We start from the raw sequence: 70,566 nt of genomic DNA on the forward strand, positions 1-70,566 counted from the left end.
GAAAAACACAAAAAAAGGCTCGCAAAGGGTCATTAAGATGATGGATTGCACAAAGAAAGATATGTTACATACAAGAAAAATTAAATTATACAAAGGAAAAACCAATAGTATTGGGTCTAACAAAAAAAAATTAGTCCTTTACAATATGACATATCAAAATTTGAATCTTGAGAGAAGTGTCCTTATTTAGTAGGCAATAGTGCCTATACTTTGCCAAAAAAAAAAAGTAGCACAAAAGAAGATGTTTTGCACAATACATTGCTTGATATAACGAACTAATTTGCATATAAAAAAATTGATTGGACACGTAAGAAGTTTGGTTACATAAAAAAATAACACATAAGAAAAGATGATTGCGTATAAAAAAAAATTAAGTTACACTAAATCTTTAGAAACCATTAATTTTTCCCAAAAAAAAAGAACGAAATTGGATTTGGCAAAAGGAAAAAAATTGGAAAGCGGGCGCTTGTAGTGCTCTCTGGGGTCCAGACTCCAGAAATTTTGTTTTATTTTGTCATAAAAAGTCCGGTATTATCTTTCCGTCATTTTTTTTTTTCTCCGGCAACAGTTTTTGCAGGGATGGGCCTTTTGACTTGGGACCAACGCGCCGGAAAAGCACGTGCAAATATCCCTTCCCTCTGCGCGCCGTTTCTTCTACCTTCCTTGCACCGATCCTCAAAAGCCCCTACGGTCCCTATAAATCACGCAATCCCATTATCACCCAAGGCTGGTGCCTTTCCCTGCAAATCCCGCGAATAGACCCAAGGCAATACTGAAAATCAGAGAGGAACCCCAACAAAACCCTCAGAGGTTGGATCTTCTTATGGTCCCCTGACCCTTGTTCCCTCTTTTGGATTATCGGATTTTCAATTGTAATTTGGGGATCAGGGTCGGTGGAGGAACTGGAAGAAGATAGATAGAACAATTTGGTATTGGAACGATGTCTGCCGCAGTGTGTGGGAGCAAGAGATCTTTCTTTGAAGATATTCCTCCGTCTCCTCCGGTATCTAAGAGGCTTCGTTGCTCATCTTCTCCCATTCGTTTCTCCGCTGCGGGCCTCGTCGATCAGCTTCAGGCGGTATTCCCTCAAATGGAAGTTCAGGTGTTTTTCCTTGGCTTCTGGGTTTGACTGATTGGTTTAATTTCTCGCAATTTGTTTGTTTCTGGGGAATCAGCAGAAAACATTAGTGAAGCAGATATATTAATTTTTCATTTTAAATTACTTAATTCTTCGATTTTAATTAACTGTCGGGTTTTTCTATACATCTTCGCCATTCTTAGGCCAATAACAACAACAATGACGATGATGATAATGATAGTAATAATACCAATCGTGCTACACTGTTGTGAATTTGCATCTTTGCTTATCGTTGATTGAGAGATGGGGTTCTTTTCCCCTTATTTTGTCTATTTACAGTTGATTCACTAGATGTTTGTATTGTTTCATATCAGCAAATGTATTGAATATTCTATATCTGTCACAACTTTCTTTGCTCAAATTTCTTATCAGTTGGTATATAACCTTTCAGCTTCTTGAGATAGCTCTCCAAGAATGTGGAAATGATCTAGATGTTGCTATCAAAAGCTTGCACGAGCGTTGCTTGGGATCCGCTGACGGAAATTCTGGTGCTGCTGAGCAATCCGATGCTATTGTGGTCACAGGTATTCCCGTAGCTGCGATGGATTTTTTCATTAGCATGCTTAAGGAGCATTTGGCATTTACTTAAGTTGGATTTTAATTTTCAAGAGCAGTGTCTGCTATTTAGTATTTAAGCATGTTAAACTTTCTTAGCTGCTTGAAGCATGAGTAGACAGTGCTCAATTAGTCTGAACGATCTTTTTCTTGAGACTTGCCAATATTCTGGCCTCCGCTTGTAGACTTTTTGGCGGTTGAATGTATGGATGATATTAGCATCTGTGCATGCAGCCTTGACTTGTATCAGCGGTACATTTATATTTTTGCATAGGATGAACTGGTGATGTGGCTTCATGTGGCTTTTTTTGGGGAACATATATTTAATGTTCTGAAACCAGTATGGTGAATTATGCAGGTGAAAACACTGAACAATGAGTAGTTTATTTGTGTGTTTTTGGAGCTTTTGTAAGTGAGAAACTGAAGTCTTTCGGAAAATTTCCAGGTACTTTGAGAGATGATGGGCATGCTTCTGCTTCCAAGAACCAGTCAGCTTCAAATGACCTGCCTGCAGATGGAGCAGAATGGGTTGACTTGTTTGTGAGGGAAATGATGAGTGCTGTTAGTGTTGATGATGCTAGAATCCGTGCTTCTAGAATATTGGAGGTTTTAGAGAGATCAATCAGTGGGCATGCAAGTGCTGAGGCAATACACGATATTCAAAAGGTATATGTTGATGCCAGTATTAATTAACGCACCTCTATGGCTGATGGCTGTACTCGCCATGAGAGTGAGTTCTTGGGAATCCATTCAAGTTAAAAATAGCTTGTTGAGGTCATAACTGGGAATGCTATCAGCCAGTTACTTGAGTCAAAAGGCATGCTAACTTAGAGGGCAGCATAATTGTGTGTGCTACGGGATACAGGTTATTGAAATAAGCAGTGGAGTGATAATGGGTGTTGAAGGATTTTTTATTATTGGCAAGAGTGTGGTCTTGCTCTTAGGCATGCATCTTTCATCTTGATTTGCCATGATTGGTTTTGATTGTCTGCCATTGTCAGGGTTAAGCTGGTCTCATAACCCCCTTGGGGGGTTGGCCTTAGATCTCAAGTCTCATTGTCCGTTCCATAGTTATATTGCTATCCAACACATCTATTTACATATTAAATAATGCTCTAGGATTAATTACCACCTAGTCTTGATTTTCTATTTCTCTTTTCTCTTTGAGGATTGTATGACAAGTGCCCTTTTGTGTCAGGAAAATATGATGTTGAAAGAGCAAGTTGAAGGGCTGAGTAGGGAGAATACTATTTTAAAGAGTGCTTTTAAAATCCAGCACGAACGTCAGATTGAGTATGAAAATAAGAGTCAAGAGTTGCAGCATTTGAAGCAGTTGACGTCTCAGTACCAGGAACAGTTGAGAAATCTCGAGGTCAGAATGAGCTTTATTTCCGTTTTAATTCTCCCGGTTGAACTGTTCATCAGGGAAACTTGAAACATGAAATAATTCTAATACTCTTCGGTTAAAAACATGTTTATAGATTCAGCTATCATCTGCAAACATTGTAAAACCTCATTTCCCTTGAAGATGGAATAGAAAGGAAGGGCATGAAGTGAACACAGATTATATGGAAGATTCACAATAAACTCTTAGCGCAATGTTGCTGGGAATTTGGTAGCTGAAAATGTGTCTTAGGAAAGAGGCTAGCTGTTCTGTATCCCTTCGATGTGGGATTTGGGGCTATTCCATTGTTTGCATTGCCGATTGGAATGCACTATCATCTCACACCATGCCAGTGTTTATGATGCCAAATGGAATTTACTACTATATTTATTAAATGAAATGAATAATAATTGGCTTCTATAATGCTTAAATTTCTAAGAAATAAGATTTTGTTAATTTTTGGGTGGCGTGGCTTGTTACAAATATTTGTGATGCTCTGTTCTGCAATGCATATCGACACAAACTTAGCGTCCGAGATAAAAATGATAGTATTTGGGAACAGATCAATTACAGACCTTACCAATGACCATGTGCAAAGTTTCCATTGACAAGACTTCTCCCCTCTTCCTTTCTGGTATTATACATCTGATTAGTGGTGTATCTATTGTTTTTTTTTCCTTGATACACAGTAGTGTATCTGTTGTACCATAAAGTATTAACTTAACAAAATTTGATTCATAGTTAATCTCAAAGAAATCAATTGGCGTGTGTTGATTATAAGAAACAAATTTACATTTCTTGTATGCTGATGAATGTGGTGCCTATGGTTTTGTCGACAGGTGAATAACTATGCTTTGGCAATGCATCTGAAGCAGGCTCAGCAGTGCAACTCCTTTCCAGGGCGTTTCCATCCTGATGTCTTCTAACCAAATCAATAAGTAGGCTATTATCATAATAGGGCTGCAAAAATAGCTGCATAGTGTTAATTATATCTAGTGTTCCCATAGTGTGGTTAGCTCCTGTAGGTCAAGGCATGGTTGATTTAATGCTGTTCCTAGTTCAGGGGGTGATTCTATCCTCTCATTCTGGGGGTAGAATCTGTCATTATAAGTAAGATTTGTCTATTAATTCAATTACGTCTAGTGATTTCTGCTTTGTTCCTTTTTTCCTCCCTTACAATGTCTCCTTTATATGTATTGTATTCTCCCACGACAATTAGTAATATGGTATTGGATTGAATTTCTAACGTCTAGCTATACAGGTTTTCTTGAAGCTCGCTTCTTTAAACTGCTTAGAGACTTCCATGTCTGGGCAGTTCAAATTAATATAATTGGCCGTTTTAGTTTTGCTGCTACCTGAATCTATAAAGGGCTGTTTTTTGAGTTCAATAAATGCCTCTTGGGGTGCTCTTCTATGATCCTCCTACTTGGCCCTGAGCCATCTTTTCATACAGAGAGCTATTGGTTCACATGCTAAATGACTCCGTTCCACTTTTTTGAGGCTATACCGAACGAGAAGCTCAAATGACTAGTTTCATTGTCTTCTAATGTTTTGCCACATTGGCTTTTGAAAGAATGAAATAAGCCTTCCATCGTCTTTGGTTTCTTTACTTATTAACACCAGCCAGTCTCAAGATGTCCCCGCTTCTTAACACTTGGAAAGTCGCGGCTTTGTTTGACCTCCGTATCGTGAAATATTGAAAAACGCTTAGGGTGTGTTTGGTCGGAGGGGAGGAGAGGAAAAATGAGCTCTTCTTTTCATTTGGTTAAAAATTTTGGAGGGGAGGAAAGCCAAAATGTTCCCTCCCTTCCCTCTCTCCATTTTAGCTCCCTTCAAATTGGGGGGTATTTGGAGGGGAGTTAAATTTTGGATCATTATATCGTTACGATTTTTTCGATATTTCACAATCACCCATAAAATATGTTATAATATTTATTTTAAATAAAAAATATTATCTTAAGTAAAAAAATAAATTAATTAAAAAAAATATATTATAATAAAAATTAATATAAATTATTATAAAAAAAAAAATTATTAAATATAAAATTATAATAATATAAAATTTTTTTTATAAATATATTATTTATTAAATATATTTTAAAGCTCAAAAAGGCATAACCTAAAGAGAATAAAATTTCATTTTTTTAGAGCATATAAAATTTGTTAATTTGATTATTTCAAATATATTATTATGTTAATTAGAATTAAAAAATATTATACCAATTTTTTAATGCGCACATTAACATGATAAGACGGAATTTTTATTAAATTATATGATTTAAATTAAGATGTAAATTACTTTATATAATATATCAATAAAAAATATAAACTAATATGTAAATGTAAAATGGTAAATTGATTATTACTATCCCTCTCTTCCCCTTCTTGAACCAAACAAGAGATCATTAAATATTTATCCCTCTCTTCCTTTTTGATCAAATCAAACAATGGGAGGATGAAACCTCCCTTTCCCTACCCCACCTTCCCCTCCCTCCCCTCAAACCAAACAGGCTCTTACCCATAAAAACCATATTTTCTTTTAAGAGGATTATCCTACATCCACCTTTTGCATTTCAGCCTTTCATCATCATTGGGACGGGGAGGGTTTTCAATTTAAATTTTAGAACATAGGTTTTAAAAAAATTTGGGAAAAATCAGTAAAAAGAGAAAAAATCCCAGTTTGGAAATTTTATTGGCAAGGAGGATTTAAATTCAAGTACTAGTATTTTCTCCATATGAAATCTTTTAAAGGATAAAGTCATATGAGATTTAAAATTTCGAAATAGAGATTTTTTCATTGGATTTTCTCCACAAAAATAGCATGTTGTTGTTATTATTTCTATTTTTATGTTTTGGCAGCCAGTGCCCAGTTAATCACTCTGCAACAAGTCACGTAAACCCTAGGGGGTTCCCTCTTATATTTTGTTTTGAGTTACTGAAAGTTGTTAAATTATTTTGATAATTCATGGTGTTTTAGACTTTTATAATTAATGTGAATAAAAATATAATTAAAATATTTTTTTTAGAAAGATATTTAAAATGAAATAAGGTGAGCTAATAACATAATTGCCGATGATTTTTTCCTTTATTGATTAATGAGTAATTTGGATTTGTTACTTACCTAATAATATCTGTGTGAATATTCATATCTCTCTTATTATCTCTAATATTTTATATTATCTCTGTAATCCTTCAATTATTTTCCATTATTATGTCTGTAAATTCAATTATAAGTTGTACAGGCGTGCCTATTCATAAATAGGGGCATACACCAGCAGATGGGAAATACAGTGCTTTTAATATCTCCTCTTCTCTCCAATTCTCCGCTGAGGATTGATTTTTTTTTTTTTTCCAATCTAATTTTAACTTTCAGCAGATTTATCTCCCCTTCTCCTCGGGTCACAATACTTTGCTGCGAAATTGTACTGCGTGTTCAGTTCCGTAGCCCAGCATCGTCTTCCTCAGCTCCACACCTTTTCTTCGGGGTCCCACTTCACCTCCACTTTCTGGTTTCTACCCCAAACTCAGTCAAGAAACTGCTGCTACAAAGCCTCCCCCCCCCCCCCCGGGTTCACATCCTTTCCCTGTGCCCTATGCGGTAAAAGGATGAACAAATTCAAGTGCTTCTTCCTCTTCTTCCTGTTGTCTAGAATACAGAATCATCACAACATTTTTGCTTCTTTCAAATCAATGGCCATTGTTTCTTTCTCTTTTCGACCTTATTTGCATCTCCCCTCCGCTCCTTCGTCGTCGTCGTCGTCTTCCTCCTCCTCCTCCTTTTTATGTGGTGGTGTCCACCTTCGGACCCATAAGAACTTCATCTCTATCCATTCACCTTCCCATTTTTCTTCCTCGACATTAAATAGTAGGTCCTCCTCGAGGAGCTTTCGAACGGCGATTGCTGCTTCTGGCGACTATTATGCTACTCTTGGAGTCTCCAAATCCGCGACCAACAAGGAGATTAAGGTGGCTTATCGAAAGTTAGCTCGTCAGGTATACAATTTTTAGTGAGGAAATTCGGATTATTTATTTGGCTTGATCTTCTTAATGATTTGCATATACAAATGGAAATTGTTTAATTTCGTCGTTAGTTGTTAGAACTAGAGTTGCGAGCCTAAACTTAATTCTTCTTGGACTAATTTTGAAATTCTTGTGCTCTTCTTAGTACCATCCTGACGTGAACAAGGAACCTGGAGCTATTGACAAGTTCAAGGAAATCAGTGCTGCATATGAGGTATGCATGGACAGTACCGTGTTGATTGTTTGAGTTATTTATTGCCTCTTTCAATTTTTAAGCACCAGTATCATCATGCGGTTCACAAGCCATCGAAAGTGATGCTTATTTAAATTCCTTGTAATGCACTGGAGTACCTGTGTAGTTCTTTGCTAAGATAGTATGCATTAAACAACACTTTTTGAAGCAATTGAGTATTTGATAAGAAAAGTAGTCGCGGTGATGGTGTTTTATCTTTGGTGGGTCTTGTGATGTACTTAATCATCACATGGCAGAAGGAGGTGTTAATTATTCTAATGTGCTGTTCAGAAACTGCACTTAAAATGCCCCTGGGTTCAAGGGTTAGGAAGCTGATGCTCAGGATGATTCAGTGATTTATAGTACATGAAATTGAGTTAGATACATGTAACACTCTTTTGGTTCTCAAATCTGATTTACTTAGACGTAAATGATTCTGCTAGTTAAGTGAAAAGAGGTAACTTTGCGTCTGAAACCCCCCCCCCCCAAAAAAAGGCATGCAAAATTTTTCTTTTTCTGATCTTCAGCCAATAGAAAGGGGTAAAAAGAAAACCCCTTGTTCTTATCGAACATTAATATTACACAGTTTACATTAATCTCCATGATTTGAAATTGCCTATAAATTATATTCATAAATTTGTCCTTGTCTTTTGCTACTCTGTTTGGCATGTCAATCATTTTGAAGTACATGTTATAAAGCCTGGAACAAAAAGACATTGCCATCAAAGCCTTGGTGGCTGGAGTCTGATTTCACACATTTCTTGTTGGATTTTTCAAGTTCTGTAGTTGTAGAGTAGGTGTTGACTTGAAAAATGGCTGCATTGTACCAGAACAAAGCCATGAATGTGTGCCTTGATTATGCCTTTGGATTTTAGCCAACCCGCCAAACACCCAAACATGTTTGAGTTTTATTGTCCTTTCAATTCTGAAGTACAACACTGTCAGGTGCTATCAGATGATAAGAAGAGGGCATTGTATGATCAATATGGAGAGGCTGGAGTTAAGAGTACGGTAGGAGGAGCAAATGCTTATACGGTATTCACATAACTTTCCTTTTTCTTTTTTCCATTTTTTGGGTTTTTACTATTTAATATTTAATGATTAGCTGGTGGTAACAACGATGATAGAACTTTTTTCTTTTCTGAAGAATTTCCCATTGACATTCTTGTGTGCATGTTGTCTTCTTTTGTGGGCCAATATTGAAATACACGCCCAAATGACCCTTTCCCCCTAGATTCTCTTCTATTGTGAAATTTATAATGAATTGACTCTGTTCTTGCAGACTAATCCATTTGATTTGTTCGAGACATTTTTCGGGCCAAGTATGGGTGGCTTTGCTGGCATGGATCCAACTGGCTTTGGAACACGCCGCCGCAGTACTGTTACTAAGGGTCAAGACATTCGGTAAGTCATGCAGTGAGTGGGATGATTATATTTATATCAAAGTTCTGTCAAGTTAAAAAAATGGGAAAACCTACCCATAGGTCATAGGTAAGAAAACTAAATACAAATGTGTTCCACGAATTTTATTCAATACTAATAGGTTTCTAGGGATTTAATATTCACAAATCAAACTTTCATATTTGCAAATTGAGTTGCATCAGTTACAAGTCAAATTTACGGATTAGTGTTTTCAAGTCAAACTTTCGTATGTACAAGTTGAGTTGCGTCATTTACAAGTCAAACTTGTGAATATTAAATCAAATTCAAGAGACCTTTTTGCATTTAACTTTCCTTCTTGAGACCTTCGTGTAATTTTTCCTAAAAATTATCAGTTGTTGCTTGAAACATCTCATGAGACACTTTTTATTTATTGCTCATTTCTTCTTCAATCTGAACCTCTTTATGGTTGCCTCTTTCTGGGCCTTTTGGCCCCACTATCAATTTATATATTGCTAATTTATGTCTTTCTTTACACATTGCATATAGGGTATTCTGATTGCATGTGAAAAATAAAGCTGATTGTCATGCTTAATATATATCAATGCCTCTCCTATCCTTAATGTGTCATTGTGTGGGTTGGGGAGGAGTTTTTTTTTTTTTTTTGGGGGTGTGGAATCTGAGAAAATTATAATGTGAGACTCATGGTCTTTAAGTAATCATTTTCATTTGCTAAAAATGGAATTGGTAAATGTTAATTGTTTTTTAAGGTCCCCTAATCTATAAGAAGCTTATATGCCAGTTTCTTTTTTCTTTTTTCTTTTTTTTTCCCTTGTGTGACTTGCTTAATGCTACTACTAAGAGAGTCTGGAATTTTGAATTGACTTCCTATTTAATGTCAACAGTTACGATATTCTGTTGGAATTTTCTGAGGCAATTTTTGGAGCTGAAAAGGAATTTGAGCTTTCACATTTGGAAAAATGTGAAGCTTGTAATGGTACTGGAGCAAAGATTGGCTCCAAGATGAGAATATGTTCGACTTGTGGTGGGAGGGGTCAGGTGATGAGGACTGAACAAACACCTTTTGGCTTGTTCTCACAGGTAATTTGAGTTTTCTAGATGGGTCTGGATGCAAAATTCTTAATTTTCTTTCCGTGCTAAAATGAGGAAAAAAGAAGTAATAATTCTTCATATGTGGTTCCCAGACTGGAGCTCTACTTCTACTGTCAAGATCTAACATATAATTATGTGGGGTGTAATGGTTGGCCCTTTGTTGGATCCTGGGAAACAATATCATATGCTGTACAAGTGTCTCTGTCTGGTCAATGGAAGTCTCTTGAGTCTTTCGATATTATATTTTGCTTGGTTTCTTCCTGAATTTCTCTCCCTATTTTCTCAATGCATCTTTCAACTGCATATATAGCTTCATCCTCATCTACTCAATTTATTACATGAGATTCATATTCTAGTCCACATTGTTTGTGGTTGAAGCCGTGCACCTTTCTCTGCTTGAAATTAATATTGTTTGTTTTATCTCTCTATTAGGTTTCAGTATGTCCAAACTGTGGAGGGGATGGTGAAGTCATATCTGAATTTTGTCGTAAATGTAATAGTGAAGGACGTATTCGGGTTAAGAAAAATATTAAAGTGAAAGTTCCTCCAGGGGTTAGCCCAGGCAGCATTCTGAGAGTTGCTGGGGAGGGTGATGCTGGACCTCGAGGGTATATTTCTTTATTTACATATGATCTTTGAGCCTCATTATTACAATCTTTGCGCAACCGGTTAGATAGATTGTAGATCTCATTTTTTAAATGTTACGCTTTGCAAGTTTAGTTATAACTGTAGAATGGGAATGAAATACAATGTTTTTCTCTTCGTCAAAGTTTTTACTCAGTAAATTACCTGAGTAATTTGTGTTTGTAAATTCAGATGATATTATTGCCTAAGAAAATGTTATAGAAGCGGCTGCTGGCCTTCTTGTCATTGCAGGGGTCCCCCTGGAGATCTATTCGTGTATCTTGAAGTAGAAGAGATTCCAGGAATTCAAAGAGATGGCATTAATCTCTCTTCAACGATAACAATCAATTATCTGGATGCCATACTAGGGGTTGTTGTCAAGGTAAATGGTTTTCCGTCTGTATGCATGCTTTTTTAATGCATTTGTTTTTCTTCTAAGGCTAGATATCATGTCTTCACGTCTGGAATTGTAGTAATATATCTCTCTTTGGATGTAATGACCAATGAGTGACTGCCCCGCCCTGCTCTCCTTGGGATGGAAACTGATAGAGCCCCAGCAGAATAGTAGATATTGAACACTGAATTTAATTAAATATCAAAATAATCCCCCCCCCCCCCAATGGAATGAAAGGGAGTTACTATAGAGGAAAACTCACAGAAGTCACACAGAGGATGCAAGAGGAGACACACTAAAACAGAAACGGAAAATGATGAAGAAAGTTGATCTTCCTCCACCTCCAACCTAGCATTCGAGAGGCTAGAACTCTCCTCACCACTTGCAATTTTAAAATCACCGAACTTCCCTCTCTCTGTATTAAAGGGGAGATTCAAAGACCATAAAAGTTATGACAGACGCTACCCCTATACCTAGTAGCACCTAAAGCCTACTCACATAGCACTTCTTATCCCTTGCGGCCAGGAACCATGGAATAATCTTCCAAACCAGCAGTATTGCGTCCTTCTAACTTTTTCTTCCTTTCCTCCTATAGGTTTTAGCAAATTCCGTAGCTCTATCAGAAACTAAGACATGGCAGAGCCATACGATTCAGTTGATTTAACTCTTCCATTATATGGTGGTCCTTAATCGTATTAATTTAAACAAGGGTTCATAGTTTGATTAACAGAATCCTCTTGCTGATATGTTTTTGTGTGTGTCACTAGTTGCATGACTTCAGAACAGATGTTCCCAAAAAATCTCTGAATTTATGCAATTACATATCATCTGACCTTAATTGTATTAATTTAAACAAGGGTTTATAGTTTGATTAACAAAATCCTCTTGCTGATATGTGTTTGCGTGTATCGCTAGTTTCACATGACTCCAGAACAGATGTTCCCAAAAATCTCCCAATTTGTGCAATTATATATAATCTGACCTTTGATTGATAAACCAAATACATGTCTTTTTTTTGGGGGGGGGGGGACTGGGGCTTGAGCCTTTTGTGGACACAGTTTTCTGAGATCTTGCTAGGTCTTTGTGCATGACTTAATGTAGGATTGGAGATTTACTTTCTACTTGATTCCTTTGCATTTTCTGTTTTCTTTGGGTATGCTGAAGGACTACCTCCTGCCATCGATCAATTAATTGAATATTTAGCCACTCTACAGGTAAATACAGTTGAAGGCATTTCTGAACTACAAATTCCCCCCGGTACCCAACCTGGAGATGTCCTTGTCCTTGAGAGGAAAGGTGCACCAAAATTAAACAAACCATCAATACGTGGTGACCACTTATTTACAGTTAAAGTTATGATACCAAAACGTATCAGGTAATAGATAATATTAAACATGTCATTTATCTCTGTCGAAATGTGTATTTATGGGCATGCTTGCTTGTATGTATTTTCCTATTTCCTATCTTGTGAATCCATATTGGAAAGTTATCCAGAATTACCTCTGCATCTTCAGTTTAAAGGAGCGTGAGTTGCTTGAAGAACTTGCTTCACGAGGCAGCAAAACAAGCAGCCGTTCAAAACCCCGTCCTAGCATTCACTCTTCCAGTAGGTGGTTTATTATTTGGTACTTGTATAATGTATTTTTGTCCAACAGGAACGAAATTGTTATCATTTGATTTCTTTCTGAATATGTATGTATAAAAAAATGGATATCATTTGAATTGGTCCTTTCACTGCAATCACTAGTTACGATAGAGAAGCCTTGGAAACCAATGAGTATGTTGCATATATTTGAATTGTGAGCCTAGATATTTACCTTCTGCAGAGGGAAGGGCTGAAGATTCTGTAGCTCAAAGTGCTGAAAGTCCAACAGTAGTTGAAGAAAAAACTGAACAGTCAGAAGACCAAGATGACGTATGGAATAAATTGAAGAATTTTGCTGGGTAAATAGTTTTGTCATCTCTTTGTTTTTTTGGTATGGCTTGCTTGTGTATAAATTGGAAACTTCACGTCCAACTTCATTACTAGTATGCTGAATTATTGGCTTCCTCTTTTTAGGAAAGTCACAGAAAGAAGACTATTTAGCCAACATAATATGCTAGTTTGGCACAAATTTCCAGAAGGATTCAAATTTTACTTTTTCTTAAATTGAATTGCTAATGTTCCACGCCTCATTGGGAATACTTTCGAGTTGACTAGATAGTACTTTTGGATTTTCAGGTCTGTCGCAAATGGAGCTCTGAAGTGGCTAAAAGATAACCTGTAGTACTCCCATCCCGAGGGTATGCCGAATGAGGCTTAGATTTTGATTCTCATTATTCCTAAAACTGCTGGAAGTTCGAGTGCTATGGGAAACATTTCCTCTCGGATGCAATCGCTAGAAAGTTTGTTAGCATTGTGCAGTAGAAACGAATAGTTTCGCTTGCGTATTCTTTCATTTGTTTCACTTGTACATTGACACAAGTCAATTCACACAGTAGTACTACACTTGCTGGAGGAAGGTTGTCCAAGGCAGGAATAACACTTCCAGTGTTATTCCATGAAGCAGATTTCTGCCGGAAAAAGTCTAGCGTACACATTCTGATAGAACTATAGAAGTCCCCAATAATGTTTGACACATCATTCATCAATTATGGTCAGTTTAGGAACTTTCATCAACGAAATTAAATCTTCTATAAAATTGTCCTACTCCTTCTTAGAGAGTCATCGACAATGTGATTTTGATCTGGGATTTTGCCTGCACATCAGATGTGTTCTCTTTTAATGCTAGTTTTTATTTTAATTTGTTTGAAGTCGATATAATTTCTTGTAGATTGAATGGAATTTTTCACGTTTTATGAATAATTTATCTTGTTTTTTTCTCAAGACTCAATGAATAGTTGCATTGCTCGTCCAAGATTTGTAGCGAATTCACACCAAAAAATAGCGTTTCTCTGATCATTTGCTCTCCATTAATGTTGTCAGATTTCATGAATAGTTGTGTTATCCTAGCAAGAATTTTCCTACTTGTATATTTGAAGTTTCTGAAAGACATGATGATGGGAATGTTTGGTGGTGGTGGTGACTAATAGATTAACCAAAGATTTTGAGCTCAAAGTTTGTTTTGATTGAAATCGCAGTGTGATGCAGGAGCCGGGCTCATCAATGGGAAATTTTTGAATTCTTTGAGTGTGTATGCTGTGTACCATTCTGCAGCAATTTTTTCGATGCTCCGTCGCCAGTTTTTTTTTTTTTTTTTTATAAATTATGCTTCATCACTTCTGTATATATTGGGGTTCTAGTGTTGCAACTTTTTATATGTAGTTGTGTCCATAGATATTATTTAATGTCAAAGTTTAAGCTGTAGCATGGCGAGCTAGAACTTTCAATGAAAAGACGTTACAGGCAAAAAAAATCCGTGTGCTGGCTTGTTTTATAAAATTAGCAAAGGCTTAGGGCTGTAAAATAATTTTTAGAATAAGTTCTAAAAAATTTTAAAAATTTGTTTGAATCATTATTTTGAAAAATACATCTAAAATGGTGAAATAATAGTTTCCCGTATTAGCACAACTATCATTAATGAAAAAACAAAATTCTTGTTTTGTCTTGAAGAGCACACAAAATTCCAAATAACTTCAAACAAGTTCTAAATATCAATTCAAATGCAAGAGCACTGATTTTTACTTCTTTTTCGTTTTCACATTCTATTATTCTCTTGACTGTTCTATCTTACTACTTCCGATCCTAATTATAGGAGCTAGTTGACTAATTTGAAGAGATTAAGGAAATGAGTTAAGTTAATTATTTGTAATAAATATGTGTTGTCTTTCCTAAAATATCTTTACTAATTAAGTGTATTGACTATAATAACCATTGTTAGAAGGATTATCTTGGAAAAAAATGTATAAATATGAGAGACAAAGTGGATTGGGATCTTATATTTAGGACCAAAATAAAAGTTAAACAAGCTCTTATATTAAGTACCAGTGGTAATATTTTGTTGTTATAAATATAATTGTTATTCCTCACCTGCTCATGCTCACAAGAAAAGCGTGGCTAACAGGCATTGTGCAGTTGATGTTTCAGTAAACTTGTGAATTTAACTCAACCCACCTGACCGTACCCTGCTCCCCTCAGTTCTTAGTCCTCCTTCTGGCCCTCCTTTTATATAATTACAAGTTTTTAAATGTAAATGTATGGTTATTACATTTTTAAATGAAATATAAATCTTAGGGGGAAAAAATCAGATATCATATATTTATTGCAAGCCCTAATGGAAGCCCCAATAATTAATATTGCTGAGTTTTGCATGTGATTGTACTTAGAGCTATCGAATGATATCAAAATAGCTGAAGTCATTTAGTAAGGATTTATCATAAGCTTTTGTACTCCTCATTTTTTTTTAAAAAAAATTATGTTAAGATATGGGAATTTTTATTAGGAAAAATTATTGACAAATCTCGCTGGAATTTTTATTTCTCAAATGTATTTGAAATTTAAGGACATACCACTTTAGTAGGTGTAACTCTTCTTTACATGTGTGTGGAACAAATCTTCAACTATGTGCAAATGTCTTTCTATTTTGTCTATGAAAAAAAGACGTATAACTTATCGATACAAATCTTTTTTAGCTATATGTAAAAATGCGCAAAAGAAATTTTGCCTCTAAAAGTAGGATGTGTAACCTATTTCCAATGGATACAAATCTTCTTTTAGCTATATGTAATTATGTGCAAAAATCTTCAAAATAAAAGACATTTGTGCATAATTGAAAATATATTATATTACATACAACTGAAAAAGAATTACATCCGCTAAAAGAGAGTTGCACTTATTCAAACGACGTGAGTTTTTGGATAAATTTAAAGTAGCTTTGGGCTATAAATGGGAAAACTTTCAACAATTTCCCCTTTTTATCATACATTAATAAAAATCTTAAAAATTTTACTTAAGTTGTGTGGGTGGGGTCAGGGAATAGGCAAGTATGTATACACCTGAAGATCTTTGATTGCTTAATTACCTAAAGGCCCCTGCCCCTGCCCCTGCCTCTCCAGTTTGCTTCTAGCTACGTGTATATATGCAGTTCTATTTTGCTGTATTCACTAAGCATTTCAAACAGAAACAGCTCCCAAGTCCTGTCCTGCTTTTCCACAGCTTTCTTGAACTTCTTATGCTTAAACCCTCTCACTCTCTCTCTCTCACACACACACACATTTTTGGGCATATAGAAGTTCAAGGAAAATGCGGAAAAACATGCCACATTTCTGGACTTGATTCATTCCAAACAATCCCTAATACCCCCTCTCTTTTTTTGTTTCTTTCTTTCTTTGTTAATGTCATCATCTATCTCAGTTTTTTTTTTTGAGTCCTCTATATTTCATTTCACCTTGACTATTGACTACCATAGGCACATTTGCTATGGCTAGAATGATCAGTTGTTATTTTCATTTCAGCTTTGAATTTGACCCTTACGAACCACTTCATTTGTACGAATATTAATCCTTTCCCTTGTTAATTTTATTATGTTTACATAATACTACCTCTAGTCCTGATTATAAAACCTAGTTTACAGTCTATAAACGAAACCTTACAATTATAATTAGGATTGGAGGTAGTATTCAAGAAATAGACCAATAACTTGGAATGTCGCATGTTTAGTTCCATTTATAATATTACATGTTCATTCATGCATTAGGTCAAATTTTTTTTTTTAAAAAAAATTGTCTCGCTTTTTATTGCGAATATTATGATTTCATGATGGTGGCAACTTTGCAGTCTGCACGAACCGTGTATGAGGGTGGTGGCAACTTGCAATTTGCGCGAACTGTGAATGAGGGTGGTTATGTATAAGTATAATATAGTCATTTTTTATTTTGTTAATTTTATAAATTTCTCGACCTGTTAAACAATTATTTTCAGTTTACTTTTCAGTTGTCAAACCCTTTATTGGTTTCAGTTCAGAGTTCAGACTTCAGGGTATTGACGCTAGAGGATCTTCAACCACGCCAAAATCTTGGGCGGTTCCTAAACTATCAATCTCTTGTTTCCCCACTCTCTCTGTTGCCGTGACCGTCGACACCGTATGTCCCGGCGGTAGCATGTGGTCCTAGAACTCCGGCATCCTCAAGGTTTTTTTCCCTCCCTTCCCGCCCCTTCTTCCCGGTTGATCATGACATCCATTCGCGCATATTCCTATCTCGTCCTGTGTTATTGTACTGGTTATTAGCTACTTGATTTTGACAGGAGGGTTGTACGTGATTGGTCGTGATTTAACTTAGTTTTTTTTGGGTGAATTATGGATTAGTTCTACTCTTTGTAAACTCCAGGAGTAGTGGCTATTAATATTTTTCAAAGTTCCGTGTTTTTATATTAAAACTTGTCTTCTTACTGCTAATGACTGATAAATAACCGTCTTGATATCTTAAAAGAATTAGGCTTTGTGCGGCATTGGTTACAAAATTATATACCTATGATAGAGGAGCGTTACATGCCGGTAGTGATTCTACGGCAGTGTTTATTCCTGCGTTTGATGCAGCGTTTTAGCTGGAATACTTATGCCAACTATGGAGAATGAATATGAGCACGTGTAAAAATTCATGGTATAAAAAAAAAAAAAACAAGGAGTGACTGGTGTCGGTGTATGTGTGGATATATGCAGACACAGACAAATATAAATATGAAATGTGCAAATAAGTCATTTACCCTTAAAATGTGCTCAATGTTTTAAAGTGATGTTCTCCCGAAATAAGCCTTGAACTTCTGTCTAAATCTCAACCTACCCAGCGGCCTGAGCTAGGTGTAGGTTTCGCATTATTTGCTGTATGTTATCCTTTGAGGTCTCACAACTTCTGTGACAAGTGTCAAATATAGATGCAGCTCCATGAAGGAGCTGGACTCTTACTACCATTTGGCTCTAACAGGCACCTCAATACATAGAAAAGATTTCATATCCAGTAAAATTTTATCAAAGGAAAAAACAGCCAATAATAAAATGTTGATATATGACCCATGGGTAGTTCAGATTTGTACTTTTATATAAACAATTTTAGGACCTTGCCTGCGTAGTTCAGATTTGTTTTCTTTATTTAGTATGATGAATTGCTGACTGAGTGAGGACTCAAAAATTGAAGGTGTTGCAAGTTGAGGGGAGGAAAATTGGTGAAAGGAAGATTTTCAGCATAAAGATGTATGCATAAGTATTTTATCTTATTGATGTGAATAATTTGCGAACCTGTAAATTTTTGCAGAAAAGTTATGAACCACTTTTTGTTCATAATATAATATTTTCTATTCTTAACCACGGTACCAAGTATCCTGCTTTTTAACGAAATGATATGATTGATATTTTTATGTTTCGTGAAGAAGCAATATAGAAGGAAGGTGGAGACTGGATAGTCCATTTTGGCCCATGATACAATAAGATATTGATGTAGACCTTAGCAAGTATAGGGAGCTCATTCTTCAAAATTGGCTTTTAGGGCCTTTCACAGAGGTGGATCTATTTTTTGGTACTAAACAATGGAGAATTAAACAAGCATGAGGTTCCATTCTTAAAAATAAGCTTTTAAATGGAAAGAACCTCGTTTCTTAAGTTTCACAAGAATCAGTTGTGGCTATCCATTGTGAGATTCAATTGGATACAGTGAGTTTTCATAAATATTGTTCGATTTTTTACCATATTCATGAATAGAAAGTTTCCTTTTAATGGTTTAAATTCTAGAAAAGGAAACAACGGACCTCATCTAAGTGATTAAACTGATTTGATAGATTGTAGGGCTTCAACAAGGGTGCAAATATTATTGAGTTTTAATTTGTTTTACCTTGCCATAGAACTGCTAAACAACATGCAAGGTTGTAAGCAACCAACTAGTGGCTATCCATATTTCCCCCCTTCCAGATTCCTCACTCCTGTTTTTACTTATCTTTCATGAAAGATCGGCTGTTTCAATTTGTAGGGCTTAAACAAGAATGAGGGGCCTTCCTCCTGTAATTTCTTTTTTCTATGATCCCCTAGTTCTTGTTTATACAGCTACTATTATGCTGTGTGAGTTGCTGTAATTCTATAGTGTACTTATATTCCCTTAAAATCCAAGTTGTTAAATCATTGACCTGGATACTGATGAAACAATTCAAGTATTGAACTGTGCCCAAAGATTCTCAGTTTTGTTATCTCCACAAATTTCCTGAAGAAAGATCTCTAATCATGAGTAGCTAGGTCCTTGTGTCTTGGGATGTAATTTGCTTCAATTAGAAATTGAACTGTCTAAAGGTTTTCTGTCAGATCATCTCCACAAATTTCTGTAAGAAATATCTCTAATCTCGAGTAACTAGAACCTTATGTTTTGGATGTGATTTGCTTCAATCAGAAATTATAATGAATTTTTATTTTCTGATTTTGAACGCCGTTAGGACACTTATAGTTAATTTCTTTAATTAGCTTGTTTTGCTAAACCACCTATTGATGCTTTCTTAACATTTCCTTCTTGAAGGAACATACCTGCTCTCATGGAGATTGACACTGCTCTAACGCCAGTTGATGATAATGAGCAAGCTGATCCAGAAACACAGCCAGGTAAGCGTCAGAGAAAGAAATCTATGGTGTGGGAACACTTCACTGTAGAAAATGTTGGAGCTGGATGTACCAGAGCTTACTGTAAACAGTGCAAAAAATCATTTGCTTACATAACTGGGTCTAAAGTAGCTGGCACAAGCCATTTAAAGCGGCATATTTCCTTGGGAATTTGTCCAGTAAGTCGCCAGAACAATCCGCAAAGCCTATATCCCACGACTGGTGGTTCTGGAGATATAGTTGACCTGCCAAGAAAACGTGCTAGAGAAACAACTGGGTTTGCTGGTATGTCACTTGATCAGGACAGAAGCAACCGTGATATTACTAAAATGATAATCTTGCATGATTATCCTCTTCATATTGTGGAACACCGTGGTTTCATTGACTTTGTACATAGTCTTCAACCTCAGTTCAATGTACCAAGCTCAAATTCTGTTCAAGAAGATTGTGTTGGTATCTACCTGAGAGAGAAGAAAAATCTTTTAAATCTTATTGATGGGATTCCTGGACGAGTCAACCTGACCATAGACTTATGGACTTCAAGCCAGACAGCTGGTTACATTTTTCTTCGAGGGCACTTCATAGATGCTGACTGGAATTTACATCGACCAATTCTCAGTGTTATTATGGCACCATTCCCTGATTCTGATGATTCCGTTAGTCAATCTATTTTGAATTGCCTAACTGATTGGCACTTGGAAGGACGGCTATTTACTCTTGCTCTTGATCAATCCTTCTCAAATGAGACTTTAATTGGAAGTCTTAGAGGTCTCCTTTCTGTGAAGAACCCTGTGATCCTCAATGGCCAGTTATTGAGCTGTAATTGTTATGCTCGTGTGCTTAGTCGCCTTGCACTACATGCACTATGGGCCATGAGAGAAACCATTGGTAAAGTTCGCGAGTGTGTGAAATATGTAAAAACTTCAGAGTCTCATGAAGAGAAGTTTCTTGAACTGAAACAACAACTTCAAGTCCCCAGTATGAAGGACCTTATAATTGATGACAAAACTAAATGGGACACAACTTACCATATGCTTGTTGCTGCCTGTGAATTAAAGGAAGTCTTTGCTTGCTTTGATACTTCAGATCCTGATTTCAGAATGATTCTGTCAATGGGTGAATGGAAGCAAATAGAAACTCTCTGCACATATTTGAAGTATTTGTTTGATGCAGCCAATATTTTAACTACCCTACCTTTCCCAACTGCTAACTTATTTTTCCATGAAGTGGCAAAACTTCAGTTGGATTTGACTCATGCAGCCGTCAGCCAGGATCCCTTCCTCAGTGATTTGATTAAGCCTCTGCAAGAGAAGTTTGATCAGTATTGGAGAGAGAGCTGCCTCATCTTGGCAGTTGCTGTAGCCATGGACCCAAGGTACAAACTAGAGCTAGTGGAATTTACCTTTACTAAAATCTTTGGTGAGAATTCTGAGCCATGGATTAGAATTGTTGAGGATGGTCTTCGTGAGCTCTTCCTTGAATATATTGTACAAATGCTTCCTTTTACAGCTTCAAATGGGGATGAAGGAAATGAAGATGTGATCAGGACTGATTCATGTCAAGACCAGTCTTTTGATGAATCTCTTCTTGTTGCCGAAGATGGGCTGTCAGATTTTGACATTTATATATCTGATTTTACATGTAATCAACAAATGAAGTCAGAATTGGAACAGTATCTTGAAGATCCTCTGCTGCCCAGCGCAGAAGAATTTGACATATTGAGTTGGTGGAGACTAAACAGATTGAAGTATCCAACTTTGTCTACAATGGCATCTGATATTTTGTCGATACCTGTCTCCACACTCTCCGCAGATTCTGTTTTTGACACAAAACTTAGAAATATGAATTGCTCCCGGAGCTCATTAAGCTCTATGACGCTTGAGGCTCTTATTTGTGCCAAGGATTGGTTCCAGTATGAATCACTACCTATAGATGTTTCGAATGCACTTGTGGAAATGGGATTTTAGATTTAGGTTTAAGGGTTGGGCTGGACCCTCAAGTAGCTTTTAGCTATTGATACTGTGGTTCATGGCAATTACTTGTTTATAGTATAGAATCAATCCTATCTTAACTTCGTATTGACCACTAAATTATTTCTGTACCCAGAAGTCTATTGTATTCATGGTTTCAATGACGCGCCTGAAAGATTTTTATGCGTCTTGTAAAGCCATGGATCTAGTACATTCTCCTGGTCTAAGGGAAAAAATGATCCCTCAAGTTGATTAATTCCTCATTTGCGCAGTCAACTCCAGTGAGCTGAGAGGGGAGAGATTTTTCTTTTTGTTATACATGCAACTAAACACCCATGCCTGTATGCATGTCTATGTATCCAGAATAAGATAACTGAGTTATACTATTTACTATTACTTCAAATAACTAAGTTGAAGAGATTAAAGAAGTTAGTTAAGTAAGTTAATCATAACAAATATATGTTAATTTTTCTAAACTATCTTCTTTAATCATGTGCAGTAAAACTATTTATTAGTGGGGATTTTTTACAATCAATAGGGATATTTCAAAGAAATTAATATATATTTAAGAGACAAGTAGACTGAGGCCTTACAGGACCAAATTAAAAATTAAACTAGCTTTTATATTAAGAATATGAGGTAATATTTGTAAATTGGGAGGAGCTATTGACTATTGATTGATATTGACAATAGCATCCTGTTGTAATTTGTTAAATGTTCATATTGAAATTAATTTGTTTCCTGCTTCCACCTCTTTCCTACAACTACATTCCTCCTTTCTTTCCTTGCCTCATCTCGTCTCCTATATGATCATTTCCTTCGTTTCTTTGCTTCTTTCTACTCTCCCATTTCAGATCCTGTTTCTTTGTTACGATTGTCAGATTTTTAGGCGAGAAATGCTGGTCCTTTGAATACTAAGGAAATGCAATCGTCACAAGTTGGTTTTGGGGAGTACAGCTGAGATTCAACATGTCAGTATTTTTTGAAAACGCAAAATCTCTAATATTTCGAACTTTTCTCTCTATTGTATCCTTATTTACATTCTCAACATGTCTAAATTCGCTGTCAAATTAATTCTGACGTTCATTGCTCTTACCCCTTTCATCCCCTTCTTTTGGTATAAAAATTATTTTGTTGTTCTTTTGCCATTTTCTAGCATCTGCAGAGGATTCTTAAGGGAGAGCCTTTTGATGCTGTTACGCAAAGATAGGGCTCCGCAAAATGCTAAGAAGATTTCATTTGTCTTCTCTCTCTCTCTCTGCGCGTGCGCGCGTCCAATATCGGGGACAAGCAGGACACCATCAGGAGATTTCATTGATCAATGACTGAATAATGATAAGATACAGAAACAAGTGTTGACCCAAAATCTCTTAATATATACATTTTATGGACATTCTACAACAACCTAGATAGTGCTCGGCAAAAGCAGGCAAGGAAATATACAAACGTACCGGGCACGAACATGGTTCATTTATCTAGTATGTTACATTTTGAAGATTACTCCTGTCTCTGTTCTACATCATGTATCCTACTCAATGATTCCTGAAAAGCATGCAAAGCTACATTATAGTGGTCTAGAGAAATTGCCCCTTCCTCGACAACTTGCAAGGAGCTTCTAAATAACTGATTAAACCATTGAATGCGGTCAGTCTCATCGACAATACCAGAGTTGCGATCAGGAACATGCAGGCGCTTATAATCTTTTTTCCATCTGGAAAGTATGTATCTGGAAGGTATCTCCTCCACCCCATTAAAATTGAGCACACACAGTGCATGCCTACATAAATACCCATTGAAGTTAAAGCAGCTACAGATGCAGCGAACTTCGCTGGCTGTCCTGTTGTACAAGACTTCAAAGTCCTTGATCTCCCTTCTATTTCCTTCACTTAAAACACGATCCTTGACTAAAAAAATTATAATCGGACCATCCACATGTAACTGTGTGGTACTAAAACAAGAGTACATTTCTTCAACTTCGTATTGGAACTTCATGAATATTTCTCGTGTGTATATTCTGGATAGCTGCAATTCAAAGGAACATCTTGTTTTCAGCAAGGGAGTAGAGCTTCTAGAGTCAATGTCAGCAGCAGATTCTTCCTTGTGCTTCTTATGAAGAGCTAATTCATACTTGTCAAGAAACTCCTTCAAAGGAGTCTGTTTGTGCACATATTTCTCAAAAAAAGGACTCAAGGTCTCACCAGGACTTGCTGCAGACATTCCAGCAAAAAATGTGTCCTTCAAGAATACTGGAGCCCAATGAACTCGGTCTTCATAGATAGAACGAAGCCACTCATGATCACAAATTCCAAATCGCTGAATCATAAATCCCCAAGCTGCTTCAAATTCAATTACTTTCATCGTCTCATAAACAGCTTTACTCAAGGCTTTCCTGATTGCATCATAATTACGCAACCCTCCTAACTTCTCCGGTACTCTTTTCATGATTAGTGACAAGCCAAAACAATGACGTGTCCTAGGAAAAACTTCTGCAATAGCACTCTGCAAAGCCTTGCACCTATCAGTGATGACAGTTTGGGGAAGAGATCCTGGCATGCACGTAGCCCATGTTCTGAATAACCATATGTATGATTCTAATGTTTCACCAGCGAGTAGACCGCAACCCAGTAACACTGATTGACCATGGTGATTAATTCCAACAAATGCCACAAGAGGGATTTCATATTTGTTTGACAAATACGAGTTGTCAAAATAAATAACATCACCAAAATAGCCACAGGAAGCCCTAGACCTAGCATCAGCCCAAAATACATTTCTCAACAGTCCTTCCTCATTAAAATCCATCAAGTAAAAGAAATTTGGATTGGTCAGTTGCATGCGACAAAAGTAGTTATAAATGGCCTGCGTGTCACCTTTTTTAAGGCTCAACTTAGAGGACGATTCCAAAGAAGTCCTGAATGCTCTGGTACTTGAGTTTGCATTAACATCACCACCTGCATCTATCACAAGTGCCCTATATAACTTGATTGTTCGCACTTCATTATCAGAACCAGGCGGGGGTTTCCATTTGGTTCCAGTTCCCATCTTCTTAATTGATCTGTATAACTTAGCACCTAAAAGGTGGTTATGTTCAAGTGTAACCTCAAGTATCCTCCATCTCTGCGAGTCCACTAGCCTCATCCTTATCATTGCAGGGCAACCAGTTCTTGTTTCCTTTCTTAAATGGTTGACATCTTTTATTCTTTTAAAACCCTGACTACTACAGCATAGAACTGCACCATACTTTTCCCTGCTATTCCGCTTGAACCATGAATTTTTCACCCTTACACGAAATCCCACCTCCTTGGCGTAGCAGATATAATAATTGTAGGCGTCATCATAGGACTCAAACTCCATCCCAACAGCAGGTGCCACAAATTCCTTTCTTCCTTCAGAAAAACCATTCTGACCATCTAATTCAGCTATTACACCACATTCTTTCTGATCCTCAATGCATTCACTATCTGGCACTTGCTCATGGCAGATGGAGGCATCTTCCATCTAGAGCACTATCAAACAATAACAATATGGCACACATAATTAAATAGAAAATATAGAGATACTAAGCTGATCAACATAAAATTTCACGACATAAATAACTGCTCATCTAGTGTGCTATCATATTTTAGATACCTAACCTCTCGAATACATAAAACAATCTATCATCATTCATATTGCATCTTGTTGCTATATTCAAAAAAATTTCTAACAAGATAATTACTCCAATGAAATTCAGGACCCGTTTGGCATGCTGGAATTGATTTTGATGGGTATGGAAATGCAAACAGACATGGATATGGATATCAGGATATGGAAATGAGGTTTAAAAGTGTGTTCGGAATGTCATGTAAATGAGACTTAATTTTTACGTACAAAGACCAAACTATCCTTCTAATTAAAAAAATAAAAATTCCCAGAACCAGAACCTTCCCCTTCGTGAAAACTCACCCTATGCAGATTTTTCACCAAGATTTCAGACCTATGAAGATCAAGAAGAAATCACCACTGGCAACATTTCAGATCTTCTTCATCTCCTTTCAAAGAACTCAACCTCCACGGCAGATCTGAAATCCTCTCTAAAGTCTTCATCTTTGCCTACGACAAATCAAGCATGGGGGGACGAGTATCCAGCGAATGTTCAATCCATCCCACCAAGCAACAAACCCAGACACCTGCAAAGATCTAGAACTACATCTAGCAAAATAAAAAATGAGGGTGGGAGGCCGGACTCGACAAAGTTTGGTTGAGATAAACCGTGCAGAGAGTTTGGAGAAGAAGCGTCGCCGTTATCGCCGCCAGCTGAATTGTTATATATTTTATTTCACATTAATTTAGAATTTAAATAATATTTTGAGTTTAAATGAATTTTTATGTATTACCTCTCCAGTTTTTAATATAAGACTTAATTGTTAAGTTAATTTTAGTTTCAAATATAGGACATATTTTTGATATTTATTAATTTTTTTAAATTACCTTTATAAATACTTCTTATAATCAAGTAAGTGAGAGAAGAAGAATATCAGGAAATATCATTATGGTGTTTTAGAAAAAATATATCATATTTCTTATCATTGACTAATTTATCTAATTTTTTTAATCTAATCAAATTAATTAAATAGATATTATATTAAGGACTTGAGGAGTATTAAATTAATTAATTGATTTCTGGATTTTTCATAGAAATTGAGATTTTGGATTGAAAATATGAATATTTTGTCATTTTCTATTTTTGGCTTGAAATTGACATTTCCTATTTCTTTGAAAACACATCTCATATTTTTAGAAAGATTGATCTTTGAAATTTTTGCAATTTCTTACCTTATTTTTATGCATAACTAATATTTAATTTTGATATAGATTACATTATATTTAAATATAATGTATATTAATAAATGTACTTAAGTTCTTGTAAATCAAAATAGAGCATATAAGAAATCTAATAATGTAAAATTATCTTTTGAAATTCGAACACAATCCAATAGTTAATACTAAGCAGGTCAATTAATTGTTAACAGATTTAAACTTTGAATAAAAAAAATCTCTTTTCTCCTGTTAAAATTTACCCTGGCCATCATACGCAGAGAGAGACGCCTTATCTCATATTCCCTTCATTCCATAGTCACCAAACAACATCCTCTTTCACCATCATCAATTCACGTCCTCTCCCTTCTCACTCCACGCACAAAAGCCCATTAGTCGTCACCACGAACTCCTCCATTCCACTAGCCACATAAATTCATCATTCCATTCTCACATGCTTCATTAACTATGACCGTGATTACCAACAGCTCGGAAGGATGAGATAATACCATGAAAGTTTAAGCTTTTTGGGAGACAACATGATAGGAGCATAGAAGAGGCTTGAGCTTTAGGTCAACACTTGAAAACTACAAGAAAATGATGTTTTATTTATCTTTTTAGTTCAAAGACTTGAAATTATTTCGTTCTAAATAATTTTGAGTTGTATTTTGTAAGACATTTTAGTTTTAGATTGTCATTTTTGTTCTTAAATTAAATGGATATTTAGATTTTATTTGTGCTGAGATACTCACTGAAATTTATGTTTATAAACTTTTTCATGAGTTAAAGCGGCAAAAACGACTACAATGAGTTTTCCGCTTGTGATGGTAGGTCTGCTTTCTCATCTTCCAATCTTCAAATCTCTATGTTCAGGCCTAAGATGGATGAGATCTTACTCCTCCCGGTCAATTCCTCTTCTTTCACTCATGTTTGTTCCCTCTCTTGCTCTCTCTAAATTTCCAAGTAAAATTTTTGGATAGATTGGTTGTTTCTGTAAATTTATGACAGATAATTCACGATTCATGGGTTAAAGCGGCAAGGACGACTATAGTGAGTGTTTCTGAGAAAGACTAACTGCCATTAACCGATATTGAGAAAAATAACTAGAATAGGGGACACAAGTGGATAATATAATGGGACCCTCCAAACTTAAAACAAACAGTCGTTTGATACATTTAACAGAAATAGCACTTTAGGATTATTTTTGAATCATGACAGGTATTTTTGCACCCAATATTTTATTGTGGTGCTTGGTGTTCCTTTTGAATATTATAATGAGTAAATTATCCACTTTATATAGCCTCTAATCCCAAATATAAAAACTAGACAAAAAGATTTGTTTTAAAATTAAATGTAAGATTTCAATCTATTTTGTATTCCAAAAATTATTCATGATAAGGAATTTTTATTAATAGATTCCTAGAACGCTTATGATGATTGGAAAGAATATTCTAAGAAAACTAAAACAAATTTATTATAAATAACTAAATTAATTAATTTTTTAATATTTATAAATTAGTTATCTAATTCATACTTTTACATGACAAATATATACACAGGATCAGACGATCAGCAGTTTTTTATGAGATAAATTAGCAAGAACTAATCTTTTGAGGGACAGAAATCAAAAGGCAAGTCGCTCTTAATTAGGTTTGCTCCATCGGTAAGATTTGAGAATTGAATCTCAGTCACTTACTTAAGCCACGAGAATCCATGATATTCATATCAACTTAAAAATATAGATAATTTCTCAACTATTATATTCTCAAATAAGATTAATTCATTATTTAAAAACTATAGATTAAAAACTTTAATTTTGGATGATGAGCACCTAAGACGAACCCACATACATACCAAACATTTTCTAAAACACAAGGATAGCATTACCGCTTCTAAAACTGGGACTTACAATTTCAACCCACAAACGGAGGATTAACAAAGTAATTAACATTTACATTAACAGAAGTTACAAAAACGGAAGGCATCCTCCCCTTCCATTGATCTAATAACATTAAGACAAAACACTAATAGCAGTCATGATCGGCAGAAGCAGCGTCGGTCTGCTGATCATATGAAGACAGAAATAATAGCCAGTTAGTTACAGGAACAGCATAATCCATCCTTCCATTGTTCCACAGCATTTTTATGGCAGACGGCAAAACAAAAGCATGCTTACTACTTAACCTTCCTTTTAGCATTCTTACTATTTTGACTAGCAGGAGCTCTTTTGTTTGATTTCTTCTCTCCCTTGGCCTGTTTACTTTTTGTCAACGGGTTTGCTTTCTTCTTTCCAGCTTCATCATCATCGTCATCAGCAGCAGCATCAGTCTCACCGTTATCATCATTTTCATCATCATTGTCATCATCTTCGTCATCACTTTCCTTTGATTTATTCTTTTTGGACTGATTCCTACCTTTACCACCACCCTTTGTTCCCTTTTTTGATTTCTGACTTCCCGCGTTCTTCTCTTCTTTTGCAGGTTTCTCAGTGTCATCGTCATTATCATCATCTTCACCTTTGTTTTTCTTTGAAGTTCGCCTTTTAGGTTTGCCGGCCTCTTTTACATCCTGTGACCCACTTAGCTTTTGCAACTCCGGGACGTAAGCAGTCGTCTGAAAGCAATGGCTCAATCAGATCAACATGAGCACATAAAAAAGATGTAAGAAACAATTAAGAGCAATCATCAGAATGGCCTACCCTGCCTCCTGCTGTAATAAAGTCAATTTTTTTCCCTGCAATTACATGAAATTCCACAATTGTTGTTTAGAAAATATGAACGGTAGCAGTATAAATGATAGTGTGCAATCAACAGGCAAAACGGAAAAAAATCTCCCGACATATCAAGAAGAAAAAGTAAAAAAGAATGGATAAAAATATATTTTTCTCTTAAATCAATTCTGCAGCTTAACCGGCGTGACAGAAACCATCCCATAACTGGATGATGGAAATATAAATTAAGAACGGTTATCACACAAAGGAAGGAAGCAAACCATCCACAAAAGCCTTGCCCGGCTTCTTTTCACGAGAATGAAATATCCAACCAGCAGGATACTGGCTACTATCAGCTCCAACTTCAACTGCTTTCTCAATGACCTGTAAAATGAATTTTTTTTGGTAACTAACAGATATAAGAAAGTATTCCTCACCATTTATTTCTCCAGGCTTTTTGCCCCACCGAAAATGAAATAACCATTCAAGGGGAAAACGGCAAGAATCAGCATCAAGTTCAACCGCATATTGAATCACCTACAGATTTTAGTCCTCTATATTTTTTATGAAATACACAAATTCAATTTGAATTTAAAAAGGAGTGCTTAGATTAAAATGACTTCTCAATAAACAAGAATTTCCCACCTCTTTGATGCACTTGTGCAAAGCTGAGCAGTTTTCTTTGGACAGGCTAGAAGCTGTCTGCCTCGGATGAATCTTAGCCTGGAAATATAGGCATTTTGAAAGTCATTACGATCAATGATGAAGCAAAAAATAATAATCATTGCCAAAAGAAACCTAATTAAAATGATCTTCTGCAAGTAAAACAAAGAAGTATGGCCATATCAACACAAATACAATTAAAGGAGTTAACAAGAGCTGAAGAGCAGCAAGTAAAAACACGATCAAAAGATATGGCAGTAGGCTAACATCCAATAAATGGCAAATGAATATTCCTTACTCAATGCATCACGAAATTATTAATCAGACTAAGTTCAGATGCATATAAAACAATAAAACTTCATAAACCATATAAAGTCTCCAGCCACAAATCAAATGCCATATCTTCAATTTCGCACATAAGCGGAAAACAAGGAGAGAACTGGGGGAAAATGAAAGTCAATACTGACTTGGTACAGAACTTCATCTGCAACCCAATTTCCAATACCTGATATAAAACTCTGCAGAGATAGGAAAGTCAATATATTAAGAAACACATACCATAAAATGCTATAAAATATATAAATTCAAATTAGAGTCTACAAAATTTTCCAAACACTGCAAACCAAAAGAAAAATTATATCCAACAGACATTAGGCATAAAGGGACTGAAATTCAAAGGGGCTATACTCAGCCAATTAGCATAATCTGATAACAAGTAATCCACCTCACAACATTTGTACTACGTGCATGAATAGTGCAGAAACTAAGTTCACTTGTTTCTACACTGCTTAGTGGCAGCTTCCTCGTGGAATAAGTAGTTCAGAAGTATCATGATGGAGAACGTCCACAGGATTTGGCGCAGTTTCTTTTGTAAGGTTCAAACATTTAGGATCAAGAAACCAAAGCAAGCTAAAGCTTCGTAGTGATATGCAGTTTATGCGGTAATGTGGAATATTTTGTTGGACCTGAGTGCTCATATTTTAAGGCTGTTTCCCTGTGATTTTGTTTGATCTTTCTTTGTGGTGTTTGACTAAGGGCTTGACCAAGGGAGTGTCTCTTTCAGGAAAGCAAAGGGATTTCAAAGCTTTGCTGCATGTTTATCATTTGCCTTCCATTTTCTCGGTCCCACCCTTTTCATTTCAATCATTTATCTCTCTTAATGTTATTTCTTCTTTCATATGAATGCACACATGCGTGCACCCCTTAAAGAATACCATCTTTTTCAGCATGCACCTTATTTCTCACTACCCTCTTCAAGAAGATCCTAATCTATTCAAGCTCCAGTTTGAAGACTAAAGCATTGTCTAAACAGAACATCCTATTTGAGTTCAGACAACAAAGACAGAAAAATGAAAGATACTGACCTAAGTATACTTTGTATCATAAGAGTAATTTTAAAAAATTATAATCTCAGAATCAGGAAGAGTAAGGATAAGAAGTTAATACTTGATCCAGTAATAAAGCCTTGATTTCAGTTTTTTTCTTTTGCAAAGACTCAGTCAATTCTTCAAGTGTCATAGGCTCCAAAAGTGCATCAGGACCAAGCTCAGATATGGGGGGCACTGATGTTGGCTATATCAAGAAAAAAGATTGATAGAGATAATGATTAGATCTAACCAATAAAAACATATGAATAAGTATATATGCCTATCGGCAATAGCAGGTAGGGCTGCACAACATCATTGAGAAGGCGAACTCTAGCAAACCGCCTTTTGTCAGTGAAGGACAACTCCAAGCCATCATCCAGCTGCAACAAGAAAATTTAATCTGATTTATACTGGTCAATCAAAAGTTCAAAACTATGGTACTTCTCAAAGTGATGCAATCACGCCTTTTATTCCAAAGTCAACATATACAAATATGTAGAAAGAAAAATTGAATGCATCACCTGCCATGAAGGCACATCATTATATTGATCATACATAACATGAGGATATTGTTGGACAGGAAAACCAGTATGAAATTCAAAGTGCAGATCAAGACAGGAAAACTAAAGCTTCAGTACAAAATTTAATTGTGTTCATATTATAGCAGCTAAAACTATAACCTCTTCCAACTTCCAATTAGAAAAATTGAATCTTTCTTCACATCTTCTGTATGAATATAGATGTTATGCCTAAATTCATAACACACAGTCCATTTCAAACTAAAGGCTTAAAACAGGTGTTTTAGATTTACTGGCTTAAATATATTGCCAGAGCTATTAAAGTATGTAATTTGAACTGTTTACATGTCGACAAGCAAAATAAATAAAAAAATGGCAAAATAAATAAGGCACTCTAAATTTCAACAGGGCAAAAAAGCAATAGCTCTTACCTCAACGAAAAATTTTGAATATTTGGAAGGCCACTCATCCTCATCATTTACAGCAGATCTAAGTGAACAATTGTGATGATCAGTTATAACATTAACATGCACAGAATAATTGCACTGAAGTAACATTCAACTCCAAAGCAGTTCTATAACTCCGCTATATTAATACAAATGAACCATTCATGGTATCTATTTCAAATTTTCAACCTTTACTAGCTCCTAATAAGCAAAGATCACATATATAATAGAATCTTGGTGGCCTATATATATAAATATATTTGAAAACTTATCATAATTCACTAGGCCATATGACATGCCTCACCTTTTATACGTTGTAACTGCAACACCTTTAATGTATATAGCACCGGACATGCCTGCGTGAAGTAATCCGCATAAGTGGCAGGCAAGAACAGTGATTACACAAATATTGCTAAGGCGATGTCCAAACACGCTACGCGTGAGAGTGAGCATCCAACATAAAGAATAAAAAACTAGCTGCCGGACGAGTACTATCAGATTTTTGTAAACTAGGATCGCTCAGATGACAAACTATAAGGAGACAGAGACACAAAATCGCTCTTTCAAGGAATCCAACCATGCAGTTTCAGAGCTTGATCAGCTCACCTTTATCTCAAAAATGGGAACAACTTCAAAGTACAAAACTATCAGCATCATAAGCTTTCCCCTGTCTTCACTGCAAATCGATTGAAATTCCGGTTACCCACCCAAAATTTAAGGACTCTAATATACCCCGAATTTTTAAAACCATCCCTCTTCCTCCAGTTTATTCATCCTTGCCCAGCCACCCTCTTTATCTCACTCCCATTTCAAAACAGAGCACACAGACCGCCGTGAAGTCTATTCCATAGGGAAACGCTAGAAAAGAAGAAATGAATATAAAAGGAAAGATGATAACACAGAGCTAGGGTTCAGAACAGGAATGTACCGAATTGGAACGAAGGAAATGGTGGGGAATCCAGCTCAAGCCACATGTTCTTGCCCTTACGGCGAGCTGCAACGATGGTCTTGCCCAAGAGGGAAGCCTCGAACTCCGAGCGGGAGACTCCATCGATGACTTTGGAATCGTCGGCTATGATAGCCTTCTTTATCTTCTTACCGATACAGTTATCCTCCACGGCTCTTCTAGCCGCCTCTACCTCCGGCAGCTCCGGCATGAGAACTGCTGGGTTTCAGGCGTCAGGCTGTCAGCAACGAGTGGGTTTTCCCGCGTTCCAGGGGTCAGGCTAGTTCCAGTCAAACAGTAACTGTGACTCCGCGTAAGCAAGCAGCAAACTTGTGCTCTCGCTTCTTGTTTTGGGTTTTGTCCTTTCTCGCTAGAAGAATTTGGGCCGATGTTTGATGTGGATTATCTCTGCATGGTTGGACACTTGGGCTTCCCAAGAGAAAATCGAGTCGACAGTTCACAGACCAAGAAAGGATTAGTTTAAAAATGATAAAACGGGCCATTGGTTACGGGCTAACCGATGGGCTGGAGCTCATGCAGGTCGGTTCTAAAAGGACCCACCCCAAAAGGCGAACACCTCCATCTTTTTGTTCATTTTTTTACATTTATATATATATTAAAAATTTTAAATTAAATTTTAAATTTTTATAGACTATATTTTCCTAAATTTTATATTTTCATAAAATTATATAATTATATCAATCTCAAAACTTGAAATATAAACATATAATTCATATTTAGAATCAAAGTCTCTAGCCATTATATTTAAACTGAGTGAAAACGATAAAAAAATTTCTTATTAAAGTTTTAAATAAAAAATATTTTAAAAAAAGAGGATTAGCCCATGACAGGCTGCAGGTTGAAAAGAACCACATCAACAAGCTCACATTTTGCCAATTGGCGGGATGAGTTTGTAGGTTTAACTCATATTATCACCTCTACTTTACAATATCTTAAATAAGATTACCTTCAATAAGATGATACATATGCCTAGAAAATAAATAAAAAAACATTATGTCTCCAACAAGATTTTTTCTAATAGAAAAATAGATGCACTATAAAAGCTTTGATTATTTCAACATCTTTAAATTTGGGTTTTGTCCAAAGAAATAAGGACACTTTAAGGCTCTAAAATCTGAAATTATTCTTGAACAAATAATAAACACGAGTTGAAAATGTTAGGAAAAAAATAAATATGAAGAAATTTTGTAAATTAAAAACTTTTTCAATGAAAATGTTTAAGATTCTTAAGTGAGTACATATTGGCCTTAAATATTGGAAAACATCATAACTATGATTTTGATTTCAATGCGAAACCAGATCCATAATTAGTTTTCAACTTCTTCTTGTAACAAGTTTCTGTCTTAATTTTTCAAAAATTTCCAAAATTGCATGTAAATATGGATATCAGTAAAACAGTAGAAGACTAAATTCCTTAATTAACATTTCAAAATTTTATTGTCCTAAAATATCATTTTATAAATTTATTCTGTATGCCGTCACCAACAAGAAATAAGTTACATGGGCCTATATATCGTTTACACATGTTTGTGATATAAGTTTTAAAGGGCCCATAAAACACATACTTTAAACCAAAACCTATTTTTGAGATAAAGCTTATCATCAAAATCTTTATGGCGAAATTGTGAAGCTAAAGTTCAAAAGACAACCACATAATTTTCAAACACTTGTTTTTGTTTATATGTAATACTGCCTCTAATTCTTAATATAGAAGTACGGGTACTTAACTAATTTTATAAATTAAAAAAAAGTAGTTAAATTAATTATTTATAACAAATATAAGTTGATTTTCCTAAAATACCAATTTTAATCATGACTACTTTTAAATGAGAACCACTTGATATATGAATCAATAGAAATATTTTAAAGAATTAATTACAAATCTGAGAAAAAATGAATTAAAATATTATATTTAAGACCAAATCTAGTTACTGACCAGTTCTTACATTAAAAACTTGCAGTGGTATTTTGAATTTGGATTATTCTGGTCCTTATTTAAAACTCGCTCACACGAATACGTGCATGCATGCATTTACATTTACAGAGCTTCAAATAATCTTAAGGAGTGGTCAGGTTACTTAATTCTTATGTTCTGAAAAAAAAAACACTTGCTTTAATTTGTTGAGTCTTTAATTATTTTATTTTAAGTACTCCCTCTTCCGGTTCTATATATAAGAAAACTTAGGGAGCCTCTTTATCTTAATACTAAATATAAAAGACTAACTACACGTCTACATAGTTCTCCTAATACCCTTCATTCTTAAATATAAATTGATTTTATGAATGCCATTAAATATTTGGTAAGAATTTAAAATTCAGTGGAACATCTTTTAAAAGAAAAATCTACACTCTGTGACATATTTATGAAGAGTATATGCTTTTAACTACCTTTTTTTATTTTTGTAAGTTAGTTATCTGTTTTACTACCTCCGGTCCTTATTATAAGACCCCATTTGACTTTTTATTTGGTCCTAATTATAAGACCCAATCCATTTTGTCTCCATATTTATGTATTTTTTTCCAAGATAATCCTTCTAATAATGATAGTTTTAGCAATATACTTAATTAGCAAGGATATTTTAGGAATGACAATACTTATTTATTAAAATAACTAACTTAACTTACTTCTTTAATCTCCTCAAATAAGTCAACTAGGTCTTATAATTAGGACCGGAGTATATATATAAGATCAGAAGGAGTATCACATAAGTAGCTGAAATATCCATGACCCATATATATGTACGAGGCTGATTCTGGTGAGGATACGGATATATGCGTGACAGAGTAAGGATGAAAGATTCAAACCTCCCTGGCGTAACTTAACCGGAAAAAACCTAAATTATGTGTGTACTGAATTTTCAATTTTTTTTTATCAAACTGAATATAAAAAGAGTTCAGAAATAGAAGGACAGGCAAAATGTCCCACCATATACAGGAAAATCATACTCCTCCGCTCATGAGCGTAAAACATATTTAATTAATTTAATTAGATTAAAAAAGTTAGTTAATTATAAAAAATATATCAATAAAGTTAGTTCAGCTGGTAAGGAATCGGTTTATAACTCATAAGGTCATGAGTTCAAATCTCGTTGCCGAATGTGAAGACCTTGTTGATGAGCAATCTGTAAGTACCTCTTTAAGCGCCCTCTGAACCTCTGGTCCGTGATGAGCTCCCGTATCTAACTCACCTAAACTTTCTCTTTCACCAAAAAAAGAAAAGAAAAGAAATATGATATATATTTTTTCTGAAACATCATAATCATCTCTTTTAATATTTTCTCTTTTTTACTTAATTATAGTTAAGGAAGTATTAATAAAAATAATTTAAAAAATTAATAAATATAAGAAATAAATTTTTATTTTAATAAAATCAATTTAATAATTAGATTCCATATTATGTAATAGTGCTCCAAAATTCAGCTGCCATTATTTTCTGGATTAGACATGAGTTGAATAGCATATTAGGGGCATAATGATGAAGATATCAAAGCAATTTGACAAATAAAAGCTGACACATGTCACATCTCAGCGAGTTAGAACCACTACACCTGCACAGTGTATAAATGGCTTAAAGAAGAAAATATTATATGAAGCAATCATTGTGATCATAATGGTGCATCGTTTCAGCTTGTGACTTTTGGATTGTAGATTCTTTTCTTTGTTATTGTTTGTTAAATAATGTGATATATAGGATAAAAAAAAAAACAGAAAGGAAGTTAGCCAAAGTCGGTTAACATATTTATAATTTAACAATGTTCATTATCAATGAAACTATATATTGTGCTTTTTAAATTAATTTCTGTCACTTGCTTTAGAGATATCTGTACTTCATATATGCTCCTCCCACATCTTATGATCATGTCTTGCTTTTCATTTTAACTAGTGCCATAATACCGCTTAGTGCTCACCTGGATGTTTTTTTAAAAAATAAAAATCATTTTAAGAATGACTTTGTGTCTAAGGTCTCAAATTTAGATATATCAAATATTGAAAAAGGTTTTTAAAAAGTTATCTTTTATTTAGAGCTTGATCTGACTACTCAGTTTATATTTTATTTAAAGGCCTATTAAAAAAATTGAAAAGGAAGCAAGAAAATAATGAAAGAAAAAACTAGCTAGTTTTTAAAAGGCTTATGCCCTTAATTACAGTTGCTTAGTTTTTTTCAATTTGTAATCCTTATCCTTATTTGAGAAGCTTTTAGTTATCCTGGTCTAATAAATTAATTCACGTACAGTCACATTAGAAAAAGAACTATTTAAAAGCCCCATTTACGGCATAAGAATCCATTGTCTAAAACCCCACTTAAAAAGAAGAAGAAAACGTTAAAAAAAAAAATTAAAATTAAAGAGAGAAAAAATAAAGAGCAAGCATGGGGAATATAATTAACAATCTATTTTGGTATAATTATGGATTAGCCCAAGCACAATCACGTCTAAAAACCTAATCAAATCACCTTATTGACATACTTTGACAGGTAATTGAAAATTGGGTGAAGAAAGATAATCTTGGAAATGAAAGTTGCTTAGAAGAGGAAAACTTGTTAAGAAAGTTGCATTATTCTTGGGAACAAGCTGGTTGTGTGCATGCATCTTTGGGATAATAATGTGACTGATTTGATTTGAACAGTAGTAGGACCCTTAAATTTTGAAGTTTTAACCCACAAAAATCAATGGTTCAAGGATTGTTTTCTGTGTCAATATTGTTTGACACTCTATCACTATCAGGCTCCGGAAAAAAAAAAATCGTCTATTAAAATGATCGTGCGTGAGTGCATGTGTGCGTGTTAATCTCTTTTTCTTTCTTTACGTCCAAATCGTCTTCACAAGTAGTATTGTCATAAATCACTTTCCTTTCCTTTTCTTTTTCTTGTTTTATACAAATTTCCAGTCTTGCCACTCATGAATAGATGCAGATAACCTAAAATATGTCCGTGTTTTGAGCTAGAGGGAGATATAGGAAGCAAATATGTCTTTTTCAAGTGAAAATCTGAGGTTTCTGCTTTAATTCTCCCTTTGCTGTGTTTATCAGTTAGCTTGTAAAGCAAATTAACATTTCTACTACCAGAAAGGGAATGACTTAATCGACAGGAAAGATACATATATAGAGTCTCTTGGGGAATCATCTGTTGTTTTCCCCCAGCATTTGAATATTTTAAATTTAATTGATTTGAATTATTATTAGTTTAGAGCTTGTTTATTTTGAAATAATTTCTTCAACGTTAAAGAAGTGATAAAGGATTTCTTAGAAGATGAATGATTGAAAAATGCATTAAGAAATTGTTTTAACTTTACCCTAAGTTTATTACCTGAACTAATAATATCAAATGACTTATATGAAGAATTTAAATCTTGTTTTTCTATTAAAAAAAATATATATTGTTCCCAATATGTATATGACAAATATACTTATCATGTCTTTAATATAGGATCTAAATGAAAGATTTATTTTTCATATTTATCAATTTTTCTCAAATCATCCATAGTGATACTCCCTCAATCATAATTAAGTAAGAGATAGAGGGGGAATATTAAAGAAGATGATCAAAATGTTTTGAGAAAAATATGTCATATTTATCACAATTAACTAATTTACATAACTTTCTTAATCTAATCAAATTAGTTAAATAGGTACTAGATTAGGAACTGGAGGAGTATTCTTGTTTTCCATATACTACCAAACAAACCCAACTTGTTTGCAAGGAATGTTCTTTCATCAATTTTTTTTTCCATTTATCTACTATTATACCACGCTTATGAACAGGTGGTATTTAAATATTTGCATGGGATCGTTAATGGGAAGCAACAAATTCTCTTTTAGCATTTCATCAAACTCTGGAGTATGATGCGGGTCTTCTCTCGCTCGAAACTAATGGCAATGCTTTTGAAAAATTCAAATTCAAATTTAAAATTTAATAATGGGTGAAAAGAAAAAAGAATATCATGGTAAAAAATAGAAGAGTGGTATTAATTTCGTCTTCAATTTATTGCACTTTAATTTTACTGCAGAGGACAGGGCAATCAATTTTAGTCTTGCTTTCACCACGCTGAGAAGCACGATGCATTAATTTACTTTCACCGCCATACTTGGATTTCTTTCAATTTTCTAGTTATGTAGGCAAATCCCAACATTTAAAAGTTTTGAGCTTTTAATTCATGGGTAAAAAACTTAAATCAAGTTATTTATATATATTAAATTAAATCTATAGATACATATACACTTTAATAACTAACACTAACAAAACAACAATATTTATATTTCATAGGTAAATTCATAAGTATACATGTTTATTTTAACAACTAATAATAATAAAATAAGAAGTGTACATATAAAAATTTATAAATCTTAATTTACATGATAAGAGGTTACACAAAAATTGACGAATGTTCATAGGTAAAATTTACTAGTGCATACATACATTTTAACAATTTACAATGGCATTGCTGGGAAAAAAAAATTTACAATGATGAAATAACAAGTGTAATTGAAGAACTTGACCCAATAAATATAAATAACTTGATATAAGTTTTATTCTGATTAATTACTTCGTTGATCCATGTTCATGAGATTTGACGGGTTTTTACGTTGGCTGTTGAGGGCCTAACACAACCCTCCTCCTTTATCCGGGCCTAGGACCGGTTATACAATATAGGCGGAGTTTATTTTGATTAATCAATTGAAAAAAAATGAAATGAGTAGATTTGCCTCTTTGATACCAAAAATTGATGATGCTAATTAAGGAAAGTCTTTGCTTTTTTATTACCATAATTTACGTATATATTATACCATTTTTTTAATTACAACTTCACATTTAAAAAAAAACTTAAGAAAAATATTTGGTTTCATTAGGTTATAAAACTCCAAAAGAGTTCTTCAGATTGCAATTTAAGTCATCATCCGCTGAAAAAATTAGTCTTGTTATTTTGATTGAATAAATAATATTATCATGGTTTCTCTATTTTTCAAAAGAGTTCTCTAATTTACAATGGTAATTCATTTTGTGAAAATGTCCTTCTTGTCAACCTTCCACGAACTCATAGAGACAAACCTTTTTAATGTAATTATTTTAGTCTTATATCATTTTATATAGGGATGACTATCACATGGTCAATTGTTCTCACTATCACTAACACTTAAAATTATGTATAACATGTCTTGTTTATAAGTTATGAATAATGTAAAAATTATATAATGAAAGAGAGTTTATTCATCCAAAATCAATAATTATATTAATACAAAATATAAAACTCTAATTATTTATAAATTATGAAAATGTGACATATTTGTTTTACTCCATGCAATATACATGTGACTACTTTTAGTTGTTAACAATAATAATATAGTAATAGTAGGAAGGCAGGCGATGTGAACCCATAGTTCCCACATGATTTTGAATTAATTTCTCAATTGGAGAAGAGATTAAAAAAAGGTGGTATAGCAATGATTGTGAAATTGACATAAGCAATGATTGTGTAGTCTAACTAAACAAAGAGACCCTCCACCTTGTTTTGGTAAAATTAGTTTAGGGTAACATTTGTTTATTACCAGGGAAAATGAAATGACAATAACATTATAAAATCATATTTTTGGTTTCCTCATTTATGCTAATGCAAAAAAAAATATTTCCTCCTGTTATATATATAATTAATAACTAACTAAACTACATGTATTAAATTAAAATATTGATTAAAATTAGTTAAACATAATAAGTATACAAGATATGTAATTTTTTTTTAAAGATAACTTTATTCATAAGATGAAGAGTGAGAGAGCCAAAGAGAAAATACACGAGAGAGAATGGATAAGAGAAAAGGATAAAAAGTACATGAAATTCAATAAGAAAAAGATATAAAAAGTGCATTAAATTTACAAATAAATACAAAATATTACTTATATAGCACTAACCGAAAATGTTGCTTGCATACAGGTCAGAGGAAACAAATAGGATCCAATTAAGAAAATCAAACATTTTTATCTAAAAAAAAAAACATGATACTGCCTGATAATGCCTTAATTAGAATTGTTTTTAATAGGAGATATAATATCATACTGTTAATGATGAAAATAATGAATAAAATTAAATAAAACTTGTTTGGTCAAGAGAAAATTTGAATGACCGTAAGTATATTTTCTTCTTCTTTTAAATAATAATTCTTCTGCAGCTCATATAATACGTGTGTTATTCATCTTTGATTTCTTAAATAATATTTTCAAATTTTTATTATTTTCTAAAAAATATAATGACAAGAACTAATCATATTTATCTTAACTCATAAAATGACGATTGTTTACTATTTTCGTTTACAATTTTTCCTTTTCTTTGCCAACGTTTATAACTTTTTTTTTAATTTCATATAAAAAATCTTTTAAAAATAAAATTACGCCCAAAAATATTTTAAGTGCGAAATTGCACAACAAACTATTTTAAGGTGCTAAGTGTTCTTGGGAATGCACCTCACCCCATTATTTATTTATCATAATTGTTTAAAGTATATATTTGTTAATTTTATTTAAATAATTGGAACTACTTTAAAATCCCTAGTGTTTTTGCGAACATATTTCAGAGTGCACCTTACCCCATTATTTATTTACCATAGTTATTTTTAAAAAATACATATTAATTTTGTTCAAATAATTGGTATTAGTTTTCACTTTCTCGTTTTGTTTTCCATTTTAATGTAAACATCACGTGCAATAAACTTATAAGTTTTTTTTTTGTTGCCAACTAAACCCACAGGTTTATTAATCAAGCAATTTATGCACCACTTAGAAGTCAACTGAAAATTGGACACTACTCTTGTTCGTTCCATATATCTATAACTTTCATTCCAATCTATGGCCCAAAAAAAAAAATCATTCCAATCTATATAATAAAATGTGAACAACTGATTTATATGTCAATAAAACATATAATTAATAAGGGTAAAAATAAAAAAGCGTAAAAATTTTAAACATTTTTTATATTTTATTAATAAGATCAGGTCACTAGCTACCAAAGACAGTAGCATCCACTAGGACAGAGTATTGCAGAAAGAAAAACAAAATGATTAGTCTCATAATAGCATCTATATACGAAGTTTCTCAATAAAAGTCCCACACATTCTCTCCACAGCACTGACGAATCTCAGCCGTAGAATGGGCAGAGGTAATCCGACGGTCAAAACATGTCAAGCGAAAGAAGAAAAGAACAAAGCAAGGCTAATAGTTGAGTAAGATTAAATTGGTAATTAAAAATTAAAAATTAAAAATTAAAAAAATTACATAATATAACATAACATAATGACACTTCGTCAAGAAGCTAAGACTTAGCTTCGTTCTCTCTTGGAGAATGCAATGGAAACAGCGGCAATAGCTCAGGAGGCTCAGAGCCTCGTGGTGTGTTCAGTGGACTTGGGTGCAAGTAAAAGCCTTTCTCGGCGATCGCCTTCTCTTCTTCTTCCTTCGGCGTGCGTGGGCTTCCACGCGCCATCAGCTCAAACGCCGACACCGGCGAACTCATCATCACTCCTCTGTTCCCACCATTGAAGAATATGGGTAGTCTTTCCGCAACGCCGACGTTCAGCTCCAGCTTCTTGGCCGTGTGCCGTCGCTCATGGAGCTTGAAGGCGGGCCGTTTCGGCCCTATCTCGGCGGCGCCGGTGGTGGTTGGCTTGTGTTGCGCCGTAAGTCGAGAAGGAAGAGTGAGGGGGAGCTTCGGGGTTGATGGATCTTCAGGTGCTCCGGTGAGTTTCTGAACGACAGCCCGGAAATTGGATGGGTCGGCTTGGACGAAGGTGGTGTTGGGGGTAGTCGGGTCGGATCCGTAAGGCAGTGCTTGGATGGTGGTGTTGGAAGCCATGGAGAGCTCAGAGGGAGAGAGAGAGAGAGAGAGATACTGGGTTTTGGAGACGAAGCGGGAAAGAAAGGAGAGGCGGGGTTTTATAGAGGAAAGAGGGGACATAATTTTCTTTTTAAATTTAACATTTTTGGGCGAATAATTAATTACAAAAGAGTATACTTCTTATATCTAAAATATAAAATGTTAATTAACTTTTCTCATATATTAATTAAAAAATAAAAATTTAGTTATTAAATATGTTTTAAAATAATGATTTTTTTATTTTACCCATAAAAAATAATAAAATTGCTCTCAGTATTATATTTTTATCATTTTTTACTTCTCTCATATATTTAATAAGAGTATAAGTGAAAAAAATTATATTAATTATTTTCATAATGTTTTATATTTTAACGTTTTACATTAAGCAGCCCCGCCCCGGGGAGTGGGGGAGTATAAGTGAAATCTTCAAGAAAATGGTTGCTTTGCTTTATGGGGTGGTGTGTGGCGGAAGTGTCATCCATACGGAGATGAAAAGGACGAAAAAGTAAACTCCGAAGTCAGAAGAGAAATTTATAACTCCAACTTTATCAAACAAAGACATAATTACCGTGTCAATCATATTTTTTGACTTTGCAAAGCAGGAAAGTCTTGTTTCTTTTTAATTTTTTTCGGGGAAGAATTTTTTTCAATCATATTTAATATAACAGATTAAACTGTATATTATAAGAGGTAATTTTCCTAATTACCTTCTAAGGTCCATATATTATGCATATTAATTAATATTACTAGCACTATATTTCATAATTTATAAATAGTAGATTTTTTTTAAAATTGACATAAATATATAACATAGGGATATATAATTATTTGATCTTAAATATATCTAGCCTGTAACATTTAATTTTTTTAAGGCTTTATTTATAACCCGTTAATTATTAATTAAATAATTAAGTATATTCTGCAACAAAATGCATGTGCTTTTAAAGGATGATATATTGCATGCGCATATCTATAAAATTCATATTTTTTTGAAAAATTATAAAATTTAATACTAACTAATTAAGGTGTATATCTATCTCACAATTTTAAAAAAATCATATTTTTTTCCTGCCATTGCAGAATTTACTGGGCTTTATCCATGGACTTTGCTTATGTTGGTCTAAAATTTATAGGCAGGTTTTTGTTTTTTCTGATTGTATTGAGGTTATTAACTAGTCGAATGGGAATTATGGCTCAGCACACTGGATGGAGTTAGGGGTTATTTTTAGGGGAATTACAGCCAAGTTCCACAGAAGAGAAATAATTACTAAAAAGTCCCAATAACAACCTTAACAGTCCTATAATGACAAGTCTTATAGTGAAAATGATAACCTCTGGGACTTGTTTTTTAACTGTTTCCTTGCTGGGATCTCATTGTAATTCTCTCTTATTTTTATAGAGATTTGCAGGTTGTTTTGAATTATACCCTTAGAGCTGACAACTTACTAAGATGTCTTATAATTTTGAAGGAAATTATTGTATTTTTGATCGCGCTCCATCATCTTTCTAGTTGAGATGGAAAGGGACGAAGGAAGTTAACTCCTATGTATAATAGTCTTGTAGTTTTCTCTCTCCTATGAGCTATGTATTCAGTTTTGATTAAAAAATGAAATGTCAAAGAGCTAACCATGCATGAACTGAACTGTTGGATTTTCCAACACAGTACTTCCGTATTAATGAAGTTTCTTTGAAAAAAATAAGATCAAAAGTCAAATGAATTAAGACAAGTATGCGCATAATAAAGGACTCACCTTTTACCCCTTTACACTATAATTTACATGTGTGGACTGAAGAGTTAAAAGAGAAAAGGTGAGGTAGACAATAGTGGTATGATATATAAGCGATAACAAATTAATATAGCAGCAGAGAGCTTTACAATGCTTCATGCTCTCAGCTTTTGAAAAGTGGACGAAGGGGAAAAAGAAAAAGTGATAAAGATCGGATCTTTGTTTGATAGCAGTAAGTAAGAATAGAGCAGAAGCAGAATCATGAAGAACAGAAACAAGATCAGTAGCTTTAATCTGTGAGTAATATACAAGTTTGCTTGCTGCAACAAGATAAAAGAGAGATGGGGTTGAGATGGAAAGTTTGTCACGTAGTAAGGGGAGAAAAAAAGAGAGGAAGAAAAGGCAGTAAAGTGCAGAGAGAAAGAAAGAGAGAGAGAGAAGAGAGGACCCCATGTTGATAATGAAGAAAGAAGGAAGGATGAAGCAACAATAATGAGAAAGAGAAAAGAGGGGTTTGAAATTCAAGTGTGTGTATGATATATGACCATGGTGCTGGTTCTTTAGCTTGTCAAAAGTTATCAAATGAATGATGAAACTGATGAATATTGTAAAGCCATTTTCTTTAAGACTTTAGTCTTTTAGACAATTTTTCTTTTTGGCGAAACAGTCTTAGACAATTATTAATTCGCTAGTTTTTGCGCGTTCTACGCAATGTTTTGTGAAAAAAAAAATTGAAGGTAATACACACACTAGTGTTCTAAATAATTTTTTTTTATACATCCATCATTTTAAAGTATTTTTTCAGTAATACTTAGTATTCTAAAGTAATTTTTGATATATTTAGCACCCTCAATCATTCTTCTAGTAGCACTCACTATCTTAAATTTAGCATGTTTATTATACTAAAAAAATATTTTAAGGATAAAATTGTACCAAAACTTACTTTAGGAAGTACCAAATGTACTAAAAAACTAGTTTAAGATATTGAATGCTATTGGAAAAAAAAAAAAACCGCTTGTGATGTATACAACTTAATCTGTATATAAATATAAGAGTTAATTAAGGTTGATCTAACATTTTGAAATATTTTTTTAGATGCATCTAACATCTTAAAGTATTTAGTGTCTCATGGAGCACCTGTCTAAACTATTTTTTTCAATTGTATCTAACATTCTAATTAGGATATTTATAGTGCTAAATGTACTTTGAAAAATTCTTCAAGGTATTAAATAAATCACTAAATACTTTATAATGCTAGACGTAATTAAAAAAAAAAAAGGTATATGCATCCTAAATCCTCTTCCAAATACTACTTTTGATATTTAGTATAAGAGCTAATTTGACACTTAATTTAGTTTTAAATATAAGACCATAATTCACTTTGTCTCTTATATTTATTTATTTTTTTCCTAAGATGATCATTATAATAGTTGCACATATTAAATGTTTTATCAAATAATAGTTCAAGCCAATACACATGATTAATAAGAGTACTTTAAAGAAAATAATATACATTTATTACAAATAACTAACTTTAATTAATTTTTTTAATCTATTTAAATTAGTTAATTTATATTAATTACAGCCAGGGTAGCATATGACATTGGTTGGGTGCAATAAAAGAGAATGGTGAAAGCAAAAAGGGCAGCATAGGGAGAATGAGTTTGAATTTTGAAAAAGGGACAATGAATGAGTGAATGAGTGAGTGAAGTAAGGAAGCTGGCAATGAATCATGAGCAGTTGTGTCTGTGATGCAGTGCAGGCTCGCCTTGGAACCACAAATACTGTTATTTCTCCCATCCACTCTGGATTCGTCAGACCTTACTCAGTTTTCTTTTTTTCCCTTTTTATGTTTTCAGGCCTAAGAAAAACATTAATTTTTCTATCTTATATATATATAGATTTTAAGATTTTAAAATATTAGTAAGAATTTATTCAGTAAGTAATTAGCTCATAATCTTTAAAGTTGTGAGTTTTGATTCTACTGCCGATATGAAGAACTTGTAGGTGTATGACTGTGTGATTTGTAATTACTTTCTGAGCCTGAAAATATGTTCTGACCAGTGTTCCTATCACAACTTATCTAAACTTTTTTTTATATAAAAAAATATTTTAGAATTTATACATATGCATACGTACATACACGCATAGTTGCATGCCCGTGACTGTTTGTGCTGGGAACAATGAACTACGTAATTTTACTGAAGATGTCTTACGAAGGATACCCCACAATCTAGATGAGGATTTGTTTTGTTTCACGTCACTATTAATAATTTTTTTATAGCTATTGGCGGCATATAGTATTATTAAATAATTTAGATTCAAGCAGGATGATAAATGATAAGAATAAATTTCTCAACGTTTATGGTGTTACCTCTGACCCTAATTATAAGGGATGCTAGGTCAGTTTAAACTCATCTCAAGTTTGTTTTTAAGGGATGGTAGGTTCTTCTATTCAATGTAACCGTTATTAGTTTGTAGGCATTCTAATTGCTGCCTTCTGCGCGCTAAAGACATTAATTTAATACACTCACAATAGTGAAGCTCAGTAGCATCATCTTCCAATCAAAGAATAATCTTTTTTTTTTTTTTGGGAAGTGATTACAATTGGAGGCATCAATTTGAGCTTTCATTGTCTTCATTCAAGTTACTCCTCATATTTCACATACTTCTCTAGTAATTCACTTAATGTATGATCTACTTTTATATACTACCTCCGGTCCTTAATATAAGATCCTGTTTAACTTTTATTTTGGTTCTAAATATAAGACCCCAATCCATTTTATCTCTCATATTTATACATTTTTTTCTAAAGTAGTCATTCTAACAATGATAGTTCTAGTCAATACACTTGATTAGCAAGGATATTTTAGGAAAGACAACACCTATTTAGGACAAATAACTAACTCAACTTACTTTCTTAATCTCCTCAAATTAGTCAATTGGCTCTTATAATTAGGACCGGAGGCAGTATAAGATTTATTTCATATGCTAATCAATTTTTTCCTTAAAAAAGATTGTCAGGGTGTTTTAGAAATAACATATCATATTAACTAATTTAGTTATAACATTTTCAGTCTACTCACATTAGTTAATTAGGTCTTATATTAAGGACTAAAAGAGTATTTATAATTTTTTTAAAAATTAACTCTGCTAATATTTTCTCAATAATAAGTAAGTAAGTAAGGGAGTGAGAGAATCAAGAAAAATACTTAGAGTATTTCAGAAAAAATATATCATATTAACTAATTAACTACATTTTTAGTCCACTCAAATTAGTTAATTAAGTTTTATATTAAGAATAGGAGGAGTACTTTATATAATTAGACTTTGATATCACTTGTTAAGTTTAAGAATGCGATTTACATTTAAATTAGTTCAGATTTTTGACTTCTAATACTCAAAATTTACTTGTCAAGCTAATGAATTTTTTTTAATAATTGAAAAGTATAATACATATGAGAGGAAATGGAAAGCAGGAGATCATCCATGTATATGTAGTACATGTTAATTAAATATAATATTCAAATATGAATTATTTTAATTAAATGAGCTGTTAAGTATGTCTGCGTTTGCCTGGGCTGTTTCTGTGAGTTTTCCGATCCTTTCCCTAGTTTGCGTGAGGAACACCACTTTGACATTAAACAAAAGCAGAGGCAGGCAGCTTCCTTCTAGTTTCATGCAGAAGGCGCCCACCACCCCCTTCCTCCCAAAAAAAAAAGCAAAACCAACATTGGTTGGGTCAACTGAAAAATAATATACTATCTTGCTTAATACTCCTCCAATCCTTAATATAGGACCTAATTTTTGAGTTGATTTTGGTCCTAAATATAAGATCTATTTCTGATATTTATTAATTTTTCCTAAATTACTCTTACAAATACTTCTTCAACTATAATCAAGCAGAATAGAGAGGAAATATATTAAGAAAGATGATTTTGGTGTTTTATAAAAAACAAGTTATATTTCTTATAATTAAATAACTTACTTAACTTCCCTAATTTCATCAAATTAGTTAAATAGATCTTATATTAAGGATTGGAGGAGTATAAGAGTTAGTTGATTAATTTGAATAAAGTAAGAAAATTTGTTAAATTAATTATTTGTAATAAATAGCTGTTGTCTTTTTTATAAACCCTTACTAATCATATATATTAGTTAAAGCTATCGTTTAATAAAACATTTAATATAAGCAACTACTATAAGAATTACTTGAAAAAAATAGATAAATATATAAGAGTTAAAGTGGACTGGGGTCTTCTATTTGGAATCAAATTAAAAGTCAAATTAACTTTTATATTAAGGACTATAAGAGCTAGTTGATTAATTTAAGTACATTAAAAAATTTGTTAAATTAGTTTTTTTGCAATAAACATGTGTTATCTTTCTTAAAATACTCTTGCTATTCATGTGTATTAGTTAGAACTATTATTTTATGAAACTTTTAACATGCATGTGCACTACTATAAGAACTATTTTGAAAAAAAAAGGATAAATATCATAGATAAAACTGGACCGGGGTTTTATATTTAGGACTAAAATGAGAGTCAAACTAACTCTTATATTAAGGACCGGAAGTAGTATTTATTATACACCTAATAATAATTTGGGAAAATCTAATAAAAAAATACCTCTTGAATTTCAAAATTCTAAATCAATCTTGTTTGGTACACTTTAATAGTAATTGACTATACTTGAAAAGCAAATGATAATATGTTTTTATAGTAATTCTTGATTTGATATTTTGAAATTCAAGAGACATTTTTTTAACAGTTTCCCAAATAATTTTGTATAAATTAATAAAATTAGTGTCAATTAGTTACTTCTTATAAAATATTGAAATTATTCTCAATAAAAGTCACTAATAAGAAGAGTCTAGTTAATTAGGTAAGAGTTTTCTAATTAATTAGAGATGCTATCTGGAAATTCGAAGCTTTAGACAAAAAATGTTATACAAAGAAACGTGCTAAAAGTCTTCATGGTGGGAATGAGTATAAAAAATTTAAATTTAAATGGTACGGATAGAAATGATTATATTGGGAGAACTATCATTCATTATTGGATCTACTAACGAAAAGCTGGATAATTGCATAAAGTTTGAATAATTTATACTCCTCAAGTCCTAAATGTAAGACCAATCTAACTATTTTGATTAGATTGAAAAATTTAGATAAGTTAGTTAATTATTAAAAATATGATTTTTTTTTTCTAAAACACCATAATTATCTTTCTTAATATCCTGCTCCTCTCCTATTTGATTATGGTTAAGAAAATATCTATACAGGTAATTTAAAAAAATTAATAAATATGAAAAATAAGTCTTATGTTTAAGACCAAATCAACTCAATAATTAAGTTCTATATTAAAAACCAGAAGAGTATTATTTATAGTTCATAAATTGTATAATTTGCTCTACTAATTATTCAATTCTTACTCATTTTTATAAGTATATTTTCATGCACGGATTAAGTAATGATTCTTAAAATTAATAGCAAATAGTTAAAAATTGCAGAATTTTTTTCATAGAAGTTCAATGATAAGATGTTTGTTGTTAAACATGCAAACAATCTACTTTGGACAAGAACAATTTTTGACATTTATGCATGAATGTATTCCATATGAAAATGACAATTGAAGACGAAAAAAGAGAGAATGATTAAATTAGTATTTATAAACGCGTAGTCCAATTTAATTTGTAATGTTTGATGATGGAAAATGATGACTGTTCTCCTTAATAATTATGAACCACACGTTGAAGAGAGATTTCTAGTTGGCAATGGCACGCCACCACTTGTGATAGGGACCCCAACACGATTCAGTTACCCTATCTGATTAAGTCTATCTACCTCTCCTCATTCATCTCCAACCTAATTTAATTTATTCCCACAACCTAAGAGATTCATTATTAGCCAAAATAAAAAACTACGGGTCATGAATCTTATCTCATTCTTGCGATAAAAAATGACATGATTGATGATACTGTAAAAAGAGAGGTAAATATACGAAGAAAAAAGGGGTTTCATACATGTCAAGTGAATCCTACCCCACCCGTGTAATTATTTCTATATTTATCACATCTATCTCTCTTTTTGTAATATCAGGTTGATGTATCAAGGAGTCTTTTCTCCTGTAATAGTTATGTAATTGAGAAGTGTTGGGCGTCATATATCTTTTAGTTCCCTGACTTTTAACTCAGACATTGATAATTCTAGTCGGTCTAGCAATCCTTCCCCTAGTCCTTGACCATTATAAGAAGAAGAGGAATATTTTCTTCCCTTCTTTTTTTTGGCCATTGGCCTCGTATGTTTGCATGGCAATCCAATTCAAAGATTTCTTTAGAAAAGAGGATCAAACTCAATGCACTTTCTTGGTCCTTGTTGAGAAACGCTTTTTTATCTTCCTCAAGCTTCTCTGGTGGGAATCATAAGGTGATTGAGTGAGGCATATCTTTTTTACTAAAACCTTTTCTTTTATCTCTTATGAACTCGTGGATATTCCTACTTTCTATTTTTTTTTTTAATCCTCTCGTCTTTTTTCGTTTTTTTTCAATGATATAACTGTAGCTTTTATATTACTATCATTTAATCATTTTAAAAAAAATCCTCGTCATAAAAGTGTAAATTGAGTTTGTATGAGTTTAGAAGATTAAAACAGACCTCAAGTTTTACCCCAAAAAAAAAAAAACCTCAAGTTGAAGAGGCTCGCAAGAGTACTGATAAACTCCACATAATAATAAAATTCTCATCGAATTGGCATGAGCATTGGAACCCACATTTTTATAAAATATGAATAGTGTTATTACATTGAGATCAACCTTAATTAGGGGTGATGAAACTTGTGTAATGCACGACACTTTTCCATAGCGTTTGATAAAGATAAATTTTATTTTTGAAAATCACACTCAGGAATGTGATTCAAAGGAATTATTGTGATTTTAAGAAATATATTAAGAAAATTGTTTGGTTTCTCTTCAGTGTCCCTCATTATCATTTAGAACCGTTCAAATTAAATTTTACCAGTATAGATTAATTTATACTTTTAAAGGCTATTAAATCTAAATCATCAAATTCAATCAAACGACTTTAAGTTGTAGTGGCCTCTTCACTTAGTCGAAATAAGCCACTTTCCATTTGGTTTGTCTAAAATATTTCATCATACTATGCTAAAAATATTACATTTTCATGTATTTATTTTATTTGGGTCACAACATTCTTAAATAGATATCTTTTAAAAAAAGCTTGTTCAAATTTTATCATTAAACTAATCAAATTTCAACTCTAATCACTACACCAACCCAATTCCACCCAACTTTTATATCCTAATGTCAAGTGTCTTAAACCCTTAATCATTTAAATAGTGCCATGAGTTTTTAATTCCAAAAGGTCATTCGCAGAGAATAATAGTTTCCGGGGAACATCCAATTATGAGAGTCCTCATTGGAGGACACTATGATTGTAAATGATGATTAACCAAGGAAAAAAATGTGAAAGTTTGGTACTAGCTAATGACACAACTTCAATTAATTAAATATTAAAACCAATTAATTAGCATATTATATAACTCACCAAATGAAATATTTTTATGTTGTACTACTAAATGTGTTTTCATTCTATATATGGTTCTCTCTATATGTGGATGCTTTTGCTTTGGGAATAAGTATAGAAATGATAGGTGGAGTGATAACAAATGAAAGATTGACAAAAGGATTTGAAGACAATAACACATGCTTTGCTGCTTGGGATTATCATGAAGTTTATTTCCTTTAAATATTATCAATATAGGCACCTATTATTTTTCAATGTCACTATATTTCAGAGTAAGGTCTCCCAAGAAGAGACAACAAGAAAAACAATATTTTACGGAAGTTTTGTGGATACTAGTTTACCATGAGTTTTAAAAACAATTGAGAAAACTTATATTTGGCTATTTGAAATTTCTAGCCAGTTACATTGTTTACAGGTTGTAAATGTAAATAATACACAAATTGTTACTCAAATATAATTGAGCGTAGTGCTCAGAGGTCAGAGCCCATCAGATCTATTCAAAAGAAAGACAGATATTCATTGTACTGCAAAACTACTAGTACTTTTAAGAGCCAGATGATCATTTGTTCATGTATACGAAAGATGACAAGCACAGAATTGGGCCAATCAACCAATTTCAGCATACATCCTTTTAACCAAAAGAGAACCGCTGGGTATATTGGAGTAAAGCAAAGAAGGTCTAACAATACCAAAATTGTAGGATTAGCAGGATATTGCAAGAGAATGACAGAAAGGATAATATAAACTATACACTACTAGGTGGGGTTTTAAGTTAAATAAATAACAGAAAGTGCTATAGGCACAGGAAATTAATTATGTTTTAAGCAATCACTAAGTCTTTCAGTGAGACGCTGAAGCTTGATGAGGCTCTACTCTTTAAATTATAACTGAGATCTACGATCTTTGGCTTAGTCAAATAGTGAAGGGTTAATTTTCCTGTCGATCCTTTTGAGGTTCATCTCCAACATCATAGATGGCTGCTCCTTTTGAATCATTCACATAACAAGTCTCAACATATTCATATGTTCATGGTTTGAAAGCACATTAAAAAATTGTCACACTCGTTCAAGCAAAGGCTTATCCTTAAAAGTATGATACACCAGATAAGCTTAAAATTCTTCTGATAGATTTTTGTCTAATACAATGCTGAGAAGACATAAAATGGTAGTCGTAGTGATGTTTTAGCATGGAGGAAAAAAAAATCCTTGGCCAGAACATTTTCTTTTAGTTTCAATGCCAGCTAGTTGCTGCAGTTATTCACAAAGATTAAGAGAATCATAACAGTCTAGATCTGACTTGTGAGGGTAATAGGCTGATGAAGAAAAAGATAAGAAAATAAGCTACAAAGATAGGGACTATATAGAATAGATAGTTGATTATAATCATCAATATAGATCAGCCAAATCAAAAGTTCTAGAAACAGCTTTACACCAAGACTCTGCCTTCTTCTTCCTCAGTTCTTCATCTAACTTGGGTATAAAAATCGTGGATCTCCTTCGCTTCTCATCTGAAGCAAAAATCTCATCTTCTGTCCATACACCAACGGCTAATCCCGCAGCATATGCTGCACCTAGTGCTGTTGTCTCTATATCAGCTGGTCTAACCACAGCACTTCCCAACAAGTCTGCCTGTACGCCATTAACGACAATAAAAAGATCTAAGGAAATTTGCTGCTTGCTCATTTTGAAGAATACTATTGGTTACTAACAAGGACTAATAACATGACAAATGCCAAAAAAGTTTATCAGTTCATTGTGATCTCACGTTCTATGGTATATATCTCGTATAGTTGAATTCGTTAGGTTCTAAGATATCAAATATGGCATTCAAGACGTTCACATGAGATATTATAATGGAAAGCTACTATTTTTAAAAAAGGATACAAGAGATAAAATTAAGCAAACAAAGTTGAACAAGATGTTAAGTGAAATCTTCAGAACTTGTAGGTGGTATGAATTATGAAATACACTTAGACAAAAGACAGAGATCAGGAGATGTTTATTTAAAATCAGCTAAAAAGAGATAACTTTAGAATAGTTAAAATGGAAACAGTTCAAACCTGAGTCTGCATCAAAAGATTGTTAACAGCTGCCCCACCATCAGCCCTCAGCAAAAACTCCTTCATTTTTTCCTCACTTGAATCCTTGTTCATTGAATCTAAAACATCGTTCACTTGGAAACACATGCTCTCAAGCACAGCTCTAGCAATGTGAGCTTTGTTTGTAAATCTTGTAATCCCAATACAAACCCCACGAGCATCATCACGCCACCATGGAGCAAACAGGCCATTAAAAGCCGGAACAAAGTAGAGCCCCCCTGTGGAGTCAACCATTGATGCTAATTCCTCTACCTCATTAGCACTCTTAATTACTCCAAGACTGTCTCTGAGCCACTGCACTGCAGCTCCAGCAATAGCTATTGATCCTTCCAGAGCATAGTTTGTTTGAGCTTTGGGACCAAGCTTGAAGGCTAAGGTGGTAAGAAGACCATGCTTTGATCGAACTATATTTTGGCCAGTATTTTTGAGTATGAAAGCACCTGTGCCATAAGTGCATTTAGCCTCACCATTAAGGCAAGCTTGTCCAAGCATTGCAGCATGTTGATCTCCTAGACATCCAGAAATTGGGATACCGGCGATTGGCCATCCAGTAGAGACTTTTCCTATGACTTCAGAGTTACTTACAATTTTAGGGAGGATTTCTGCTGGAATAGAAAGGGTTTTCAATGTTGGTTCATCCCAGTTAAGGGTTTTGAGATTCATGAGCATTGTCCTTGATGCATTTGAAACATCAGTGAGATGCAACCCACCATTCAACCCCCCTGTTAAGTTCCATATCAACCAGGTGTCTACAGTTCCAAACAGAGCATCTCCTTTCTTTATAGCCTCCTTGACCGCACCCACATTCTCCATTAACCATAAGAGTTTAGTGGCACTGAAGTATGTACTTATGGGCAAACCACAAGTTTGCACAAAATGGATTCTACCACCAGGCAAATCCTGCTCCAATTTTCTATTCCAAAATAAAAAGACCCAACCATTCTGAGAACAAAAATTAATGAAATGCCACCCAAGAAAAAAACAGACAAATCAAGAAGAGGAACGTTACATAATGATTCAAAATTTGACCTCATTAAACATGGACAAAAAGACAGTAAGACAAGTCAGACTAATAATTTATACATGTACAAACGGTCATGTACTAATAATTCATTAAACATCACCCTCATTCGTATATAATATTCTTACTATGCGTGTCATAAATGAATCCTAATATTTTAAGCTTTAAATTAGCCCCAGTGCGATATACTTCCAAAGAAAAAACAACTGTTTTTTTTTTTTTTTTTGGTTCTTCTTTCTACTTTCTTTTGGTCTTGTTCCAATTTTTGGAACCACCACTAGCTATTATCCAAGCCATGTAATGTTCATTCTGATACGTGTTATATGTGTTAACAGTATATTAAAATGGCACAACTCTGTCACGGAAACACGCATGAAAATAAGTGCGTTCCTCCTTTATAAATTGCATGAGAACATTTTGCAAACAACTTCAGCGCAAAAAGAAGCAGACAAGCACCTGCAAACAGAACTGGAACGAGCATCCATCCAAACAATGGCGTTGTAGAGAGGAAGACCAGTTGATTTGCTCCAAACCAGAGTCGTCTCTCTCTGATTGGTCAGACCAATACCCTTCAATCCTTTATCCACATTGAATCCATTAGCCGTCGCCTTGTCCAGCGCCTTCGCAATACACACCCTAACGCTCTCCAAGATCTCTGTTGGATCATGCTCCACCCATCTACCACACCAGATTATTCATCAGAATGAGCGACTCTATAAGCCAAAAAAAAAAAAAAAGGGCGGAGAAATCTGAAACAGAAACAACCATCATTGCTTAATTACTTACCCTGCTTTTGGGTAAAACTGAGTGAACTCGACCTGGTGCGATCCGATAACATGAGCCGAGCGATCGTAGATCATGAACCTAGTGCTGGTAGTTCCTTGGTCAAGTGAAGCAATGAACACTTCCTTGTCCGCCATTTTCTTATTGTTTTTTCCTTCTTCTACCTCTAAATGTTCGTGCTGATATACATTTCACATTTGCCAGTAGGAAAACTTTGTTATGGGAATTCAAGTTTACGCATTAATTAGCAGACAAAGAAGGTTTGGACGTAACGTACAAAGAAGGATTCTAAACGATTTTTATGAAATTAGGTTGCAGCTGCAAAGTGGGTAATCGGTAAACTTAGAAATCTAATCCATATAATATAAGTATGTAACGAGGAAAGAAAAGTACAGGCCGAGAGCACAAGAAGGAGATAAAATGAATGGCGTAATGACTCCGAAAGGGTCGCCATAAAAGCCGCTTTCGACGATTTAATGCCACGTGGCTCTGTGCCCTTTAGACCGTTATGATAGCTAGACTTTCCCTCTACTTCACAAGCTGCGTTTTGTGAAGCTTGCTTCTGCGCGTCTTTAGTAGCATATTTTCATATTCCAAAAAATTATTGCATTATTTAGGGAGAATTACAAAAAAAGACCAATAGGGACTGATATTCATAGAGAGGATCATAAAAATTAAAATTATTTAAAAATTCTATATTCTCTCCTATATTTTATTTTTAAAATTACTACGAATTAGTAAATTTTAATAAATTAAATCAGATTTCTTTTTTTTTTTGATGACGAGCAGCAGAAAAATACTAAGCTACATTAGACACCACAAGATTAACAACAAAATCAAGAGGAGACTAAAGAAAGCTTGTTCCCTCAGCAACACTCATGGAGTTTTTGGCTAATATGTCAGCCACCATATTTGCATCCTGACCACACCACGCTAAGCTTGCATCCCAATCCTTTCCAAGCCATCCTTGAATCTTAGCAAGAAGATCCTTTTCCAAGTGGTCATCATGCCAGCCCGTGTCTAGAATATTTACAAGCTCTCGACAATCAGTTTTGATGACGACCCATTTCCAATTCATATCCCATGCTCTTTTTAGACCCCAAAACATAGCCTAAGCTTCCGCATGAAAACTATTGTCTTTGCTGATATGAAACATAAAACCATCAAGCCAATGCCCTTCGTCATCTCTAGCCACACTACCACATGCTGCCACCAAGTTCCCATTTCTAACTGCTCCATCGACATTGTATTTGACACATCCCACCAAAGGTGGTTGCCATTTGCAAGTCATCCGTGCTTGAGTAATAGAGCCATTGGCACTAGCATTCAAACACACAATAATGGACTTTGACTAGGCAATAATAGAGAGACTTCCCTTTGATTTCCGATTAAAAACCCCATCGTTCCTATTCAACCAAATTTGCCTAGCTAAGACAGCAAACCAAGTGCACCAAGGGATTTTTGAGACTCTGTATTTTAGACCACTATTCCAACTAATCCATTCTATGAAATCCCTACTATCAAAGAACTTGAGCTTAACCTGGTTAGGCACAAGTGCTTCCCAACAAGCACATGCTATTTGACAATCACGCAATGCATGAAGCTAGAGCCGATAAGATGGGTTAAACCCGCAGGTCCAAACTACTAACCCGTCAAAAATGATAGGTTAGGGTTAGCTAAAAGTCAACCTGCTAGCAAACAAAACTTTTTAACTTACATCGCATAACCCGCCATGGGCTAGCCCGCATTTTTTTTATATTTTCAAATTTTATTAATTATTATCATTATAATATTATATTTTATATCCTGTCTAAAAAAATTTAAAAAATACCAATATCATTTATTTGGTGTTTTCAATCAAATATTTGAAGAAAAAGTAAAAATTTCAATACATTTTCTTTATATTGTATAAGAAAAAATATTTTAAAATTAAAAAAATTATAAAAAAAAAGAAAATAATAGTTGGTGGGTTGGCGTCAACCCACCATAGTTGGCTAAAAGCTAACCCACCATTACATGGGCCTTTGTCAACCCGCACCTTTTGACCCTAACTCGCCATGGGCCAACTCGCAACCCGCGGGTTCACCCATATTATCACCCCTACATGAAGTGGATGTTCACATGTAGCCCCACAAAGATCACAACTCAAATGACTGTGTATCCCTCGCACGATTTGTAGATTATTTGTATGTAACCTGCCTCTCCCATAGATCCAGAGGAAGGTTTTGCATCTTTGAGGAACTGGCAATTTCCAAATCTTCCTCCATGAGTTCTTATTGCTGTTCACATTTTGGCTGTAAAGCATGTTATACGTAGACTTCATCATGAAGCTTCTATCATTAGTAAGTTTCCATCGTGGACTGTTAGATGAACTCTAAGTAGTTGAAAGAATATTAAAGCTCTTCAAGATTTGAATGGGGAATGGCGCTATGATCTTATAATAAGGCTGCAGATTCACACTTGGGTGACATTAAGTGCCCTTATTCCTTGTTGATAAAAATCCCAATGTACAATGGGATAATCTTTGACCTTCTTAAACAACTTAGGTTGTTTTCACTCACCAAATCATCTTGTGGTTTGGTTTATCAAGGGATAGATAGCATTTCTATTAAGTTAGTTATGATTAAGTTAAAGAGTTTGTTGTGTATTTTTTTTTTATTTTCATTCCCAAAATATTTAGTTACATGATATCAGAGTTAGGTATTGAGACTCCTAAAATTTGGGAACTCCTCTTATGAAGATTTAGGGGCATTGAACTTCAATGACCCAAGTAGGAAAAAAAAGGGGACATTATCACTGTTTCGAAGAGGAACTTTACAGTTTTTAAAATCTAAACAAAAATAGGGATGTTTCTTGTATATTATTCAATGGCTACTTATCATGTGTGTTGTTTTTTAGATTCATTTTCATTTTCATTTTCAAAATATTTGGTTAAATGGTACTCCTCCGGTCCTTATTATAAGACCCCATTTGACTTTTTATTTGGTCCTAATTATAAGACCCCAATCCATTTTGTTACTTATATTTATGTATTTTTTTCCAAGATAATCCTTCTAATAATGATAGTTTTAGCCAATATACTTAATTAGCAAGGATATTTTAGGAATAACAACACTTATTTATTACAAATAACCAACTTAACTTACTTCCTTAATCTCCTCAAATAAGTCAATTGGGTCTTATAATTAGGACCGGAGGAGTATTAGAGTTGGGTGTTGAGACTCCCAGAATTTGGGAACTACCTTGAAACACAATTCCAACTGAAAGCTCATTTTATGGAGATTTAGATTCAATGCCCCTGATTAAAAAAAAAAAAAAAGGGACATTATTGCCATTTGGAAAAGGAATTTGGCAGTTCTGAAGATCTAAACAAAAATAAGGATGTTTCTTGTATCTTGTTCGAGGGCTACTTATCATGTGTGTTGTTTTTTAGATTTGTGTTAATCCTATGAATTTATTTCTCCTATTTTAGTCAATCTACTTATAGGGTTGCATTCTATTGCTTCTGTTTCAGGAAAAGTAATACTTCCTTCTGATATTGTGTTAACTAATGTTCTTTACCTTCTTGATTTTTCTTTCAATATTATTTCTGTTTTTAGAATAATTTTTTCTCTAAATTGTTACCTCACGTTTTATTGGGTTGAATGATTGAACAAATATCACAATAAATCTTATAACTAGGACATTATTATAAACGTTTTGTCCAAGAAAATGTCAATCGCACAGAAAAATTAATGTATTGTGTAACTTCTATTATTTTTTTCTTCAACCACAATAGGTGAAACTACAAATTAACAAGAATAAAAAAACGGTACTTTTATTAGTCTTGTCACCAATGCTTTGATGATATTTTTATCTTAATATTTTAAATACTAAGTGATGGAATCCTTTAAAATAACAAATGTCATCCTCAGCCAATGGTCTGGGTACTATGGTGGCACCAAGTAACCTTACTAAAGCAAATGTCTAGGTCCCTATAAGAAGAATGCACATCAAAACAATGAAGGTAATAAGTTTGAGAGATTAAACAAACAAAAAAAGGAATGCTAAGGTATGAAAAGACGGTGAGGATTGAGAAATGAAACGATGGGATTACAATAGAATTTATGAAAAGGAGTGTTGGTCAGAAAAATAAAGTTTTATTAAGATTCAACACATATAAATAAAGAGAAAGAGAGATAAGGATTTTGCTCAAAACACTGTCAGACACAAAAATGTGAGCATCTCTCTTAATAAGAATTTAAACCATGTCATAAGTGACTAATTCTTTTCGTTAGATTCATCTAACCCTGTTTGCTGTTAGTTACATTTTTTTGTCTTTGTTTTGGTCAAATTTTTCCCCATAGTTTGACCGAAGTCCAAAGGCAACAGAGACTGAAGTGTACAATGAAATAGTAGCTGAGCCTAGGCCGGTTTCATGCCACACAAAACCCAGTTTTTTGTCCAAGTCCACAATTGAAGGCTCAGGATGATTAATACCAAAAAAAAATTCAAAATGAAAGCCCATTTATTCAGATCCTTTGACATGATCTAACGGTCGTTATTCTGCCACCTCTCCTATACCTCTTTCGCTTTACTGTGTCGCATAGGCTCATGGTCGAGTGTCTCCGCCCCTAACTCCGATCTCTTTCTTCCTCAGACTAACTCCAACCAGTCGTCGAAAATGCTCGCGCGCCTCGCTGCGAAGCATTTCAATGAGATCCGTCAAACTTTTCGCCAGGTTTGCTTCATTTTTATATCTCGAATTCGCTTTTATTTCACTTTTTAGTCCAGCCCCTAGCTGACATCTTTTCGTGATTTCGTTGGTTTTCTTTTCTTTTCTTCACCTGCAGCCGTCAAGGGCATTCTCCACGGCTCTGAACTACGTAAGTTCTCTTTATTTCAGTTTAAATTTAAAAAATTTCACCTTTTATTGCATCAGTATGTTTCATACAATGGTTATTGACTGCGTGGATCTTTACGAACTGGGCAGCACATTGACTCCCCAGATAACAATCCAGACCTTCCATGGGAATTCACGGATGCCAACAAAGAGAAGGTGATTTTTCAATGCTCTGGAGTTAAAGAATTCGAATGTTGTTTGTTGCCAGAATTGACTGGTTATCATTATGTAACTATAGAGCCTGAAATGACCCCCCCCCCAAGTCGAATGTTCTTTAATCTTACTGGTTAGGCGTTTAGGACAAAGGAAGTCTGATATGTGATGATATGTCAATGTCGTTCGTCCAAGGGCGGCCTAGTCCACGAGGCTCCCACGGGTTTGGGGAGGGATAGATTATATAGTTCATCCTACGGTGTCAAAAAATGTGGAACGGGGGAAGCAATCGCCGAAGTTCCTTTTTCCAATTGTCCTTCTTTTGTGATATATTCTGTTGAATCTGTAGTGTCTGAAGCTTTTTGCTTTTTTTTTTTTTTGGATTTTGTGTGTAAGAGTGGATGTTTAAGGCTACCCTGTTGGTAGGCTAAGTGGATGGTAGGCTAAGAGCATAATAAGAGAACTTTCTGGGGTTGAGAGCTTGATGGTTAATGGGCATTGGTTTGGCACCCTTATTTAGTAGGAAGAATGAGAATATGCCTTGGATTTTATGGTCTTTTACGACTGTAAATCCTGAATGTAGTGTATTTTCACCTATACATCTTATGTGCTTGTTATGCCACTGAGGCAAAGTCTATTACAATGTAATTTAATTAAAAAGAAGAAAATGGGAAATGTTATTAGATGCCATGCATTGCTGGATTAAAAGTGTGCTTTACTGTTTCCTTTTCTATTGTATGAGGGAAATGTTCAGGCTTGATTTTGAGCCTTCAATAGGTAATCAAGAAATGTGAGGCTCATTAGGTGAAGTGAGTTCCTGTGTCATCTATTCTAATCCCTGTCAACATTGCTTGGACATAGAATAATTTAGGCTTTTTTCTAAGATGCCTTTCATCCTCGTTAACACACATTGGGTCAGAACAATTTGAGAGATGATCGATACATGCATCGTGCTGCTTGGCAAATCCTTAAGAGTGATCTTACTATGGATTATCTTCTTAAAGTACGTTTTTTGTTTTTGTCAAGATAATTTTGTTTAATGATGCGGGCATATGTTACTTAATCATTAATTTATAGGATTCTTACCATTGCTTCCTGGTTTTCAGTGAGATCCTACATTACTTTATTGCTTGTCCAAAGTACAAAAGTATATAGATTAGTTTGTTACCTTAGCAAATGTGGCTTTTGAACTATGAAACTCAGTTTAGCTCAGATATGTGAGAACAGATTGCTGAATCAGACAATTTAACTAAGTGTAGAGTTCATGGGCTAATGTTTTATCGATTGATTCCATTGCAAATTTACAACGTGCCAAAGAGATAGGATAAATCTACATTTCAATATATGTACATTGTAATGTGGCATTTTTGGATGCATGTCGCATATTTTATTGGACATTCTGATATTATTAAGCTGTGAAAACAGGTTAAGGAGATTGTATCCCACTATCCATCCAACTATAAGCAATCTGCAGTCATCCCTCTGCTGGATCTTGCACAGCAGCAGCATGGAGGCTGGCTTCCAGTTTCAGCAATGAATGCAGTATGTTTGGTCTCATGCTCAAAGGATTCATTTTGTAACTTTTATCTTCCAATTACCATAGATTTATAATTAAACTCCGAAACTAATGCCATGGCCAAACTGATATTTGAAATTTTAAGATGCAGCGAATACATGCTCTATATTTGTATGTCCATGTATTAGCCAGAAGTTATTTAAATATTTAAATAATTAATTGTATTGTGAATTTCTTAGGTGGCAAAGATTATTGAGGTTGCTCCAATTAGAGTATATGAGGTTGCCACATTTTACTCGATGTTTAACCGGACGAAGGTAAAATTCATATTATGATTTAACACTTCCATGTTTACTTACCCTCAATAATGCAATATTAAGTGTGTCTACATAAAATTGGTGTGGTTTCTTAGGTTGGGAAGTACCATCTATTGGTTTGTGGAACAACACCTTGTATGATACGTGGCTCACGAGAGATTGAAGAAGCTTTATTGAAGCACTTGGGGGTGAAGCGCAATGGTCAGTCATCACTCTTGTGTTTCTCCCATTACATTCCAGTGACCTCATTTTATTCTTGACACGTGGAAATAATGATGTTTGTTTTAAGAATTAATTTCTTTGGATTTCTCATCTACAGAAGTAACAAAGGATGGTTTGTTTTCTGTTGGAGAAATGGAATGCATGGTAAGCTTTTAAACAATATTTTGAGATTTATATGTTTCTTAATTAGATTCGGCACTGAGATTGTGCTGTATTGGTGGAAAATATATTCTTAGCAATTTTATGAATTGGAGAATAATACTGGGGAAGCACTTGCATGTCTCTGATTACCAATTTGTACTTATAAAATCTTGAATCAACTAACGTTCAAAATTCGTGATTTAAGTACAAATTAATGATGACTATTTCTTGATACAGATGTGACTGTTACATTGTAAATCCTGTACAGCTGCAATATTTTTGAAGAATATCTCTTGGATTGTTTTTGAATTACTTCAAGTTTATTGAGGAAAATCTAAAAGAAACATCTAGAACTAACTTTATTGTACATTAACTAACATCTTACTCGGTAAAAAAGAAGTTCCTACAAGTAAGTTACCACATTTCCAGGAACAATGTGATCTAAAAATGGGTGCATGCATGTTATCCAGTTTTGCCAGAGATCAGACAAGCACGATTGATTGAATATATTGTTTTCATGCAGGGATGCTGTGTGAATGCTCCTATGATTACAGTGGCTGATTACTCAAACGGATCCGAAGGGTATACCTATAACTACTATGTATGTATTCATGTATTAATCATTGTAATGGTCATTGCGTTTCCATCTGAAATATTTTGGACCTTAACGTGTCTTGCTTTATGTTCATTCCAGGAAGATGTAACACCGACAAGAGTAGTTGAGATAGTAGAGCAACTGAGAAGGGGCGAGAAGCCGCCGGTAAGAATATCAACCAGGAATATCTTTATTGTTCTTTGTGTTCATGTTTAAGATTCTCATTATTTCATGATCTGAATTTAAATCCTTTTTTTCCCCGGTATTATTTAGCATGGCACCCAAAATCCCAAGCGGATCAAGTCTGGACCTGAAGGAGGGAATACCACTCTATTAAGTGACCCAAAGCCACCTCCATGCCGAGACCTGGATGCCTGCTGAAGTATGATGCTTTTGCTTTCAATAATGTAAGGCTCACACACTATTGGAGCTTGCTTTATTCGTTGTATTGATAAATTTTCAGACACACTGCCAATTTTTTGTATCTGCCCTTCCAAGATGGTGTTTCTCCAAAAATGGTCCATAAAATGCCATTCGTCTCTTGTCGTGTTTCTTACTGTATGAGTGTTATTTATACATCAATGGTAATGATGATGAAATCGGAGCTTACCCTGATATGAAATATGTTAGGTATCTATATCCCTAGTATCAATAAACCATCTCAAGTGTATGATCATTTTCATTTGGCTAAGCAGAAGCAGACTGTACCAATAAGGTCATTGAAATATGTCTTGGATAATTTTAAAAGGCTAAGTTATATTCGGCACTCTCAAGTATTTTTCCAAAAGCTCTTGGTATTCTAAACTAATATGTGGTAGATACAATATTTTAAAATATTTTTCAATGTCATTCAATATTCCAAAGTAATTTTTGACGTAATTTTTTTCTTAATATATACTTCTTCGGTTTTTAATATAGGACTTAATTGTTAAGTTAATTTTGACCTTAAATATAAGATCTATTTCTCATATTTAAATATCCTTATGGATACTCTCTTAACTATAATCAAGTAAGGGAGAGAGGGAGGATATCAAGAATGATGATTATGGTGTTTTGAAAAAAAATGTTATATTTTGGGAAAATGACAATAAAATACCACCTGAATTCCAAAAAGACAAATAAGGGACCTGAATAAGCAAAATGACATATAGGGGACTGGGTACCAATCTGGAATTCAGATTTTTGGCCAAAAGACCAAAATGCCCTGTCTGAAAGTGAGAGAAAAGAGAGAGGAAGAAAGCGACGCAGTGAGAGAAAGGAGAGAGGAAGACCGACGGTGATGAAATGCGGGAAGAAGGAAAGAAGAATGTTGGAAATGCTATTATCTTACTCCTTCGCATCACCATTCTGTAGAGATTGTTGATTTGGTGGGTTTTGGTTGTGGGAAAGAGGATTTGTAGTGAGAGAGGGAGTGAACCTGCGGGGAAGATGAAGTGGAAATCAGAAAACAATGACAAGCAATTACGTTACGTAACTGCTGTCATATGCTTGCTGGTTTTTGGTAAATCCCACTACGTGAATGGTAAATCCCATTATGTGAATGGTAAATTTTACTATACATGTAGTTAATTATGAATTTTACAAAATACATATTGTGATTTACAACTTTTGTAGTGAAAGTGACTACTTTGTTAATGGGTTTTGCAACCTGTTTTCAGGAGATAAACAACTTGTTTGTAAAAACTAATAAAATTTCACGCTAAATTTGACAAAACGTATAGTGGGATTTACAACTTCCGTAGTAAAAATGACCACTTATTCAATAGGTTTTGTAACTTGTTTTCAGGAGATGGGCAGCTTATTTCTAAAAACTAATAAAATTTCATACTAAATTTGACAAAACACATAGTGAGATTTACAACTTTCGTAGTGAAAATGATCACTTCTTCAATGGGTTTTGTAACATGTTTTCAAGGGATTGGCAACTTGTTTCTAAAAACCAATAAAATTCTATGCTGAATTTTACAAAACATAGAGTAATATTTACAACTTTTGTAGTGAAAATTACCACTTCTTAAATGAATTTTGCAACTTCTTTTCAGGGGATGAGCAACTTGTTTCTAAAAATCAATAAAATTTCACGCTGAATTTGACAAAACACATAGTGAGATTTACAACTTTCATAATGAAAATGATCACTTCTTCAATGGGTTTTGCAACATGTTTTCAAGGGATTGGCAACTTGTTTATAAAAACCAATAAATTATATGCTGAATTTTACAAAACATGTAGTGAGATTTACAACTTTCTTAGTGAAAATGATCACTTCTTAAATGGGTTTTGCAACCTCTTTTTAGGGGATGAGTAACTTACTTTTCACCACCAATAAAATTTCACGCTGAATTTTACAAAACACATAATGGGATTTACAACTTTTATAGTGAAAGTGACCACTTCTTCAATGGGTTTTGTAAACCTGTTTTCACCGGAAGAGCAACTTGTAAGCATAAATAAATCATTCAGTGAACGTGCACCTGAAGTACATCACAATAAACATTGAACTATTAAGTTTCATAATTAACTACATGTATATTAAAATTTACCATTCACGGAATGGGATTTACCATTCACGGAATGGGATTTACCAAAAACCAGCAAACATATGACAGCAATTACATTACGTAATTGCTTGCGACTATTTTCTGATTTCTGCTTCATCATTCACCAAATACTGAATATGAACCCTCAAATGCAATAATCCTGTTCCTATTTCACCATGAAACAGCCACAAAAATGAATAATCCAAATCCTGCCATCAACTTCTACTCACTCATGAATAATTCAAATACTTCAGCGACCTCTTCGACGACGACAATTTCAGGGGGTACAAGTTATTTCAGACAGGGCAATGTATTTCAGCGATGGTAACCAAATTCAGCGATGGCAATCTACTCCTACGACGACGGCAACGTGATTTCGAAAAATCCTTTTTGGTGACTGCAGGAACTTGGATTTAGTTTTGTAGAAGGAAATCAGTTTCTCCCTTTCTCTATCGCATGAATACACTGCTCAGGGCAACATATTCAGAGACAATCAGGGCAATTCGGTCTTTTGGCCGAAAATCTATATTCCAAATTGGTACCCAGTGCCCTATTTGTCATTTTGCTTATTCAGGTCCCTTATTTGTCTTTTTGGAATTCAGGTGGTATTTTATTGTCATTTTCCCTATATTTTTTGTAATTAACTAACTTACCTAACTTCTTTAATCTAATCAAATTAGTTAAATAGGTTTTATATTAAGGACCGGAGGAGTATTTTTTTTTTTATAGCAACAAGCACTCTAGAAACTTGGGATACTGGGTGATGTTTAAAAAATGTTTGGTGTTATTAAAAAAATATTTTAAAATGTTAAATGCATAAAAATTATTTTAGAAGATTAAGTGCTACGGAAAAAATATTCTAGGATGTTTGTTAGTTAACGTGGTAAGTCGTTTAGATGGGATCCAATTCCAAGACTCTGAGGTTGCTGCTGTAAACATCATTTTTGGATTATAAGAGGAAGCTTGCAAGACCCAAGATATAATGTAAGATTTGTCAAGAGGACGTCAAAGCATAGGATTGGTTAAATGGATGTAGTGCCCTACTACTACGAGCTTATATTTAATGTTCTTAGTTGGTGTTAAGACCAAGAATTTGTGTGTTTCTTCGTTTAGTTCACAGCATACTACGTTAATCTCGGTCTAAGAAGCCGTTTGTCGCCTACAAATGATTTGAAACTTTCGAAAACGCCTTGTCTATACATGATGTATACATATGTTCTCTTACTTTCTCTTTTTTCTGTGTTAAAGTTAAAATGCTAATAATCTCGTTTTAACTGACTACTCACTGTTAACTATTTTTGTTATAGAACATAATCTAAGATCATGAATATTGCCGAGCTTAATTATAAATAATCCTTTACATGCATTTTTTAAATCCAAAATTTGAAACTTCAACCTTGTTTAAGGGGAATAAGTTCCTTATATTTAATCCAACTACTATTTAACCTTTTTAAACAATTGACTTGCAAGTTGCAATAAATTAAGGAATACAATATATATATATATATAAAGCAATCAAGCAATTGGCTTTGGGAGCCATTAAATGACTAGATATATGCTTTTATAAAATTTCTGTAATCTACCGTGGAACTCAAAAGAGTGTTTAGATAGAATTAAAATCATAATTTTAAAAGTGCTTTTACGGTATATAAAGTAAATATGTGGAGGAATTTATCTCGATTTACGAAAAAGTGCTTTTCAGAAACATTTTTGATGCTTTCCAAATATCCCCTCAATAGATAATTCTAATTTTGACGAAGACTTACTAACTAATTATAATTTCAATTATGATTTTGATAAGATTAATTTTAGGGAAAATGACAGATAAAGAAGGTGGAATATCTGAAATTCCAATTTGGGAAGCTAAGGAAATGTAATGACAAAGAGGGAAGTCCTTCCCAAATTGGAATTTTGAAATTCAATGAAATGACAAAAATGCCTTTTATCTTCTTTTTTTTTAAAACTCAGCCCCTCATTGGCGGTCGGCCGTCGGCAGCCACCGCTGGCAACTGGCCGACGTCAACCACCGGTGTGGTGGCTGTCGATGGAATTTTTTTGTAATAGTTTTTTTTTTTGTATAGGAGAATATTGCAAGAAGTCGTGGGGGTAGGATTTGATCCCACAACCCTTTGGCCATTTGGGCCAATAAAAGAGTAGATGGCCATTGGGCCATCAAAGACTTCTTAACTTTATAATGCAAACAAAAATATAACTTGACTATTTTACTATGACTCCAGCCTGTGACAAGAATTTACCTCAGGATGACAAGTCTTAATTGAGAAATAACAAGTCTAAATTTGATATTAACAAAGTAATTTTTCCTGATACATAATAAGAAATAGCATGTATATTAATTAAAAATGACAATTTATTTGAAAATGACACATCTAAACGTGAGATTAACAATATGCCTTTTTCTGATATATAACAAGAAGTAGCATGTACATTAATTAAAAATGACCATAATTTATTTGAAAATGACACATCTTTACTGAAAAATGACAAGTCTAAACTTAAGATTAACAATGTGTCTTCTCCTGATACATAACAAGAAGTAGCATTAACAATATGTCTTTTACTGAAAAATGACAAGTCTAAACTTGAAATTAACAATATGTCTTCTCCTGATACATAACAAGAAGTAGCATTAACAATATGTCTTTTTCCTGATACATAACAAGACGTGTCATTTTCAAATAAATTATGGTCATTTTTAATTAATGTACATGCTACTTCTTGTTATGTATCAGAAAAAGACATATTGTTAATATCATATTTAGACGTGTTATTTTTCAGTAAAGACGTGTCATTTTCAAATAAATTATGGTTATTTTTAATTAATGTACATGCTACTTCTTGTTATATATCAAAAAAAGTTGTTTTGTTAATATCAAATTTAGACTTGTTATTTCTCAGTTAAGACTTGTCATCCTGAGGTAAATTATTGTCACGGGCTAGAGTCATAGTAAAAGAGTCAACTTATATTTTTGTTTGCATTATAAAATTAAGAAGCCTTTGATGGCCCAATGGTCATCTGTCCTTTTGTTGGCCCAAATAGCCAAGGGATTGTGGGTAGAGTCGGGAAAACGGGCCGAGCCCGTTTAGGCCTTGAAATTATAAAGGCTGGGCTTGATATTTTTCTCTTAAAATGAAAAATAAACCCTGGAGGGTCGAGGGCTTAAAAGGGCCGGCCCTTTTAAGCCCTTTTATAATTTTTTTTTTTAAAATTTTTTATATAATATTAATGTTATTAATTTTTTACATTGTTAATAATATTTCAAATATTTAGTTATTATTATCATTTTAAAATTAAATTTAGTTTTAGACGATAATTTATCCAATTAAATTTTTAAAAAATGGGTTAATTTGGATTTTAATATTGATTTGATTTATATTATATGCGTTGATATTTTTAAACTATATATATATTTGATAATAGAATATTTTTATACTTATATAACTTGTGATTCTATAATTTGAATTAGAAATTCATGAGTTTCAACAACAATGTTTCTCACATTAAAGTAAAATAATAGTTAAATTGCAAAATTTAAAAATAAAATTCTTATAAAGAAGAAAAACTTGATATTTTTGTTACGAAAGAAAAGTATACTTATGAAGAAAAGTAATTAATTATAGTGATGATGAAGTTTCAAAAGATTAATGATAGTGTTTATTTATTGCACAATTGCATTATAGATAAAACTTTTAGATATTGTTATCTTGTTAATGAATGTTTTAGATGTTCTTAGATATTGATGAATATTTATATAAGATGATATTTTATATTTGTGACTTAATTTTATTCATATTTATGTCTTTTATTAATAATTTCATTGGTTTATTTTTATATTTTTATAAAAAAATATGATAAATATAAAAAATAGTATTTTTTCTTAAACGGCCAAAAGCCCGCGGGCCGGCCCTAGCCCTGTAGCTTAAGGGTCGAGCCTAACAAATTGGGGTATTTTTTTAAAATTTCAGCTCTGAAGGGCTAGCTCTTTTAAGTCCCCCAGCCCTGGAGGGCCGGGCCGGCCCTGATTCCCGGCTCTAGTTGTGGGGTCAAATCCCACTCCTACCACTTCTTGCAATATTCTCCCATACAAAAAAAAACTGTTACAAAAAAATTCCACCGGCAGCCACCACACCAGAGGCTGGCCACCGGTGAGGGGCTAAGTTTTAAAAAAAAAAAAGATAAAAGGTATTTTTGTCATTTTATTGAATTTTAAAATTTCAATTTGGGAAGGACTTCCCTCATTGTCATTACATTTCCTTAGCTTCTCAAATTGGAATTTCATATATTCCACCTTTTTTATTTATCATTTTCCCTTAATTTTAGCAGAT

General features: G+C 33.7%; 8 protein-coding genes across 11 annotated transcripts; 4 read left to right on the plus strand and 4 right to left on the minus strand.

Annotated features, from left to right (window-relative positions):
* The first annotated feature begins 740 nt into the window (after positions 1–740).
* Positions 741–4,333, plus strand: LOC114735636 (uncharacterized). The gene is made up of 5 exons (XM_028923334.1): positions 741–1,102; positions 1,530–1,662; positions 2,139–2,359; positions 2,892–3,065; positions 3,917–4,333. Exons 1-5 carry the CDS (start codon positions 941–943, stop codon positions 4,001–4,003), a joined length of 777 nt encoding a protein of 258 aa, XP_028779167.1. The 5' UTR covers positions 741–940; the 3' UTR covers positions 4,004–4,333.
* Positions 4,334–6,752: 2,419 nt separating this feature from the next.
* On the plus strand, positions 6,753–13,583 carry LOC114735632 (chaperone protein DnaJ). The gene is made up of 11 exons (XM_028923330.1): positions 6,753–7,070; positions 7,243–7,311; positions 8,275–8,364; positions 8,612–8,733; positions 9,615–9,810; positions 10,255–10,430; positions 10,699–10,828; positions 12,055–12,215; positions 12,355–12,446; positions 12,667–12,784; positions 13,062–13,583. Exons 1-11 carry the CDS (start codon positions 6,768–6,770, stop codon positions 13,105–13,107), a joined length of 1,503 nt encoding a protein of 500 aa, XP_028779163.1. The 5' UTR covers positions 6,753–6,767; the 3' UTR covers positions 13,108–13,583.
* A 3,189-nt stretch (positions 13,584–16,772) lies between these two features.
* LOC114735621 (zinc finger BED domain-containing protein DAYSLEEPER-like) lies at positions 16,773–21,622 on the plus strand. Of its 2 annotated transcripts, XM_028923318.1 has the most exons (3): positions 16,773–16,948; positions 17,951–18,006; positions 19,310–21,622. In XM_028923318.1, coding segments are annotated over exons 2-3 (2,049 nt in total). In that variant the 5' UTR covers positions 16,773–16,948; positions 17,951–18,004; the 3' UTR covers positions 21,357–21,622. The 2 variants fall into 2 exon arrangements, with proteins under 2 accessions (XP_028779151.1, XP_028779152.1); XM_028923319.1 differs by lacking the exon at positions 17,951–18,006.
* A 1,026-nt stretch (positions 21,623–22,648) lies between these two features.
* Positions 22,649–25,612, minus strand: LOC114735646 (protein FAR1-RELATED SEQUENCE 6). The gene is made up of 2 exons (XM_028923347.1): positions 25,305–25,612; positions 22,649–24,865 (listed from the first exon to the last, which is right to left on the minus strand). The coding sequence occupies exon 2, from the start codon at positions 24,855–24,857 to the stop codon at positions 22,857–22,859; it is 2,001 nt and encodes a 666-aa protein (XP_028779180.1). The 5' UTR covers positions 24,858–24,865; positions 25,305–25,612; the 3' UTR covers positions 22,649–22,856.
* Positions 25,613–27,988: 2,376 nt separating this feature from the next.
* LOC114735619 (formamidopyrimidine-DNA glycosylase) lies at positions 27,989–33,143 on the minus strand. 3 transcript variants are annotated; one of them, XM_028923316.1, is made up of 11 exons: positions 32,789–33,143; positions 32,165–32,216; positions 31,846–31,903; positions 31,208–31,276; positions 30,976–31,101; positions 29,997–30,047; positions 29,512–29,589; positions 29,304–29,403; positions 29,148–29,234; positions 28,855–28,889; positions 27,989–28,769 (listed from the first exon to the last, which is right to left on the minus strand). In XM_028923316.1, exons 1-11 carry the CDS (start codon positions 33,015–33,017, stop codon positions 28,332–28,334), a joined length of 1,323 nt encoding a protein of 440 aa, XP_028779149.1. In that variant the 5' UTR covers positions 33,018–33,143; the 3' UTR covers positions 27,989–28,331. The 3 variants fall into 3 exon arrangements, with proteins under 3 accessions (XP_028779149.1, XP_028779147.1, XP_028779148.1); XM_028923314.1 differs by lacking the exon at positions 29,304–29,403 and having other exon boundaries at positions 29,148–29,250; XM_028923315.1 differs by lacking the exon at positions 29,148–29,234.
* An 8,632-nt stretch (positions 33,144–41,775) lies between these two features.
* Positions 41,776–42,709, minus strand: LOC114735649 (VQ motif-containing protein 11). Its single transcript, XM_028923349.1, has one exon. It carries the CDS (start codon positions 42,660–42,662, stop codon positions 42,123–42,125), a length of 540 nt encoding a protein of 179 aa, XP_028779182.1. The 5' UTR covers positions 42,663–42,709; the 3' UTR covers positions 41,776–42,122.
* A 10,457-nt stretch (positions 42,710–53,166) lies between these two features.
* On the minus strand, positions 53,167–56,045 carry LOC114735625 (glycerol kinase-like). The gene is made up of 4 exons (XM_028923324.1): positions 55,860–56,045; positions 55,530–55,751; positions 54,014–54,965; positions 53,167–53,582 (listed from the first exon to the last, which is right to left on the minus strand). Exons 1-4 carry the CDS (start codon positions 55,991–55,993, stop codon positions 53,340–53,342), a joined length of 1,551 nt encoding a protein of 516 aa, XP_028779157.1. The 5' UTR covers positions 55,994–56,045; the 3' UTR covers positions 53,167–53,339.
* Positions 56,046–60,449: 4,404 nt separating this feature from the next.
* LOC114735627 (NADH dehydrogenase [ubiquinone] flavoprotein 2, mitochondrial) lies at positions 60,450–64,319 on the plus strand. Its single transcript, XM_028923325.1, has 10 exons — positions 60,450–60,576; positions 60,689–60,721; positions 60,829–60,894; positions 62,317–62,433; positions 62,647–62,724; positions 62,820–62,925; positions 63,044–63,090; positions 63,611–63,688; positions 63,782–63,847; positions 63,956–64,319. The coding sequence occupies exons 1-10, from the start codon at positions 60,520–60,522 to the stop codon at positions 64,061–64,063; spliced, it is 756 nt and encodes a 251-aa protein (XP_028779158.1). The 5' UTR covers positions 60,450–60,519; the 3' UTR covers positions 64,064–64,319.
* Positions 64,320–70,566: the final 6,247 nt, after the last annotated feature.

The sequence above is a fragment of the Neltuma alba genome, unplaced genomic scaffold (assembly GCF_004799145.2).
Source record: "Neltuma alba isolate B1F8T4 unplaced genomic scaffold, ASM479914v2 tig00013242_pilon, whole genome shotgun sequence".
Lineage (NCBI taxonomy): Eukaryota > Viridiplantae > Streptophyta > Magnoliopsida > Fabales > Fabaceae > Neltuma > Neltuma alba.

Coding starts and splice junctions, on each gene's coding strand:
- LOC114735619 (XM_028923316.1), bottom strand. CDS start 33,017: ATGCCGGAGCTGCCGGAGGTAGAGGCGGCTAGAAGAGCCGTGGAGGAT. Junction 29,590..29,996: donor CAGATGAAGTTCTGTACCAA/GTCAGTATTGAC, acceptor CTATATTTCCAG/GCTAAGATTCATCCGAGGCA. Junction 29,235..29,303: donor AAAGCCTGGAGAAATAAATG/GTGAGGAATACT, acceptor TTGAGAAAGCAG/TTGAAGTTGGAGCTGATAGT.
- LOC114735632 (XM_028923330.1), top strand. CDS start 6,768: ATGGCCATTGTTTCTTTCTCTTTTCGACCTTATTTGCATCTCCCCTCC. Junction 12,216..12,354: donor ATGATACCAAAACGTATCAG/GTAATAGATAAT, acceptor CTGCATCTTCAG/TTTAAAGGAGCGTGAGTTGC. Junction 12,785..13,061: donor AAATTGAAGAATTTTGCTGG/GTAAATAGTTTT, acceptor TTGGATTTTCAG/GTCTGTCGCAAATGGAGCTC.
- LOC114735636 (XM_028923334.1), top strand. CDS start 941: ATGTCTGCCGCAGTGTGTGGGAGCAAGAGATCTTTCTTTGAAGATATT. Junction 2,360..2,891: donor CAATACACGATATTCAAAAG/GTATATGTTGAT, acceptor CTTTTGTGTCAG/GAAAATATGATGTTGAAAGA. Junction 3,066..3,916: donor AACAGTTGAGAAATCTCGAG/GTCAGAATGAGC, acceptor TTTTGTCGACAG/GTGAATAACTATGCTTTGGC.
- LOC114735649 (XM_028923349.1), bottom strand. CDS start 42,662: ATGGCTTCCAACACCACCATCCAAGCACTGCCTTACGGATCCGACCCG.
- LOC114735627 (XM_028923325.1), top strand. CDS start 60,520: ATGCTCGCGCGCCTCGCTGCGAAGCATTTCAATGAGATCCGTCAAACT. Junction 60,722..60,828: donor TCTCCACGGCTCTGAACTAC/GTAAGTTCTCTT, acceptor CGAACTGGGCAG/CACATTGACTCCCCAGATAA. Junction 62,725..62,819: donor CGATGTTTAACCGGACGAAG/GTAAAATTCATA, acceptor GTGGTTTCTTAG/GTTGGGAAGTACCATCTATT.
- LOC114735625 (XM_028923324.1), bottom strand. CDS start 55,993: ATGGCGGACAAGGAAGTGTTCATTGCTTCACTTGACCAAGGAACTACC. Junction 55,752..55,859: donor CAGTTTTACCCAAAAGCAGG/GTAAGTAATTAA, acceptor CTGGTGTGGTAG/ATGGGTGGAGCATGATCCAA. Junction 54,966..55,529: donor CGTTCCAGTTCTGTTTGCAG/GTGCTTGTCTGC, acceptor ATTTTGGAATAG/AAAATTGGAGCAGGATTTGC.
- LOC114735646 (XM_028923347.1), bottom strand. CDS start 24,857: ATGGAAGATGCCTCCATCTGCCATGAGCAAGTGCCAGATAGTGAATGC.